At 33.6% G+C, this 72,089-nt stretch overlaps 4 protein-coding genes and 1 long non-coding RNA gene across 16 annotated transcripts; 4 read left to right on the top strand and 1 right to left on the bottom strand.

Moving 5' to 3' along the window:
- Positions 1 to 8,222: 8,222 nt before the first annotated feature.
- LOC126654544 (uncharacterized) lies at positions 8,223 to 9,820 on the top strand. The gene is made up of 2 exons (XM_050348439.2): positions 8,223 to 9,155; positions 9,525 to 9,820. Exon 1 carries the CDS (start codon positions 8,403 to 8,405, stop codon positions 9,132 to 9,134), a length of 732 nt encoding a protein of 243 aa, XP_050204396.1. The 5' UTR covers positions 8,223 to 8,402; the 3' UTR covers positions 9,135 to 9,155; positions 9,525 to 9,820.
- Positions 9,821 to 10,923: 1,103 nt separating this feature from the next.
- Positions 10,924 to 18,813, bottom strand: LOC126656042 (uncharacterized). Of its 12 annotated transcripts, XR_008789464.1 has the most exons (14): positions 18,359 to 18,647; positions 17,976 to 18,149; positions 16,811 to 16,852; positions 16,547 to 16,617; positions 16,398 to 16,453; positions 16,042 to 16,118; positions 15,905 to 15,946; positions 15,689 to 15,737; positions 14,913 to 15,190; positions 13,142 to 13,246; positions 12,955 to 13,029; positions 12,386 to 12,442; positions 12,133 to 12,186; positions 10,924 to 11,232 (listed from the first exon to the last, which is right to left on the bottom strand). It is a non-coding gene; the product is annotated as an uncharacterized LOC126656042 (long non-coding RNA). The 12 variants fall into 12 exon arrangements; XR_007633152.2 differs by adding an exon at positions 18,661 to 18,813 and having other exon boundaries at positions 14,913 to 15,073; positions 15,689 to 16,118; positions 18,359 to 18,390; XR_007633157.2 differs by having other exon boundaries at positions 15,905 to 16,118.
- A 2,473-nt stretch (positions 18,814 to 21,286) lies between these two features.
- On the top strand, positions 21,287 to 23,638 carry LOC126657158 (uncharacterized). The gene is made up of 3 exons (XM_050351801.1): positions 21,287 to 22,360; positions 22,502 to 23,269; positions 23,390 to 23,638. Exons 1-3 carry the CDS (start codon positions 21,287 to 21,289, stop codon positions 23,636 to 23,638), a joined length of 2,091 nt encoding a protein of 696 aa, XP_050207758.1.
- Positions 23,639 to 31,917: 8,279 nt separating this feature from the next.
- On the top strand, positions 31,918 to 33,126 carry LOC126657157 (uncharacterized). Its single transcript, XM_050351800.1, has 2 exons — positions 31,918 to 32,867; positions 32,952 to 33,126. Exons 1-2 carry the CDS (start codon positions 31,918 to 31,920, stop codon positions 33,124 to 33,126), a joined length of 1,125 nt encoding a protein of 374 aa, XP_050207757.1.
- A 20,811-nt stretch (positions 33,127 to 53,937) lies between these two features.
- On the top strand, positions 53,938 to 54,448 carry LOC126656594 (uncharacterized). Its single transcript, XM_050351190.2, has 2 exons — positions 53,938 to 54,295; positions 54,385 to 54,448. The coding sequence occupies exons 1-2, from the start codon at positions 53,968 to 53,970 to the stop codon at positions 54,399 to 54,401; spliced, it is 345 nt and encodes a 114-aa protein (XP_050207147.1). The 5' UTR covers positions 53,938 to 53,967; the 3' UTR covers positions 54,402 to 54,448.
- The last annotated feature ends 17,641 nt before the right edge of the window (positions 54,449 to 72,089 follow it).

Here is a 72,089-nt window from a genome sequence, read left to right as displayed (position 1 = left end):
AGGTGTCATCACTCTGAGCCACAATTGTACTAACGATTTTAAATGATTTATGAAAAGTGATTTAGAAAGAGTTGCGCAACCAAAAGAAGTTTTAAAAATCATTTTGTTCAGTGAGTAAACTTGGATATAAAGCCCTGCGACAAATAGTAAAAGATTCTTAATAAATAAGAATAAGATTTGTAAAACAAACCCCAATAACAGAATAAAACCATGTCAATAGTTATTGCAATAAAGCTAGTGGAGCTAAAGAAGAATGTGAATAAGGAATTATCGCCGGAGAGCATACGCAGTTAAGATGCGATGCGCTGGCAATAGTTAAGGATACGATATTTATTCTTATGATAAAACGAAGGATGAAATGACAGAGAGTCGGGTTAAAAGAAGAAAGTATAACGAATACATAAGAGTGATAAATATATGATTACTCTTATGTTGAGATAAACGAAGTAGCAATCGAAAGTCATAATTGAAGGAGAGAGATTAAAAGTATGAAGGACGAGAAGATGGTAATATGAATAATGAACATTAAGTGATATTTTAAGGATATATAACCTTATCAGTATCAGTTTTGAAGATACAGAAGTAGAGAGAAAAAGAGATATAAACAACAAAGAAGATGATTTTGTGAGCTATGAAAGTTTAAATTAGATAAATCAAGAGAGATGATGATGTTATATGATTGATATTAAGTAAAGTTATTAATATCAGCCTTAAGAATTATAAGTTGTGTTAACAGAAAGGAGAAAGGCACACGTATAGACATACATATCAGTAAATGTATGAATGGTGGATGATGGGAAGAAAAGTATAAGGGTAGAATTCAAACACCCTCAGAACTTAGTAAGGTAATTAGAGAAGTGAAAGTTTCAAAAATACGTCATAAGGATTGTCAGAATAGAACAGCAGCAATAGAACTACTATGAGCGAAGGAAAGACGTAACGAATATAACAAGTTATTTAAAGATAATTAAAATCAAGATATAAGTGTTAAGGAAGCATAAAGTGTATAGGATGACAGTGAATTGAAATTATTCCCTGACTTTGGGAATTGTAAATTAAATGAAATATAAATGTTAAGAACAATCGGAAAACCCTTCAAAAGAAGATGAGAGATAGAATAAGAAAGGAGTTAAATGAAGGTTAGTTAACGAGAAGGATTCTCGAAACAGTTAGACTTAAAAGAAACATGCGAGATTCTTATGGGGTTATCATAAATAAGGAATCATGAGGTAAAGAAGAGACCGTTTTGACTGATAAGTCAATAAGAGTAACTAGAGAGAAGGTGAAGGAGATAAGAGAATGGGGATACGAATAGTATCGGTCAAAGAAGACGACTGTTCAAGTAATGTGACTAAAAGTAAAGCGAAATGAAACGTTTAAGGTAACAGCGAGTGATGAAGATTCACGACTGTCAGAACAGCATAAAGTTCACAATGGCTTAATAAGGCAAAGGAAAGAAAAATGGTAGATAATAAAGAGTGTATCTATATGAAGAAATAAACAAGTGTGTTAGATAAAGTGCAGTTCGAGAAAGATTGGTTAGTGAGAAATGACGTGTCAGATAATGATAGCAAGGATTAAAAGTCATAGATTGTGCTTATAAGAGAAAATACTCATAGAAGTATGAATGAAGTAAGTACGTCATTAAAAAGGTAGCCGATACGTCGTGATTATTCACGTATAAAAGAGACAAGTAGCGACCCAATGATGATTAAGAATGAAACAGTAGACTTGAAGGATACCGAGTGAGGATTAATCGACGCTAATAAGGACAGAAGAAAGATCACAACCGGTTGTACAAGACGTCAGGATTACGATATCGGTGATACGCCTTGAGCCACACTATTTTAGAAAGATGACCAATAGGACAAAGGTAACAGTAAGAAGATTCTCAGCTATGCTACGACAAGAGACTACTATGAGCAAGATAGATAATCGATTAATGATAAGTACGAAGTCACAGCTATACGTGGAGAGCTAAGAGCTAAGTAAAAGAAAAAGACATGACTGACGCGTAGTAATGAATGTCAAGGAAGGTATAAGAATAATTGTAAGGTCCCAACAAGTTTTATGAAAATTCGAGGACGAATTTTTATAAGGGGGGAAGAATGTAATACCCCAAAATAGTTAATTAGCTAATTGGACCACGTGTCCAGTTTTGAGTCGCAGAAGTGACGATATCAGAAAGTTTTCCGATAAATAAGTTTTAGCAGGTCGGTTTTAGAAAGGATTATTACGGAGAAAATTTATATTATATTTCAATTCTAAAGTTAGAATTGGAATTATATGGAAAAAAATGGCGAGAAAAGTCCAAAATAAGGTATAGGGACCAAAGTGGTAATTTAGCCACTTTGTGTCGAAAATAGAAATATTGGATTTTAACGGAAAAGTGTTAATATCGAGTTTCGTATTATTTATCAGATAAAAATAATACGTATAAGTCGTAATAGAAGAGGTTATCGATTTAGCTGTGGACTAAATCGTATAAAAGAAAAGTCTAAAAGATAAATGATAATAAAGAAAAAGAATAAGGATCAAAGGGAGCTTTTAACCTTAACATATAAGGTTTTGGAATTGAATCAGAAAGAAGGAAGAAGTATCCAGAGAGAGCGAGAGAAATTCGTTCGATATCGTCGTTTCGCTGCCGTTTCTCCGTACGACGTCCGATTCGCGTGATTTTCGCGGCATTCTCTTCAGAATCGAGATCTCCATCGATTTCAAGCTTCGTTTTAAGGTAAATATCTCGAGAATTGGTGATAAATTCGATTATATAGGGCTGTTTTCATGAGATTATAATTTTGGGTTGAATTTGACGTTTTTGAAGTTATTATGGCGTTTTTGAAGAAACCAAGATATGGGTATTGAGTATGGGTGTGTGAAGCACGTCGGGGTTGTGGCGAAACCCCGGAAAATTTGATTTTTGGGGCTGTGCACGTGGTACACGACCGTGCACCATGGGTGCACGAACGTGGACTAGAAGTACACGAACGTGCACCTGGCAAGGTACACGAACGTGTACCTGAAGTGCACGAACGTGCACTCTTCATGGTACACGAGCGTGTACTAGAGGTACACGAACGTGTACCCCTGAGGTGCACGAACGTGCACTTGGTCGCACGATCGTGTACCTACCGAAGGGCACGCCCGTGCACCCTGACTTGCCTCCACGCATATGCAAGCTGTAATTGATCTAGATGTGTGACGTTTTGAGTAATTTGACTCTAAAGGTAGGGTTTCGGACTTTGAGAATCATTAATCTCGAGATTAGCTCGACGTTTTAGATAATTAATAACAATGGAAAACGTCAAGGACGTTAAGCGATTCTCAATTATGAGAAATAGTATTCGCTAAGTCGTTTATACGACTAAAGTTATTGAATACGTGAATAAGTATAAAACGAAACTAAATCCTAAAACTTAAAAGTATTATACGTATAAGAATACGAGAATCACGTCTAACTATTAACGATTTATCAGACGTGTCAGCGAGTAGTGGAGTCAGTAGAGGCGGACTAGCGAGAGCGTACTATCAGATCGATCATATCATTTCTTGGATTGCAGTCACTGTGAGTTGTACTTTTACTTTCATGTATTAAAACTATTTGATATAAATATATATATATATATATATATTGTTTTCACGCATCGCATTATATATAATTGATTGAAATGTTATATGTTTATTTAATTTCTATATATGAGAACTAGTATGCGATCCGAAAAAACTAGCTACCTATCGGGTGTCAATAGGCTGTGTGATCACCAGTATCGAGTCAGTCTAGTATGTTTGCATTTGAGAAATGACTTGACACAGCTGGGAGCTGTTGATGATTATGAAATTTACGATTGGGTTTTTGATACAAGTGAGTACTCGGCTACGGTGTAGTCTGGAGTCCCCATATCTAGTGGCTGGGCCACCCGCGAGTTAGACTCGCGATTGATATTTACGATTGGGTTGAATGATAATGATTATTCGAGAAATGTGTCGCATGCTAGGATATTAGTTTCGTACGGATCAAATACATGTTTATATGTTCCATATTATTGTTTTTCTTGAGATGCGATGCTATGTTTTTATATTAATACTGTTAGTAAATGTCAACTCACTCAGTATTTTCCCAAATACTGATCCCTCACCTTTGATGTCTTTCAGGTGCTTAGCTTGTGGACTTAGCTAGAGGCCAATTTTGAAGTCCAAAAGTCAGCTGTATATGTTAGTTCCTGACTTCTGTGCATGCTGCAGTAGTGGTCATGAGTCAACAGAATAGTAGCCTAGACAGTAGTTCATTTTGATTGTATATATTAACTGCTGTTATTGTTTTATATGCGTTTTGATAGGCCACGTGTTTAGTATACGATTCACGGCCCCAGATGCCGGTGAGATGTTTGAGACACTAACTGATGTATATAGTACCGCGAGACCAGTTCGTACAGGGTACCGTAACTAGAGCCCGCGAGGTTTTGAAACAGTTAGTGTCAGTGTGTGATTATATGTTATATATATATATATATGTATATTGCTTCCGTTGTTTGATATTGTTTATTTTATATTATATATTATATTTGCGAAAAATTAATTGTGATTTTAGGCTTGTTACGGGTTCCGGAACTACCACTCCCGTTCTTTAGCGCCGGTTGCGGCTCAATATTTTGGGTCGTGACAATCAACTTATGGAATAGTTCCATCTGCTAATGGTTGAATAACAAGAGATATAGCTGCTTCCATCTTATCTTATATATAATTGAACCAATAAGTAAAATACTGGTAGGAACTTCTTTAATTAGGGGTGTGTACCAATTGGTTCGATCATCAAACCGAACCGTACAGAAATAACCAAAACCGAATTACAATAATTTTTCATAAACGAACAAAAACCGAGGAAAGCAAACCATAATCAAACCGAAACTGAATTTTATTTAAACGAAACCATAACCGAATCAAAATATATTTCGGCTTCGGTCGATTAATTTGGTTAACCGAATAACAAATATTTTACTTCAGTTAAAAAAATTATAACAAATGACACAATATTTAATCAAAACAAATAATTTAATCTATTTGAATGCTATAAAAATTGCAATCTGGTTCATAACACTTAAAATTAACATAGTAGCTGTTTAATGAACCCACAAATCAAGATTAATACAACTTAATCAATTTCATGAACATAATTTTTTTTTAGGCTTTTATCATTTTTCAATTGCAAAGAAAAGTCGACAATTGCATTTAGGTATTCCATATAAAGCTTGAGTTCTTCAACAAAAGAAAAATTTAGCCTACAAGGCATTCCAAAATTATCCATCACACTGCAAATGAAAAAAAAATCAATTATAATATAAACAATTTTGATATCATTTATAAGATGAATGAAAAAAGATGAAAAAATAGTTCAGATGAGGGTGAAGAAGACACCTGAAATTAGAAGAAAAAAAAGAGATAATGAAGTGGAGATCAATTTGTACAATACAAAAGATAAGGAGCATTTTTTGTTCAAGCTATTGATAGAAAAAATACATGTGAGAATTCATTGAATAGGGATCATGTTGAAAGAATTAGTAAGTTAGGTTTTGAAATAGTGTGCAGCTGTAAAATGAAATGAGTAATAAAAGTGAGAGTGTATGTTAGGATTAGAGTACGGATACATGTATATGTAAATTACAAAATTAGATTATATTTTTTAGGGAAAAGGGTCATTTATACCCCTAAGGTTTGCTTACAGGATCAAGTGAGCCCCTAACGTCCGAAAAGGTTCAATTGTGCCCCTAATGTCTTAAAAGGTGAACAAGCAAGCCCCTATTTTAACTTATAAATGAGACGTTGGGGGCCTAATTGTCAAAACCGGAGGGCCTACTTGTTCAATTTTTAATACGTTAGGGGCATATTTGAACCTTTCCGGACATTAAGGGCTTACTTGATCCTCGAGTCAAACGTTAAGGGCATATATGACCCTTTTCCTTATTTTTTAAAACTTACAAAAATGGCAAAATATATCTGTGCATTAAAACTACATCGTTTTGAAGTTCGGTTATTTCAATCGGTCTAGTTATTTCGGAAATTGTATTCTAATAACCGAACCAAACCAGTATAACCAATTTTTTAAAAAATATATAACCATAACCGAACCAAATTAACCGAAAACCGAATTTAATAAAATTCGGTTTGGTTCGATCGGTTAAATTTGGTTATACCTGATAACTGCACACCCCTACTCAAACATATATAATTCAAGCACACTCACCATTTGCTCTACTATTTGAATTCAAAAAAAAATGAAATACGGATTTGTGAAAACATAGTTCATGTTTAATTAAGAAAAAAATCAAAATTTCATATCTGTTGAATTTTGTAAAATTTATTACCAATTACTAAGGATTCTAAAACATTTACAACTCCAAAAAAAAACGATCAACATTTGTGAACAAACTCTAGGATCGGGAACTTAATATGCATATACTTTTATAATAAAAACATAGTAAAATATCTTTTCAGTTTTAGTTTATGTAACAAATTTGGTGGTAGACATGATTTCAATTCATCATTTTCTAATTGAAGTTCTTGTTAATAAAAGTAAATTATTATATGATACCTATATGAGTATTTTTGTAATTGTATCTCATGTTAATCAATATATATACGGGTGTTTTCAGTTTTCGAAAAACAGAATGCTATTTTGTCCTACAACCTTTTTTTACAAACAAATCAATAGTGATAGGAGTAGAATTACTCCTATATTACCGTTGTTTTACGAGTTATTTACGTGTGTTTAGTGATCATTTTTATACATATTGGGTCTCATTTCTTATTTGAGCGTTTCAGGTACTACCACGTAGATTTCACGGAGTTTCGGACCTAATCGGAGCAATACGGTGAAGTTTAAGTAAGACCGGAGTTTGATAGGCGTTTCGAGTTAGTTTCGGAGCTGTTTCTGAGATTTTGCCTGAGGGAAGATGGAAGGCACGATGGAAGCAACGTGCCTCGCATCGTGCCCCTAGTTTTATTCATGTTTGGTGGAAGGCGAGATGGAAGGCACGATGGTGGCATTGTGCCTCGCATCGTGCCTCTGTTTGTTTTTTTACTTGAAGAGGAGGCGAGATGGAAGGCACGATGGTAGCATTGTGCCTCGCATCGTGCCTTAGGAAAAAAGGTGCTGAAATTGTAAGGCACGATGGAATCAACGCGCCTTCCATCGTGCCTGTCTGCTGAGTTGTTTAAAATTTAAAAGTTTATTCTAATTTAATAATTATGTTACAGTTGGACCTCTCTGGTATTTAATCATATGACCACAAGTAAATTTGAATTCCAACTAATTAAGTATTAAATCAGATGAAATTCACATAAATATAAAACTATTTAATGTATATTTATTTATTCATATTACTTAAACACAAAAATTTATTTAAAACTTTGAATTTTATTATTTTAACCAATAAATATTATTTTTAGATATTAAAATAAATAAATTATCCTTTATTTTATTTATCTATCCACCACATATGAGATTTAGTTTATTTATAATAAATGTCAAATGATGTACTATTAAACTACAAATTATTGACCAATGAAAAAGCTACAATTCATTCATAATTAAATCAATAGAGCTACAACTCTTTTATAATTATAGCTACAAATTACACTATTCATCAAAAAAATATATAAATTACACTATATTTTATAATTGATTCGCTACTGACTTCTTGATTAATTAGTAATTTTATAATATAATTTGTTGAGCAATAATTATCAAATTTCACTTACTTTCCAACTTATTAAAATTATTACTTTTGGGTCTGTGAATATTAATGTGATAATATAATTATGAAGAATTAAAAAGATATATGTAATTTTTTAAAATAATAAGAAAATCAGGTTAACAAAATTGCTTTTTAAAAAACGTAAAGCATGTACGTACAAAGAAAAATAAAATTCTTAATTAATCATTTTGTTATATTTTTTTGAATCTGAAAAATATATGTTCTTTTAAAAAATAGAACTTCATTAATATTATTATAATATGGATCAAATTTTATATTACATACTTGGAAATAAATAGTACTTTTTAAATGCATGTAACTATATAAAATTAATGACACTCAATATTTATTTCAGCTAAAATAATTTTTAGGGGCTTACATGAAAATTATTTCAAACACAAAGGGTATAAAGTTACCTTTTTCTTAAAACAACTCCAACCGACCTGTTATTAGACAATTTGTACCCGAACATCAATCGTACCCTAGATAGAGCCAAAAAAAATAAAAATACCTAGCATAGATCTATTTGTTGCGTAACCCGCCGCTGCAGGCAGCCCAAATCATCCGCCCTTCTTGCAAGCATTGCTATTTGATTTCACGGTAATCTTTTAGAATCTGCTTTGTTTGTTGTTGCCTTGTGAGTCATACGCTATGTCAGATCAATTTTCATATTTTAATGCTAAGCAAATTACATGGATAGTGAAAATTGTGTACAACAGTGAAGGTGAAGAAAAATCAGACTTTTTGGCGGGTGGATTTAGCATAGATGGTGCTGCAATTCATCCAGAGGGTGGTGGGCTCATTATGACATGTGCTCACAGTTTTAAAAGAGGACTCAACTATGAAATTTATGTTCGTAGGCTGGATCAAGATACCTTTTATCCTGCTGATGTGATAAAAGAAAAAAGTGAGTGGAACATTTTTCTTTTAAAGGTCAGAGGGTACTCCGAAAATATATTTAGAGATTTTATCAACAATGGTGATCTACATGTTGGGCAACCTATTTATATGATTGGCTCTTTTTTAAATTTTCATGCGTCATTTATAAATGGCATGGTGGTTTTTCCATGTGACAATGGTGCTAGAGTTCCACTTAATGGCCAAATTTGTGGAGAAATTTCTCAATTTGAATGGTATACCCAAGATACTTATAGAGTTATGGGGGACATGATGGACAGAGTGAATCGGAATGTTTACAGACTAGTGTTTTCTCGTCTTCCTGTTATTCAATTTGAAAGCAACTTTAGCAAAAGTGGTGCTCCCATATTTCATTCGACTGGAGAAATTGTGGGAATGGTGATAGGTCCATACTGTGGCAATCTTATGATAGGTGTACACGTTAGTGTATTAAGAAAATTTGTACAAGATCTGAAAGATCAGTGATCTAAATACCTCGTGCAACAGGTATATTGTGTTTTTTCCCACAACATTTGACTTTTGCAACAAAATGTCATTTTGAACTATTTGGTTATCGTTTCAATTCTAGCTTTGAAAAATGTCATTTTGAACTATTTGGTTATTTTTTCAATTCTAGCTTTGAAAAATGTCATTCTTTTTAATGTTGAAATCAGTTGGAAATTAAGTTGTAGACACCAGGATCACTTTTTGATATCTAAGTAATCATAGAAGAAGCATTTGTAGTTAAACATTGTTGTTTGATGATTCGTTCACGCTGTTGTGATAGAAATTTAATTGATAAATGTTGGTTAGATCATTTAACTTTTTAATCATGTGCCAAGACTTAGACTTGTTGATTTGATTATGTTCATGCAGGATACAAATGAAGTTTCTGTCCTTTTTTGTTGGCTTGGCTTGGAAAGCATTTACTTCACCAGCAAGATTCTAAAGATGTTTTTAATTGGTCTCTTTCCTTTTGGTTTCTTTATGAGTTAATGAATGTAAAAGTAAACCGGTTCAGTTTCGGTTTACTGTAGTTATTTTTCCTGTATTTCAACTGAAACTCTAGATTATTATTGCCAACTGTTTGTCATTTTTATTCTTGCTTTATCATGCAATGAAAATGTACAATTGATTGCTATCTCTAAATTTGGTTTAGTTTCAGTTTGTAATATCGTTCTCCACCTTTCTCTTTGGGGCAATACCAAATTGAAGTTTTATTTGTTTCTTGTTTCTTGTTTTTGATATTATAGTTTTAATTATAAGTATTGTGAATACAGTTGCATTATTAATATAGAATAATAAAGGGGAGTTTAATTGAAAGTGTGGTTAGAATTTGTAGTTCCAGTGTTTCTCGGTGTAATTTTAGTGTTTTTCGGTGTTTTCTCGGTGTAATTTTATTATGTATGCATCAAATGGAAAATGTATGATCAGCTGTTTTTATGATTTTGTTTCCTGTTCTTCAAGCTGAATTGAGTAGGGGAGACTAAAGCCTGGTAATGGAATGAACTACTTGATGGAGGATATATGTCTGAAAGCCACACTTAAGATTCTAGTCCAAGATTAATGCAGAAAATCAGGGTCTAAACTAGGAGCCAAATGAAAGAAATGGAGCTAACTGATGCTCTCAACTGGTGGATGCAATTTGGGAATGACTATGCGTTGGGATATTTGGCAGAGAAGTGCTCCAAGTTCAAATCTTTATTCCTTGAGAGTTTTGAAATTAATGTGTTATTGGTTCAACAACATATCGTATACTTAGAAATTGGGATTAGCGGCAACTGCCTATAAATGTGAGAATTAAAATCAAAAAAGAAGGTAAAGAAAAAGAGAATGTGAGGACTAATGTAAGAATGGCACTTGTCAACCAATGCAAGAACTAAAATCCAAAAAGAAGTAAAAGCAAAAGAGAATTGAATTTTTTTATTGAATTTGTAATTGTAATACTTCGTATTTTTAAAAGTATTAAGGATGGTGCCACAAGGCATAATTATAAAGATTAAAAATTAAGAACGACAAATATCCGTCACAAAGAGTGACGGATTTGTGACAAATAGCGCCTTCACAAACATAAGTTCGTCACAAATCCGTCACAAATTGTAACGGATTTGTGACAGAATTTGCTGATACAAATGTTCTTTCCGTCACAAATTTGTGACATACAGTTTCATCACAATTTGTGAAATTGAGATTTCCTTTGATATGCCAATGCATTTCCTGGGATAAATGCAAAAACATAATCTGTCAAAATATCTAAAAATTCAACACAACTTAATAATTCAAATTAAAAGTTAACTCTTATATTCAAATATGTCAATACATTACAGTTTAACACATGTAAGTGCGATAAAAACAACACGATAATAAAACTAAAAAGAAAACTCGATAGCCCACTCAAACCTCTGCCCTTCTGCTAGGAGGTATACCTTTTTGCATATTCTTCAACATCTCTTAAATCCGAACTAACATCGTATCTTGAATGCTTTGTTCTCTTTGGGCTAGCTCTAGCTGGTGGTTTCTGTCGTGGTGCTTGATGATGCTTCTTTTCCTAATAAAGTTGTCTTTATGAAATGACTCTTCATATCTGAAAAGAAAAATCATGTTAATAAGACTAAGGTAGCTGCAAACATTGTGAGCAACAGCTTCACGTACAACATAAAATACAAAAAATTTGAACCAACAACCAGCATCTTATCATAAGGATCTCAAGTCAAGTATTTATGAACCATGAGTAACTAATTTCACCATGTTGACAATCAGACTAACAAACACATTAACAAAGTTTAAACTAGATTCCATGTATAGAAAGCTCATAAAAATTTATATAGAACCATAAAATATCAAAGAAGGAAAAGTAATCAACCCTATTTTGATGAAACGATCAATGTCCAAAAATAGACATAGAAGAGTTTTAAAACCCATCTCAGATTAAGCCATATTGTTGAAACATAGACATTTTGAAAAGAACAATCATTACCTGAGCATGATTCTCTAAATGCAAGTAGAAGAACTTTTTTGCTTTGGTTTCGACTAAAAATTAAAAACTCAACTATTGAACTAGTTTTGCCTCAATGATAGTAATATTGCTTAGGTTGGAAAATGACGGTAATTAAAGAGATAAAATGAATTCAAATATTAAACTTTTATGATGTTAATCTAGAAATGCTAAGCTTGGCTTAATTAATTTTCGGTGCTAAGTTCAAGAATAAAGTGTACACTCGATGCTATACAAATACAGAAGAGGAACTTTCGTGTCTTATTTGAAAAGAAAAATCATAAGATAATTAAGTAACATGATTGGTTCCATACCAACTACCAAGTGACATTGAAATAAATCAAGTTGCCATTTATTGACATGTTTTGTTAGGAGAACATGTATCTAGATTACAAGTTTATAGCATGTATTCACAAACTTGGAAAGAAACAGAAGGTGTGTGACAGGAAAGCCTAAACTTATAAACTTGTAATTCACACAAAACCGCACCTGTAAGAAATGGTTAACAGCTCTTCTAACAACCGCTGGTTCATGTGGAGGTAACTGCATGTCCATGTAAAGAGAAAACTACTATTAGATAACCATTGAAATAAAACAGCACACTTTGAGAAAAAGTTAACACCACACAACTTAAATTTCATACTCCTGAAGTTAATATACTTTAAATGCTCACACTTATATACTAAAACTAAAAATCCAACATTAAAATTAAAAAAAAGAATAGTAAGAAAAAGAGACTTACAGTTCTATTGGACAATAAGATTGATACTGGTTGTCCAATAAATTTACAAAATGCCTCCTACATTTATCATTAACAGCAAAAATATAATTAACTGATTACAATATAAGAAATCAATAGCATACTCAAAATTAAATCTAATCTAACCCATCCACCTCATACGAATAACAAATTAGAGTAAAATTACTTGCAATAGTTTGTTTAATCCATTTCTCCAAATTCAGAAAATCAACTCTCAGAACATCATAAGTGAATTACATTTTTACTCATTAGAAAATAGATTTCAGTTCTTATAATCAATAAAAGATAATCACTGCATACTTCAAATTAAATCTAATCTAACTCATCCACCTCAAAGTAAATTTGGTGTAGTTTAGATAAAATTGGCTTCACATATTTGAAATTGAAACTACAAGTAAATCAAATGTGAAGCATACAGATAGAGTGCTCAAAATAAAAGGTTAAACATATAGCAATTAACAACACCTCCTAAAGCACACACTAGGTCCTAAGTAATAATCAGAATTGATTTCACCAACACATAACCAATTTTATTAATTAATTTCATATACCTTAAGCTTTGCTCTCTAGCGAATAAGAATAAGAGAAGCGTCGATGACACAATTTTAACCTTCTTCTATTGTAATCTGCAAATTAGAAAGACAAAAATAAGAAAAACAACCTGCGTCAGTCACATGTTGTTTGAAGAGACTCAAATACAACATAATTCTGTATTAATGACATATGATTTACATTTACCAGGAGACAAAATACATCGACAAAAAGTTGCTGAGGTTGAAAAGCCGACCCAAACTGTTCTTGTGCTCGAGGAAGCTGTCTTAGCTGGAGGGGCTGCTGCTAATGCTGTCCGTGATTACCAGAGAAAAGTGGAAGAGATGAATGTAGCAACTACTTGAAAATACATGTCAATTCTTTAGTGAAGCATCAGTGAAACTGGAATTAACTCTATAGCAAATTAAAAATCATATTGACTCCATTATGAGCATAGTTGTCAAATGGAGATTCAAATAGAGAATCGAGATTAACAAACAGAAAATTGATCAATTTAAAAGGTGAGACCAATCAGAGTAATCACAGCTCTATCCTAAGCTGATTTCCCCGTGATTTTACACAGCAAATTATATCATAATATACAACACTGTTGAAACTAGAAATACCAACTTGATGCTTAAAGAAGAGCTCTAACAATGGAAACGTGGAAGAAGAATTCAGATTATATGCAATATGAAAAGCACAGGAAGCAACATATGCACTGTCATGGTATCTGCAACCAATTTAATATCCACAAATCAATTCCCAAACAGAAAATGTAAGGGATATATAACTAAAAGGCAGCTGAGATAATCTAGGATGCACGGAAACCTTAAGTAGAGTGAGTTTCACCGTTTCGGAAACTCTACGGAAACGTTTCGGGCCCGTTTCCATAAATACTAAAAGTTGGAAACTCGTTTCCTAAAAAGAAACTCGTTTCCTACATATAAAAAAAATTCTTAAATAGTTAAAAAAACTCTAAAAAGGTTACCTATAAATAAAAGAACCTAATCAATTACTCATAGACTTTATAGATATGGAATTTATTGATATATTATATTTGTTATATATTCAAATAATTTATCTTATTAATTGATATAATAGTTTACTTATATGAAGATACATTTTTATAAATAAAATTTCATTATATATATATATATTACATAGTTTTATAACTTTTAATATTTATAAATATACCCCTATATTTTTACTATTTACACGTTTCCCCCACGTTTCCGTTTCCTATATTTTAAAAAAATCAGTTTCACCGTTTCCGTTTCAGTTTCTGTTTCCGTTTCCGTGCAACTTAGGAGATAATTATCGGTTCATCACCATATTCAAGACTAATCACTTATCAATCACTACAAGAAAAAGCGGCTATAGGAAAGGTTTATTTGTTAAGTAGGGGCGGTTTAAAACGCCCCTACACGTGTTCCCGGCGTTTCTCATGCCCGCCCTAAAACCGCCGTCTACGACGGCGCCACTACGTTTAGAGGAGATTTTAGCAGCACCCGGGGAATGTAATTTTTAGAGGCAGAGTTTTAGAGGCGGTTCGCCCCTACACCTGGAAATTTTCAAAAAAAAATGGGGCGGTTCTCCACAGTTGAAAATTTTCAAAAAAATTTAGGGCGGTCATACAGGATATATATATATATATATATATATATATATATATATATATATATATATATATAGAGAGAGAGAGAGAGAGCATCCAAACCTCCATCAAACTGAAATAATATGATGCAAATAAACTACATATACAATTCTATTCAATTTCATTTTGAAGATATGTAAAAAGTTCATAGAGAAATGCAAAGGCAGTAACTGAGATAAGAGCAGAACTACTATTCATCAGGTGAGAATCAAACTGTAACATATATTGGATGAATAGAATGGTAACAAATGCAAGAAATAACTAATGTATTGACAACTCAAGAATTAGAAGACTTTTTCATGTAATTCAACGACAACATACCAAAAACAGCAGCCTGTAGAAATAGCAACAGCTGAAGAAGCGGAATAGAAACAGGGATTGCAGCAAGCAGCAGTTGCCAGAAACTGCAGCAGACTAGAAAAATAGACTAGAAATAGCTCCGAAAGTAGCCCACCAAGACTCCTAGAACTAAAATTCAAGACCTGCACAAGAATTCAACTATAAATGTTATAGCTTAAACCAAAATGACTTAGTTCAGTTAATTTTATGTCCTGCTTTGTGATAAAGGCAACTTCATTCCATTCCATCCCAATGTGAAACTGTAATATAAAAAGCGAAGAAACATAAATAACTCGGAAAACGACAAGCACAATAGTCAATTTTTGTTCTTTTTCAAGATTAGCATTTGCAAACCTGAAACTAAATCAGTAAGAAAATAAACGCAACTAAATTTCATTGGCTATATTCAACCAAGACATAACTTTGTGTAACTTGCTTAAAGTAACAGGCCTTATGTGAAACACAAAAACCATTGTAGCTTTTCACATAAATTCCTTTTCAATGAAAGATTCTCCAACCATAGCACAAGGCATGCAATAAACAAGAAAGTCAATATGCATTTCGTAAACTATATGTATCAGTAAACATCAACAATCATGATCTAACTCTTACGCAGCTATGATGTTCATTGATCATTGCATGTAAATTCAGTTGGACAAATTTTTTCCTATAGAAGACACAAGTGATTAAGATATAGATAAAGCTTCGCATTCACTTCAAACAAAAGCTGATAATCTGTAATTTTCAGCAAGAGTTACCTGACTACAACTTGCTGCTCATAAGTATCACCAAGAGTCAAATCTCCACCTTGTGAACAGATACAAAGTTAAACAACAACAAGAAGCAAACAAAATTTAACAATCAAAACATGGAATGTTAACATTTAGTAGAGCATCAACTGATGAAAATGCAAACGGAACTATGCGCTCAATAATTCAATAAGAATTATCAACAGAAGAGTCGATCAAGCTAACCTCATGGGGAACATCTTTTGTTTTGTTGACAAGGTTCAAAACCTCAAAAGAACAGCAATAATTTAGCATGCTTTTGAGCACTTGGAGAAAATCTCTATTTCCAAAACAACAATAGTTTAATATGCTTAATGACTTACATGTAAGCAAACTCTCTAATTTCTTGAAGCTTGGAGGACTAGTTCCAGGTAAGCCATTACCATGTACATCGCTGAAACTACATACACAATATCAATTATACATCGAGTTCAAAACTTTGAGCATTTGGAGAGAAATAATTAAAATACAATTCAAGAAAAACATACAAGACAATCATCACTTAACTGATTAATACACAACTCAGATGTTCAATAATTTGATTATATTACAAATTTACTACATGGAACACTTACAATGTAGCTACTTGCAAAAAACCAATAAGCTGACTGTTCTTCAAATTCCAGCAATTACAAATTAAAAATTTACTGATTTTAATCTCTAATATTGCAGAATTTACCTGTTCGGTCCCCTTGTCTAGGATCAGGCCATGATATAGTAGTATGCTGCTGATGCCTGATTAAATCACATTGGCGAATTCTAATTAGTATTGTAAAATTCACGATTAAAGCAAAGTGATTATGTAATGGAAAAGTGATTGCAATGAACCTTTGATTCGAGGAACTTTAGTTCGGTAAACCAGAGATGCTTCTTTCCATTTTCATGATTCATGTCACATCCTGACATAAATGAATCTCCTTTTCAAAAAATAATCTTTCGAAAAATAGAAATTAACAGAGAGGAATTACAGAGAACCAAAAACAGAAAAGTACGATCTTCATGATGTGAAGTGACAGGTTCAATTCAAACTAAGTATGCTAATGTCTTTACGAGAAATGAACAAGTTATAAACCATAATAATGATGAGCTCACCTCTATATCAAGTGATCGATACCTGTTCATCAATGTCTTAACCTAAAAAATAGGAAACAATGAAATGTCAGGCAATCAAAAAGAAAATGTACTCGCTCACCGAAACGAGTATGCTGAAACAAAAAAAAAAAGAAGATTCATTTGTCCAGGTGAGAGAGGCAAAATGCAAGGATTAAAAAGCAACAAAGCAGCAAATGAAAAACAAAAGGGAAAAGGCTGCTGAGTAAAAGGAGAAAATCAGAGCAAAAATGCTGCTACAAACACAGAAAATTAGAGAAATGCTGCTGAACTAAACATAAGAGAGAATAGGCAAAATATAGGGAGATAAGAAAAACGAGTATGCTGAACTAAACATAAGAGAGAATAGGCAAAATAGCAGTAGCAAAAAGTAACAATACACCTGCAGAAAGAGGCAGTATAGAGCAGCTAAGAACCTCAACAATTCAGCAATACAACAGAAGCAATAAGCTACAAAACCAGCAGTAGATCAAAGCAATTCAAACAGCAAAGAAGCAACAGAAAGCAAAGTAAAAACAAAGCAGAATATAGTCTCTAAGGTGATCAGCTGCACACCAAAAACAGAAACACATTTAAACCATAGGTATAACATCTTTTAAGTCATTTTGTTTTTCTTATTCTTTTGTTGCAACATTCAATTTTTATTCACAGAGATTCAATTTTGATTTTGATTTTATTTTATATCCATGAACATGAAGATTCATTTCAGATATTTGATTGTAAATTAGTCACTAAGATGAGTGGATACCCATCTTAGTAAACTGGAAATATGGCAAGTAACTAAAATAAGTACAGAGATGGCTTCTGGTTTTATTTCTCTGTTTCCATGTTTCCTCACTTCTCTTTTTTACTGTTTCATTCTACATTCATCTTCTGTTTTCAAATATGCTGTGATACCATTCTCAGTTTGGTTAAACCGAAGTCTTTAAAATCATACCAAATATAAAGACCTTCACCATATTCAAAATCTCCTAAGGTTAGATAAACTCAATTTCATAAGGACCCATGAACCAGTAAGTAAATGAATCAAAAAATAGTTAAAGCAAAAAACTTAGAGCTGATGTACCATTAAGCTACGACTACCTGTTTCCTCCTTTCTGGAAAGCAAACACAGCCATTAACAAAAATACAGAACAGGAATTAGTACCTTTCAGCTTTTTCTTGTTCCAGCGGGCTGTCTTCGATTAGATTAAACCGGATGGCTCCGCTGCTCGCTTTCTTGGCCTCAACCCATACCCGTGCTAATCGACCGAAAGATTTTGATTCAATCAAATCGATATGTCATCAAGCGCCCATTTCATTATTTCTACTAAATCAAACACTGCAATTTCAAAAACAAAAAATAGCGTGAGTAGATTCCCTACTCTGATACTCATGCTGAAATAAAACCGATTACTTCTCTATTTTCACTGAATCGAATAAACCCATGACATTAAACACCAAAAACTACCTACTGTCCGCAAAGATAATTTTTTCACGAATTGATTGAACCAAATCATAAAATCAACAATTAATAACTCATAAATTCACCTTTGTAATTGCGGTCTTCGGTCCTAGTCTCTCTGAACCGACAGAATCAATGAGTTCAATTGTTAGATTAGAGAAATTATATATTTGCTGTCAGGTTAGTGAAGTAGGGCAACAAAAGGAAAGAAATGGCAAAGAGATGCAGATGGAGAAGGAGATGCAGATGGAAACGTGAATTAGGTTTTTTTTTTTAAATCAAACGTGAATTAGGTTAATTGATTTAGGATTGTGTAAATTAATTAGAGGAATTACATGATGTACTCTATTTTTTAAAATCTTTACTTTTAAAATCTTTACAACAATACCTTAAAAATACTAAAGTTATCACGGGTATGCCTTTTTCAATTTTCCTTTTCCACTTTACTCCTTTCTTGCACCCTCAAGCGTGTCCATCTCATCTCCATTTTTGTTCTTTGCTAACTCTAACTTCTTTTCAATAAAAAAAAAAAAAAACTCTAACTTCTTTTTCTTCTTTGATTATTTTAAAAATAGAAAACAATTCATACTATCAGTTAAAAAGGACTAAAAATTCCAAGAATGTTCTAATTTATAATTTTTTATATTTTATTATTCATCCTTCTTATATAAACACTTCTATTTTTATCCTTATGTATTTATCTTTTACGATGAAACCTTTGTTATTTTATTTTTTTATTCTTTTTATTTAACTTTTTAATATTATTTTTCTCTATAAGAATATCCATATTTGATTATTTATTTTACTTATAATAAAATATACAAAAAAATAAATGGATTTTTTAACTAATTGATTTGAAATAAAATTCAAAATTATTGAAAAACTTAATTCTTATTCTCGTTGATTCGATCGTCATATTTGATGATACTTTTTTCTCATTTATTCTCTCAATTAATAACTTTTTACTATACTAGTATTTTTTTTTATTTGATTGACTAGTGTATTTAGACATGTTCGTAGTCATTGTTTCATTAATATTTTTAAAAAATAAAAGATAAATAAAACTCTATTGATTATTTAACAAGTGCAAAATGTGACTCGAAATGAATAATTACATAATAATTTATCATATGTAATCCTGATTTAATTCTAATCTAAGAAATTAAAACATTCGTTTATTCATTCAAATGAATTTATAAATATCAATTGGTTATAGAAATCAACAAAGACAAAAAAAAATTCATATAAAAATTAACCAGCGAGTAACTAATGAACAGTTAAACTAAAATAAAATCAAATTTATTCCAAACACGACTCTTTTTTCATTTTTTTTAATTTATATCCTATAACTGTTGCTTTTGAAATAATTTATAAGTTTTATCTTTTAGTTTATCTATAAAAAAATACTTATACTAAAATTTTCTTTAAACTATATGCATTCGTATATTCATAATCTCTACAAATCTCAATTTCAAAATATTTTCATTCTAATAATAATACTACTAAAAACAATAAAAATAAAAAATATATGTTTTTAGTGATCAGGTTTTTTAATTACTCTTTTGTTTTAAATTTTTGAATTATTATTTTTTAAATTAAAAAAATTAATTTTTTTAATTTTGAGAAATAATAGATGATTTTTAAAAAATGACTAGAAAATAGAATTTAAAAAATAAAGGCTTAAAGAAGAAGAATATATAATTTAAAAGTAACAAAATTTGCAGTTGCAAAAAATTTAAAAATTATAAAAAAAATTAATATATCAAAATTAGTTGCAATTGTACAAGTATTTTGAGTTTAAATGTTAATAAAATAGGGTCATTCTACGGTACCACCAACTCTTATATACCATTTATAATAGTAGCCGTTCGATGATTTAATAACATATCACAGCCATTAATTTGTTTTACCAGTTACCTGATGTATAGGTTGCTCTTTAGGGAATTTGCTATTGGAAAAAAGATCACTTTGATCCTTCAACTTGACAATGAATATTAAAACGTCAATATCAGCTCTATTTGACACACATTCTACATATTATAGATGATAGATAGAATGTGTCTCGGTCGGTCTGATTATTAAATTAAATCAAACTGAAATGATTAAAATTAAAAAAATTCAATTTGTTTTACCAAATTCTAACTAAAATGAATATAATTCAATAATAACTTTATCAAAAATAAGAGAAAAAAGCAAAAATATTCCAAAATAGACCAAAAACTACTCAAATAGCCAAAACCTTAAATCTTTACATTCATAACCAAATCAGCTAAAAGTTTACATTTACTAGCCCTCCAATTACATAGAGCCATGTGGAAGCATACCACTGCCTATTTTTAAAACAGAAAACACGGTATTTTAAAATGAATAGCCAATGAGTGCACGCCACATCACCAAGCTGATTGTAACAGAAAAAGGAAAAACAATCTTTTAGCTAACAACGTGATTTCTTCTTCTCCAAACTCTCAATTTCTTCCATTTTTGCTCTGTAAAAAAACGATACAAATAGAAAATCAAAATACAGATTTGATACAAGATTTGAAAACTAGATAAAACAGAGGTGCGAATTGTTTGAAGAGATCTGGATCGAACATTACCAGCTTCACAAAAAGGTACAGTTCTCTATTTGTTCTTTTATTTATAAGTATCAAATCTGTATATTGTTATCAAATCTGTTACAATTCGCATCATCTCTGTTTTCAAATCAGTTTTCTAAATGTTATTTTGTTATTAAATCTGTTGTATTTTAGTTTTTTTGTATCAAATCTGTTCTAAGTCAATTTTATGTATCAAAACTGTTCTACATCAGTTACATATATCAAATATGTTTTTTGAATTAAATAGTTTATCAATCAGTATGATGTATAAAATCAAATCAAATCAGTTCTCTATATGAAAATATTTGTAAATAAACTGTTCCAAATCAGTTTTATGTATCAAATATGTTCTTTGAATTAGACAGTTTATAAATAAAATGTGTTTATGTCTCCTTGATGTATTTATGTTGAATCTAGATGGAGTCTCTGCTTGTTATGGTACAACATAGTGGAAGATGGGTAGAGACAAATAGATATGATGAGTTTGAAGTTATTGGACTCATGATACCACAAGATTCAACATATTTAAATCTACTGAAAGTAATATCAGAAGAACTGAAATTTGATTTAGAAAAACAGAAGGTTGAAGTCAAGTATCAAGTCAAAATTCAGTATCCACCATTAAAAATCATAGATGATTCTAGTTTCAAATTTTACTTGGAGATCAAGAAAAAAGAATTGAATTTTACCATGTATCCTCTGTGCATAATGGTGAGCAGTGATACAACTCAGTTACATAAGCAGAGTACAAGTATTTCCACTGGTATATCATATTCCAGCTACAACAACAATTTGCCAAAATATATAATGGACTGGGATACATCTAAGATACATCATGCAGATAGTGTTGATACAATTTCTGAAATAAGACAGTACAGTCAGATTTTGGTAAAAGACACCATGGAAAACATTAATCAGAAAGAAAAAGAAAAGGAAATAGAAGAGGCAAGTCAGCAAACAGTATATGCACCAGTAGAAGATATTGAGTTTACAGTTGGACAATCCTTCAAAGATAAATCTGTTCTTCAAAAATGTTTGCAAGTACATTCACTCAGTCATCATTATCATCAGAAGGTTATAAGATCATCTACTACAAGAATGTTAGTTAGATGTATCAATGTTACATGTGATTGGTATCTGCAAGCATCAAGTAATGGAAATACAAATCAGTTTATAGTTAGAAAACTCAACATGAAGCACACATGTCCAATAGAGAGAAGATTCAGTATTCAGAGACAAGCTACATCATCACACATTGCAGAATCCATCAAATTGAGGTATTTAAATGTAAAATCACAATACACTCCCGTTGACATAAAAAATGATTTGGAAATTTCAAGAGGAATCAAAGTCAACTATATGATGGCATGGAGGTCAAAGGATAAGGCACTCGAAATGATAAGAGGAAACCCTTCTGAGTCATACAAACTTATGCCCATTTTTTTGTATAAACTCTTGACTACAAATCCACAATCTGCAATAGACATTCAGGTGCGACAAATATGTTCTCTAACTCTTTTATGTATCATTTATGTATATCATATCAAATCTGTTCTCTAATTCTTTTATGTATCATTTATGTATATTTAATAAAATATGTTCTATAAATGTTTTTAAATCAACTGTGTGCAGGTGAGATCAGACCAAACTTTTTTGTATGTTTTTATTGCGTTAAAAGCTTCTAATAAAGGGTGGCAACATTGTAAACCGGTAATTGTTGTGGATGGCACATTTTTAAAAGCGGCATATGGCGGCATACTTCTTGTTGCAACAGCCCAAGATGCAGCTGGAAAACTATTTCCTCTTGCATTTTCTGTTGTAGATTCAGAAAATGACGAATCATGGGAATATTTTATCACTCAAATCAGAGCAACATTTGGCACAAGGGAAGGTATCTGCTTTGTATCAGATAGACATCTGAGCATTAAATCAGCTGTACAGAAGGTTTATCCCGAAGCTACACACGAATTATGCATGTTTCACCTTCTTAGCAACTTAAAGACACATTTCAAGAAAAATGCAAAGAAACTCAAAGAACCCTTCTTCGCAGCGGCAAAAGCATATACAAAGAATGAATTTGATTATCACATGAAAGAGTTGGACAAGTTAGATGGAAGAATAAAGCCGTATCTTGAAAGTCTCGGTTATGCAAGATGGTCAAAGTATCACTCCTACACCAACAGATACAAAACAATGACATCCAACCTAGCTGAGTCATTAAATGCAGCAATCTTACATGCAAGAGATCTCCCTATCACAACTCTTCTTATGCACCTACATGACTTTCAACAAGAATACTCATATACGCATAGGAACATTGCCATCAATACAACCACAATATTGACATCATATTATGAAAAAATACTTTCATATAATTATGTCAAATCACTCAAAATCCAGGTATGAATATCTAACTCAATTCTAAATGAAATGAACTGAACTTGGATGACTCTGCCATGTATATTGTTTGTATTACAGTTGTATCTCTTATGTATTTGCTATGTTTCTGCATATTTTCAGGTAAAGCCATCTACAAATCAGATCTACACAGTAATAGACAATGGAGAAAAATATACAGTCAAAATGCAAGAAAGAAAATGCACTTGTAAAAAGTTTGAGATTGATGAACTACCATGCCAACACGCTCTTGCAATACTAAATGAAATGAACTTGGATCCATATCAATACTGTTCAAAGTACTACACCAAAGAAAGCATGTTAGCAACATACGATGAGACTGTTTTTCCAATAGACAAAGATGAGGCATGAATTATACCACAAAGCGTAAAAGACGTAATTGTCCTACCACCACAACATAGAACAAGAACGGGAAGACCCAAGAAGCAAAGATACAAACATAGCTGGGAAAAACCTGGAAAATATGGCAAATGTGGAAAGGCTGGTCATAATCGGAAAACATGCAAAAACATGCCCAAGCCTGTTTGATACGTTTCAGATACATTTTGTGATATCTTTTTGATACGTGTCAGATACATTTATGATATATTTTTGATACATTGCTTTTTTCCTGTTTGATATATTTTGAATACATATCTTATAGCTGTTTGATATAATAGGTCTTTCTCTTTTTTTTAAGATAAATTTTCAAATATATTCAATTTATAATTACATATGCTTACTATGTAATGTAAGTAATATGTACTTATTATCTTTTTATGTATGTAAGATATACATAAAAAATACATTTTCAATATATGTAAAAATTATAAAAATTGAGATATATCTGTGATACATAAAATCTAAAAATGACAAGTAAATAAACACTGATTCTGAAAAGTAAACATTCACATAATACCAAGTATCATTACATCATAGCAATAAAAATCCTACATATTAAAGTTCATAACAATGAAATCCCATATAATAAACCTAAAAACAAAGTATAAAAGTTTGATTTAAACATGTAAAAACATTAATTCAGCTTTCTTGCAACTTTGTTCCTTCCTTTGTAAACATGTTTCTCCTTTCCTATCCTTGGGGGTGACTCTGAAGCACTTGTAATATTGAGGGAATTCTTCCACATTCCATACTTGTAAAATGAAAAGGAGAGACGCTTTCGATGACTTCCAATATCATATTCTTTTGTAAGATCATCCTCTTTACCAAGAGCGATATATTCAGCAAATGAGAAGACGAAGATACCACAGTCACTACATTAAAAGAAACACAGTCAGTTATAATGAATATGAATTACACAATATGAAGTTAAAAGAGAGATACATACTTGAACTTCTGCATTGGCAGATTTTCCTCAATAATCACTTCAAAAGGATCTGCAATCCCTTGACTTGTGTAGAAGGGTGAATGCAAATCACAATGACAATTATCTTTGAACACTCCCAACATGTTAAGGAACAATGGAAGAACAAATGCATAGTTATGCGCAATCACTCTTGCAGACGAGGCACTCAAAATTGACCGTAACGAATTATACATTGTCAACGTCCGAAGCTTAAAATTCAACACTAAAAGTACCCAATGATTGTTGGCTTTCACATGAGCAGGAAGAAAAACATACTCACAGTCTTTCCAAGCAGTATTCGCAAGCATGTGGCGACCCTTAATATACTGCGAGATAATATGATCGCTGTAAATCAAATCTGGATCAAAACTCGCTCCTTGAAACAATTCGGCAAAGGACTGAAGGCGTTGATCGAACAAGCTGTCGCTTGAAGTAAACTTCATTGCCACACTGTTATCGTATTTTGCTTTTTTCCTCAAATAGTAAAAAAGCATAGCCATATGCTTCAATAAGAAAAAAGCAACCAAAGTCAGAAAAATATAAAAATATATATCACAAATGTATAAATTATGTATATATTATGTATAAAGCATTCATCTAATACATAATATATATCTCAATGTACTAAATATTAAAATCTGTATAAACTACGTATAAAATATGCATCATATAACAACATACCTTATTACTTAAGGACGCCCCTCCAAAATCCAGAATGTAAAAAAAGTCTTTCTTGAAGACTTTATCAACTCCAAAATCAAATGGAGGATCAATTGTGTTACCTGGTTCCTTAAAACATCTGCCACTATACCAAATCAATAAGATTATCAATCGACAAATCAATAAAATTTCAAAAAAGTTAATAAAAAATGCTTCAGATTAAACTTACTCTTTAGGTCTCAAAACTTTCAGTTTTTCAGAACTAATCCATTGTTGATATTTCAAAATTTCTGGACACATCAGAATCTCACCAACTGCATTGTCTAATGGACACAGCCTGCTCACAACATAATCGCCTGGAATTTCACTAACATCGGCATTCCCATAGCTAAATTCAGCTAATAGAGGAGACTGAAGTATATCGCTAGCCTTAACCAAGCTATTTGAAGCAGACGGGGTAGCATCCTACAGAAAATATATACAGTTATGATACATATCTGTTATTTTAAAAAATAGACAAATAAAAACTATAAACAAAATACCTGAGCTTTATCCGCACCTACATCACCATCATGTTTATCGCCAGCCTCCTCATTCCCACCATTCGCACCGCTTTGTTTTTCAATAACCTGCCCCTCCCCGCCATTGTCGTCATCCTCATCCTCATCATTAGATTCTTCAGCATCTCCCATATCACCATCCTCATCCTCTGATTTTTCAGCATCTTCATCATCCGCTTCTTCACTATTCTTCTTCTCGCAATCCTTCTTTTCTACACCACTCTTCTCATCAAAAAATTCTTTAAAATCTTCTTGCTGCACCACATCCTTATCCAAAACTACAGTATCCACATCAACATCATCCGCATCAACCGCATCATCCACTTTTTTCTTACCATCCTTCAAATTAACAATGAACTAACAAATCAGTAGTAGATACCAAAATGATACATAAATGATACAATTCAATGATAAAGGACACAGTACTTACAGCTTTATTATTTTCATCATTATTCAAATGATCAGCCTCGTTGACATTATCAGAGCATGTAAACTACAGAATGAATAAACAAAATCAATTGTGAGAAAAATGCTACAAATAAAACAAATACAACTAACATAAACTAGTAAAACACATACCTTAAATTGTTTTTCAACTCCTAAATGTTTCCCAATAACATAAAGAGCATGAAAAAGTGACCCCAGCTCTTTTTTCGTATTATCCTCGAGAACATCTATACGATTCTTCAACAGAGAAAAGTTCTTACGATACCTAGATGATTCCCCTCTTCTAAGTTTCACATAACCAGCTAAAATCTGATCTTCATCACTGGAATCTTCAATATCCTCAATGATCTTCTTCTTACCAGTTTGGAAAAATCCACCAATATTCAGATTGGACTTTTCTTCAGCAGATGGAATCAAATTCTTCAGCTTCAACTGAAAAAAAGCATAGCAGATACACTAAATATACATATAAAAACTGAATAATAAATACAATGTCAAATGACAAAAAACACATAACAGATACATTTAATATACATTAAAGATAAATAGGAAATATAAACAAGAATTAAAATACGCACCTGGTCACGCGTAAGATGATAGAATGACTCATTCAAAAACTTGATAGTAATTTTCATTTTGTCATTACTCCATTTTAACATCCTAGGTACTGAAGGAGCAGTTTCATCAATCCAACAAATTTTGTGTGTCGCAGCGGGACACACTTCATAGAACCAAAGTTGAAGCGCAAGAGGAAAACCATTAAGTCGATAAAACTGCAAGGGCTTTTTTGACGCAAATCTATTCTTCATATCAGCAATCGTGTGGCGATACAACAGCGTACCCCAAGGGAACGAATTATAATCCCCGCTATCAACCATATCTAGCAAAAACTTACTCACATTCTGATACTTGCTCTCATTCGAACACAAAAAACACTCGTACATGTAGATAACTGCCAATTTTACTGCATCCTCATCAGACTTAAAGGCCTTATTCAAAAAAATAAGTCCCAAACCATCTCGCGTCACGGGGCAGTTAGCAAAATACCTTGCGACCAACGTATTTTGAGGTGTAGTATACAAAATGTTGCAATCGCCATGGCAGTTCAGCCCCGTAATTAGAGAAAACTCTTCTATGCTAAACCTCAACCTATAACCAGAAATCTTAAACCATAATTCACTGCCATTCGGATGCTTCAACTCACGCAATAATAGCGAATGTAATAACTGCGGCTGGTTACATAGAGGCTTCAAATTCAAAAACTGGCCAAGAAATGTCTCACCAAAAAGCTTCAACTGTGTATCAGACAATGTATTCTTAATATTGTCAATAATTTGGTGAGTCAAATAAACAGTGACTCTGCAACTATAGTGATCCTCATCAGGTAACAAATAGTCCAGTTCTACAAATATAAAAAGAACAAAAATGTCAATAAAGACAGACACAAACACATGATATATACATAACATAGAAAAATCAACACAACACGTACATTTATGATATTAAAAACAAAAATAGATACATCATATAGACATAACATAGAAAAATCAAACAAGTGATACATTTATAATATTTAAAAACAGAATCACATACATCATATATACATAACCTTAAAATCTAAATACATATTCATAAACCCTAAGACATAAAACTGATAACATAAACATTAATGAAAACTCAGAATACATCATATAGACATAACATAGAAAAATCAAACAAGAGATACATTTATAATATTTAAAAAACAGAATCACATACATCATTTATACATAACCTTAAAACCTAAAATCAAAATACATATTCATAAACCCTAAACCCTAAAACTGATAACATAAACATTAATGAAAACTCAGAAAACGATACATGAAAAGAACACAATAATTAACATCATAGAAGGTAAAAAAAACCTACAACCCTAAAAAACAGAGAAAAAATCAAAATAAACAGAAATTACCTTAACAACCACAGCAGGATCTCTAATAATGACATTTTTTTGTTCCTCCAAATCAACGCGCCTTTTCTTAGAAGCAGCACCATCAACAACCTTACTTTTCAATTTAACATCAACAGCAACACCATCGCTAGCCTGAGCTTCAACTTTCTTAGCCTTCTTCACTATTTTCCTCTTCATTGGAGTTTTTTTTTACAGGAACTTGATTAATATTGACAGAACTAGACCGAGTGATAGCCATTGTCAACTATTTATACAGTTTTCAGATAGCAAAGATAACGTCTAGATTTGAGGAAAATGGGAATAACTGATCAGTCGTGCAATTGATTTGAGAAGAAATCGGGAGTAATGAAGAAGAAATTTGAAATTAATCGGAAGAATAGGGCTTAAAAAACGGAGAAGAGAAGTAGTGGGGAATGGACACTACCGTTTAACATGCAATCTTGGAGCTGCACAAAATAAACCCAGCTGTACACGTGTACGGTAATAAACCTTGGTTAGAAAAAGTAATAAATACAAAAAATGAGTCAGCGAGAGTAATGAAAATTTGGTTAGCAAATGTAATAAATTGGAGAAGTGGCTAATTGAGTAAAAAAACAGCGTGAAGTTAATATAATTGTTATTTTCTCCAAAAATAATTATTTGATTTGTCTAGTTCAATTTATTAAATAATTGAATTTTATTAACATTTATTATTGAAAATAGCCGAAAATATTAAAAATGATGTTAAGTCATCATTAAATTTAAATTTAAGTGTAAATTGATATTTAAGTTATAAAAAATAAGAAATATTTCTTAAAATTTTAAAAATTATAGAAGTGACGTTATATATAAAATTCGATCGGATTGGCTAATTTAAAATTTTCATGCCAAAGATTAAACAAATGTAGTTAAACAAATTTTTTATATGTTTTAATCATAACCAAATAAAATTAACTAAAAACCAAACAAAATTATAATTTTAGCGTAATTGATTAGATAAACTCTAATTCTTAATTATGATTCATTTTAAACCCTTATTTGTTAGGGACCCATAAAAAATTAGGGGTGTGCATCGGTCGGTTCGGTTCCGTTTGAAATGTTCAAAAACCGAATAGAACCGAATTATTTTTTTGAAAAACCGAACCGAACCGAAATTTTTGGATAACCGAACCGAACCGAATATTTCGGTTCGGTTAAAAAATTCGGTTTTGACCTGCTGATATTCATAGATTAAGAGAACTGATAACATTCATAAAACCTGCTCTTTTTTCACAATTAAAACTGCATTTTTATAAACATACACCTTCAAACTACCAAATCCATATACAATAAAACAAATTCAGAAATACTTCAAAGTACAAATGCAGAAATACAAATTCAACAATTTCTAATAGAAATTTCAGAATCAAATCTTCAAAATAGCAATTCTACATCTTCAAAGCAACAGCTACAAATTTCACAGCCTCACACATCATCTGAAATTTCAAAAATAGAAATGCAAATTCAGAAACAGAAATATAATTCTAAAAACAAAAATATTTAACCAGCAGATGAGTAGCAGAAAATGAAAACCATAAAAAGCAGAAAAAATAGCAAAACAAAAACAGAATAAGGGAAAATTAGCAAAATGAAATACAAATAATATAGGTTAGATGAAAAAAAAAGTGTAAAAAATTAATACAAGTCTTAAATTATTTTCAATAAAAAAAAATGAGATGGAAGAGGGATTGACGATTATGAATCCAAATAAAAAAAATTAAATAAAAATCGTACCTTAAAATTGTCTTTCAGATTAGGGATTGACAAAAATTATTATCAATTAAGGGGCTTAATTGCGCCGCTGGCCATCATGGAATAGGAAGAAAAATTGAATGAGAAGCAGGTAGATTTGTGAGATAGGGAAGAAAAATGAATGGGAAGCATGCAGTTGTGGCCTGTGTGAGGAACTGAAAATGGAAATTAGATATTAAGACTATGGCGGCTGTGTTATGTGAGTGAGAGAGGAAAAATGACATTAGATTTTAGGGTTTGTGTTGGACTAAAGTCAACGAGTGAGAGTAAATTACTCAAACGACTACGTTTCACTTAAGGGATAAAATTAGTTATATTAAAATTTCGGAAATTCGGTTTTTTTGGACGGTTTTTCAGTCAAACCGAAATATCCATTTTTTTTATTTAAACCGAACCGAACCAAAAAAACCAAAAAACCGAACCGAATTTTCAAAATCGGTTCTGTTCGAAAATTCGGTTTCGGTCGGTTTTTGCACACCCCTATAAAAGATCATGAAAATTCAACGTCAACTATGACAGCAGGTGATCATCTCCTTAGATATATAATGATCATCAAAATTCAATATCCAAATTATTGCTCAAGAACTCATTATACTTCACCAACTCAGGCTTAACTCGGTTAACAACATCCTATCCCATCTCCTCTAATTCATCAACACAAGTCTCCTTATCAGTCATAGCAGCACTAATATGTCTGAATATTTAACGCTTTCTCCATAGCCAATGAAGAAACAGTTTACTTTACTCAAGGCGTCATCAAACAAACTGAGACAGTTATTAATGGAAGCTTACGATCCAATTTAAGAGTCTTGAAAAAGGAAGACATCTTTGAGATTTCTTGAACTAGGGGAGGAGGAGAATCTTGAAAATGGATTATGTGTCGTTTTTGATTGGGATTGTTGAGAGATGATATGGCGGTGAAACATGAGGTTGGATAGTTAGTTATATATGTTGCAGACGGCTTTGAGTGACTCAGTTGACTTGGGTGGGGAGTCAAACTCGGGTCAGTATTGGATTTGTGAATCGAAAATTAAGGTGGCGAGACATGCAGCAACAATTAGAGTTAAGGTGAGGATGAGTATTATTTGGAGGTCGTGTAATTCTGAAAATCTGATTTTTGGTTTTAAGATTGGAATCTACTACTTTGTCGTAACCTTTAATTAAGGATCTTAATGGATTCCATGGTTATGGTGTTTTGGGTTGATGATGTTAAATTGTTGCAGAGGATAATGGAGAAGAAATGGGTGTTGCCCAAATTTATTGATTCGTCCAATTCTTTGAGATTACGTACATTTAAAAATCCAAAGTAAATTAAGAAACTAGGTAAGATTGAAAGTAAATTAAGGACCAGAAGATATAAGACTTTGTAAACTAATTTGATTTTATACTTGTTATGATGTTAACATTTAAAAATATAATGAGTTAATTGATAATAATTAATACATGATCAAAATTAAGTGATAATTTAATTAAGTTAGTTTTGTATGATATTTGTTAGTATTCTGTTTTAAACAGAAACTGTTAGTTAGTTAGGCATATAACGGCTAGTATAGCTGTTATGTTATACAGCTGTAAATAGTTGACATATGTCACTATATAAATCATGTAACAGTTGCTTTTACATTTAATGAAAATTTCTCAGCTTTCTTCAATCTCTCTCTGTGCTTTCTGATATGGTATCAGAGCTCTAATCTTACTCAAGAACACGCAATCAAAATAATAATCAAATCCGCTGCTACTTACATTGATTCAAGATCAGTTCTTCTTCTTCTTTTCCTTTATTTCAATTGAAATACAATAAGTTCATCTTCTGTTATCTAAAGATCAGATTAATGTTCTTCATCTTCATCTAATTTCTTCATTTCTTGATTTCTAAATAACCCTAAAATTTCAAATGGCTCATTCAGAGTTTGAAAATCCTTCCAGTCATTTCTACTTACATCCAAATGAAAACCCTTCATTGGTGTTAGTTTCTCCAGTATTGAGTGATAAGAATTACCATTCTTGCGCAAGATCCATGAGAATGTGTTTGCTTTCAAAGAATAAGCTGAAATTTGTTGATGGTACTATACCGATTCTATCAAAAACAGATCCAATTTACCCTGTTTGGGAGAGATGTAATACAATGGTGCTTTCTTGGATTCTTCGTTCTTTATCATCTTCTATTGCTCAGAGTTTACTTTGGATTGATTCAGCATTAGAGGTATGGAAAGATTTGTTTGATAGATTTTCTCAAGGAAATGCTGTTAGAATGTCAGATTTACAAGAAGAAATGTATGCTTTTAAACAAAATTCCTTATCAGTTACAGATTATTTTACACACTTAAAGATTTTGTGGGATGAGTATTCAAATCTAAGAGTAGTTCTAGTTTGTTGTTGTAATCCTCAATGTAATTGTGATGAACTTAAGGTTGTTAAGGATCAGCAAGATGTTGATTACATAATTCGTTTTCTGAAGGGTTTAACTGAGTCATATGCTACAGTTAGAACTCAAGTGTTAATGAAAGAACCAATGCCTAAGATCAATAAGGTATTCCCAATGGTTTTACAGCATGAAAGACAGATGGGATTGGATGATTTAGGTAGTCAAATTGTTGAACCTGCATTTTTTGCAACTCATGCAAATTCTTTTTATCAAAAGAAATATCCTAATACTTCTTATGGTAATAAAAAATTTGGAAGACCATCTTTCAATAATTCAGGAGGTTTTAGAACTCAAGGAACACAAGGAGGACAAAGAAGGTTTTATAATTCATCTGGCAATGATAAGCCAATCTGTACTTTTTATGGAAATTCAGGTCATACTATAGAGATATGTTTCAAGAAACATGGATATCCACCTGGGTTTAAGCCAAAGCCTATACCACAGTCTTATGTCAATCAAGTTTGAGAGTTTTTGCATGATAATGATCAAGAATGTTACTATAGTGATCAAGATCAGATGTATCAAACTGGATATACTGATCAAGAACAGATGTATCAAATTTCAAACAATGAAAAAGGTAAAGGAGGGCAAATGGTTGAATCAAAAGAGGAAATACCAATGATGACTCAGGATCAATATAAACAACTCATGGCTATGTTACAGCAAAATGCTACATGAAATTCTCCAAAGATCAATACTATCTCTACAAACTTCACATCTGCTTCAGCAGACTCTGGTATGCATTTTTCTGCTTGTGCTTATAATCAGAAATCTAAACAAAATGTCTGGATTATTGATTCTGGAGCAACAGATCATATTGTTTGTTCTCTAGAATCATTTACAAGTTATAAACCTGTTTTGAATGTGCATGTGACTTTGCCAAATTCACAAAAGGTTGCTGTTACACATATAGGCACAGTTATGTTTAGTTCACAACTTGTGTTATATGATGTGCTTTTTGTCCCAAATTTCTGTTTTAATCTAATCTCAACTAGTAGATTGGATGCACATTATTCTTATTGTTTGATTCTCTATAGAAATATTTGTATAATACAGGATCATGTCAATTGGAAGATGATTGGATTAGCTAGAAAGACTCAAGGACTTTATCAACTTGATAAAACACAATTTGTAGATACTATTAGTTCTAGTTCTGGTTCTGTTGTTTGTTCTGTAAACAAAGATTTTTTGTGGCATAATAGACTAGGACATTTAGCAAATTCCAGATTAAAATGTTTACAATCTACAAATTCATTAATAAAGCTTCCAGTTGACTCACATTGTAAAGTTTGTCATTTAGCAAAGCAAAAGAGAATTACATTTCCATTAAGTACTTCTGTAGTAGATAAATGTTTTGATCTTGTTCATATAGATATTTGGGGACCATCTAGAGTAATTTCTATATATGGACACAGATATTTTTTGACTTTGGTAGATGATAAAAGTAGGTTTACATGGATTTATTTGTTAAAAGCAAAGTCTGAAGCAAGAATGTTAATTCAAAATTTTTGTTCATATGTAGAGACACAATTTTCAGTTAGAATTAAATGCATTAGGTCTGATAATGGGCAAGAATTTAACATGCCAAATTTTTATGAAACAAGAGGCATAATACATCAGACAACTTGTGTTTATACTCCAGAACAAAATTCTGTGGTAGAAAGGAAACATCAGCATGTGTTAAATGTTGCTAGGGCTTTAAAGTTTCAGTCATCTTTACCATTAGTTTTTTGGTCAGATTGTATATCTCATGCAACTTTTTTGATCAATAGGGTTCCATCTCCTGTTATAGATAACAAAACACCTTATGAAGTTTTATTTAAAGTTTTTCCAGATTTTGAAAATTTAAAGGTGTTTTGATGTTTGGCTTATGCATCTACATTAGCACATACTAGACATAAGTTTACTCCTAGAGCTACTGAATGTGTTTTTTTAGGATATCCAACTAATACTAAAGGTTACAGGTTATATAATATTCAAACTAAGCAAATTTTTATTTCAAGAGATGTTAGATTTTATGAAACTTTGTTTCCTTATCAGGATTTATCTAGCTTAACTCAGTCAAGAAGTTCTATAATGGTTTTGCCTAATCATATTGATAATTTTAATGTGGAATATGATATGCCTGTGAATGTTCCAAATGTTAATGTGGATTGTGATATGCCTGTGAATATTCCAAATGTTAATATAGATCATGATGTGCCTGTGAATGTTCCTAATGTTAATGAGTTGGTAGAAACTGTTCTTAATGTTCCTACTGATGTGGTAAGAAATGTAGTAAATCCTATTAGAAGGTCAACTAGACAAACAGTTCAGCCTAATCATTTGAAAGATTATGTGTGTAATGCAGTTAAGCTTAGAACAACTCCTCATATAATTTCCAAGGTTTTTTCCTTAAATAACTTAAACTCTGCACATAGGGTTTTTGCTGTGAATTCTGAAAAAACAGTAGAGCCAAAAACATATAATCAGGCTATTAAAGATTCTTGTTGGCAACAAGCAATGACAAAAGAATTAGATACCTTAGAACAGAATAATACATGGGTTATTACATACTTGCCTGTAGGAAAAACACCAATTGGTTGTAAATGGGTGTTTAAAGTCAAATATAACAGTGATGGTACTATAGAAAGATATAAGGCAAGGTTAGTAGCAAAGGGTTATACCCAGCAAAATGGAGTGGATTACACAGACACCTTCTCACCAGTTGCAAAGATGACAACAATCAGAGTTTTGTTAGCTGTAGCAGCTGCACAAAACTGGATTTTACAGCAGCTTGACATCAACAATGCTTTCCTACATGGAGATCTACATGAGGAAGTATACATGGAAATACCACAAGGTTTGTCCTGTTCCAAGTCTAATCAAGTTTGTAAACTGACAAAATCTTTATATGGATTGAAACAGGCTAGTAGACAATGGAACAAAAAGTTGACAGATGCATTATTATCTCAAGGATATACTCAAGCTACTTCAGACTGTTCTTTGTTCGTTAAGAAGCAGGATAAATCATTTACAGCACTATTAGTGTATGTAGATGATGTTATAATAGCAGGCAATGATGAAGCACAAATACAGTATATAAAGAGTTATCTTGATACAACTTTCAAGATAAAGGATTTGGGATCATTAAAAAATTTTCTGGGATTAGAAATAGCTAGATCACAGAAAGGGATAAATGTCTGTCAAAGAAAATACACAATGGATTTATTACAAGAAACAAGTTACATAGGCTCTAAGCCAACTACTACTCCTATGACAGCATTAACAAGATTGCTGAAAGAAGATGGTTCTGCTCTTTATCCAGATGTTACAGCATATAGGAGGTTAGTAGGGAAGCTAATCTATTTACGCAGCACTAGACCAGACATCTCTTTCCCTGTGCAGCAGCTTTCTCAGTTCTTAGACTGCCCAACTGAAGATCATTATGCTGCCATTTCCAGAATATTAAGATACCTCAAGAAAGCTCCAGGACAAGGTTTATTTTTTACTGCAAACAATAAACTCATATTGCAGGCATTTTCTGATTCTGACTGGGCAACATGCACAGACACAAGGAGATCAATATCAGGTTTCTGTGTATTTCTTGGAGAAGCATTAGTATCCTGGAAAACAAAAAAGCAGGTCACAGTCTCAAAATCAAGTGCTGAAGCAGAGTATAGAGCCTTGACTAACACTACATGTGAAATACAGTGGTTAGCATACCTTCTGGATGATTTACAGATTGAAAAATCAACTCCAGCCAAAGTCTATTGTGACAACCAATCTACTTGCCATATAGCACACAATCCTATCTTCCATGAAAGGACTAAACACATTGACATAGACTGTCACATAGTAAGGCAAAAGCTTCAGTCTGGACTTATTCATTTGTTTCCTGTTTCTGGTGATCAACAGAATGCAGACTTTTTCACAAAGCCATTACCACCTTCTTCTTTTCAGAATCTGCTTTCCAAGATGGGTATACATGACATATATGAGGGGGGTAATACAGGATCAAAATTAAGTGATAATTAATTAAGTTAGTTTTGTATGATATTTGTTAGTATTCTGTTTTAAACAGAAACTGTTAGTTAGTTAGGCATATAACGGCTAGTAGAGCTGTTATGTTATACAGCTGTAAATAGTTGACATATGTCATTATATAAATCATGTAACTGTTGCTTTTACATTTAATGAAAATTTCTCAGCTTTTTTCAATCTCTCTCTGTGCTTTCTGATAATAATGTCCAGTTTATAACTTGAAATCACCGGTCAAAATTTTGAAGTGGTATAGAAGTTTGAGTGGTAGAGTAGAACTAGCCAATAAAATAATACCATTGATCAAATTTGTTTATATGCTCAAAAAGTGGACACCACATGATTACTTTGACTTTAAAAGACGTATAATTGCAAATGTTAGATGTCTAATACTCCATATAAGTGCATCATGACTAATGCTGAAGTATAAAGGCTTAATTACTTAAAAACCACCCACCTTATACTTTTTTTTCGTTTATACCCTGACCTAGGAAAAAATTCATTTATACCCTGACGTATGTATTTATGTTTCACCTCTACCCGAAACACTAAATTAACCTCTTTTCATTAAGAAAAAAGTTTAAAATAGTTCTTCATTTTTAACCTATGCTAATTAGAGATTAATTAGAAATGAATTTTTCTCTAAGTGAAGGACTATTTTAAACTTTTTTTTAAATGAAAAGAGGTTAATTTAGTGCCTCGGGGTAGGGGTGAAACATAAACACATACGTCAGGGTATAAATGAACTTTTTCCTAAGTCAGGGTATAAACGAAAAAAAAGTTCAAGTTGGGTGGTTTTTAAGTAATTAAGCCAAGTATAAAAGATAGTAAGTGATGTTTAAAACGTATATATGTCAAAAGCCCTATTAATTGTAGGCCCACATGGGCTTTTGGTCCATTTCATTCCGAAGAATATAACTCACAAAAATAATATTGTTATAAATTTGATGATAATATAGATAATATTTATGGAATAAATTAGTTAGGTAATTAAAGAGCACTAATAATAATACAATAAAGAGCAAATATTTGAGAGAATTAAACTTTTATTATGACTATTTTTACTTGTGAAATTTACATGGAGTGGAACCTATTTATAGGCAATTTCACCCACCATGTAATTAATGTATTTACATGCATGTCAAATATGGAGGGTTGAATTTTTTATCCAAATTAGATAGGTAACTTTGAAATTTGTCATCCATAATTTTCACATGCTATTCATAACACTCCCCTTGGATGACAAAATGTGTATTTCTAAATTACGCTATATCTTACTGGCTCATTAAAAACCTCACTAAAGAAAAATCCAATGGATGTCAACACCCCCTCATTGCAACATAGATAAACCTTCACGTATTTCGCTGATGACGCATTCCAATATTATGAACATGTTTTCTAAATATTGCTGTAGGGAGTGTCTTGGTGAAGAGATCAGATGAATTGTCATTTGATTGAACATACTGGATGTCAATTTCTTAATTCTTTATGAGTTCTTGAGTGTATGAAAAGAATCTTGGAGGTATATGTTTGGTTCTATCACTCTTGATGTACCCTTCCTTGATTTGTGCTATACATGCAACATTATCTTCATATAAGACAGTTGGACTTTTATGGGTTGGAAGACCACAAGATTTTTGAATGTGTTGTGTTATTGACCTGAGCCACACACATTCCTTACTTGCTTCATGTAATGCAATAAGTTCAGCATGATTTGAGGAAGTGGCTACAATTGTTTGTTTTTGTGATCGCGAAGAAATTGAAGTACATCCACTTGTAAAACATATCCAGTTTGAGACATAACCTTATGAGGATCAGACAAATAACCTGCATTTGCATAACCAATCAATTCTAATTTTGAATCGTTAGAATAAAATAAACCAAGATCAGTGCTTCCACGAAAATAACGAAATATATGTTTGATTCTGTTCCAGTGTCTTTTCATAGGAGCTCTGCTAATAAATTTACCGAAAAGGATATGTCAGGAAGAGTGCAATTAGCAAGATACATAAGTGCTCCGATTGCACTGAGATATGGTATTTCAGGACCAAGAATATCATCACTTTATTCACAAGGAAAAAATGGATCAGTTTCAACATTTAGCGATCGAACAACCATAGGATTACTTAAAGGATTTGTTTTATCCATACCAAAACGTCTTAAGATCTTTTCTATATAATTTGACCGATGCACTAATACGTCATTGTGCATATGCTCAATTTGTAAACCAAAAGAATATTTGGTTTTTTCAAGATCATTCATTTCAAATTCTTCCTTTAAGTGCACACTTGCTTCATTGATCTCACTGTTTGTTCCAATAATATTTAAATCGTCAACATAGACAGCTATAATCACAAATCCGGATGTTAGTTTCTTAATAAAAACACATGGGCAAATAAGGTTATTCACATAGCCTTTATTTATCAAATAATCGCTTAAATGATTACACCACATGCACCCTGATTGTTTTAACCCATGCAAAGATCTTTGTAATTTGATTGAATACATTTCTTTGGATTTTCTATTTAATGCCTCAGGCATTTTAAATCCTTCAGGGACCTTAATGTAAATATCGCTATCTAGCGATCCATACAAGTATGCTGTTACAACATCCATGAGACGCATTTCTAATTTCTCAGAAACTATAAGACTGATTAAATATCAAAATGCAATTGCATCCATGACAGGAGAATACGTTTCATCATAATCAATTCCAGGTCTTTGAGAAAAGCCTTGAGCAACAAGTCTAGCTTTATATCTTGTGATTTCATTTTTCTCATTTCGTTTTCGTATGAAGACCCATTTGTAACCTACCGGGTTCACATATTTAGGTGTGAGGACAACAAGTCCAAACACACTTCTCTTGTTAAGAGAATCTTATTCATCTTGCACATCATCTTTCCATTTATCCCAATCATGTCTATTTTGACATTCAATGACCGATCTAGGTTCGGGATCCTCATTTTCATTTATGATATCACATGTAACAACGTAAGAGAAATTTCATCAATATTTTCCATTGTGTCTCATTTCCACACAATCTTTGTATTATTGTAATTAATTGAGATTTTTTTGTTATTCTCATTTGTGTCCTCTTCTAGGTAATGCCTTGGTTAATCTCATTCGTATCCTCTTCTGGAGCATTTTCTATGTCTTGTGTTTCTTCTGGAACACTTTTCTCTTCGTTGGCATGATCGAGATTTTTGCTCCCTTTCTTTTTTGAGGATTTTTGTTCTTTAAACCGATCGGTCTTCCACGCTTCAGGCGTGTCTTTGATTCATGAGCGATTTTATTTTCAGAATTCTCTTTTGGAATTTCAACTATAGCAGGAGCATTAGCTGCTGGTATATATGACTTAGTCACCCACCATGTAATTAATGCATTTACATGCATGTCAAATATGGAGGGTTGAATTTTTTTACCCAAATTAGAAAGGTAACTTTGGAATTTGTCATCCATAATTTTCACATACTATTCATAACACTCCCCTTGGATGAAAATTTGTGTATTTCTAAATTACGCTATATCGTACTGCCTCATTAAAAACCTTACTAAAGAAAAATCCAATGGGATAAAAACTTTAGTTAGGGAAAAAGAGTGCAGTGCGTAATTTCTCCCCCTCATTGCAACATAGATAATCCTTCATGTATTTCGCAGATGGCGCATTCCAATATTATGAACATGTTTTCTAAATATTGTTGTTGGGAGTGCCTTGGTGAAGAGATCAGATGAATTGTCATTTGATTGAACATACTGAATGTCAATTTCTTGATTCTTTATGAGTTCTTGAGTGTATGAAAAGAATCTTGGAGGTATATGTTTGGTTTTGTCACTCTTGACGTACCCTTCCTTGATTTGTGCTATACATGCAACATTATCTTCATATAAAATAGTTGGACTTTTATGGGTTGGAAGACCACAAATTATTTGAATGTGTTACGTTATTGATCTGAGCCACACACATTCCTTACTTGCTTCATGTAATGCAATAAATTCATCATGATTTGAGGAAGTGGCTACAATTGTTTATTTTTATGATCGCCAAGAAATTGCGATACCTGTACTTGTAAATACATATCCAGTTTGAGACCTAACCTTATGAGGATCAGACAAATAATCTGCATCTGCATAACCAATCAATTCTAATTTTGAATCGTTAGAATAAAATAAAGGCCTAATTACTTAAAAACATCACACCTTAATTTTTTTTCTTTTATACCCCGACCTAGAAAAAGTTTTAGTTGTACCCTATTTTGGATTTTTCATTTTCACCTCTACCCCGAAATACTAAATTGATATTTTTCCATCTGACAAAAGGTTAAAATAGCCCTTCATTATTAGTTTATATTCGAATTAAACGTTAATGTTATTAATTATACAAAAACACCATCTTCTTTAAAAAAATCAACTAATAATAATAATTTAATTTGTATTAATTATTAATAATTTTTTTAAAAGCAAAAACTGTAAAAAAATTAATAATTACGTAAACAAAATATATTATACTTACGTAAACAAACTCTAAACCAAAAAAATCACAACTATCGTCGCCCATATTTTTCTTGACACCGAGACTTCTCCAACCACCATCATCATCACACAACCCTCTCTTCTTAACCATCAAATCCAAAAAGAAGTTCTTCCCTGTGCATAAATGACATTCACATAAACAACATTCTTCCTCCTAGCGTTCTCAGTAAAGTCATAACATCTCTAATCAACTTCCGTCGCTACTACCATCATTTTCCGTCTTTCCCACCGCCCTCATCCGCAGCCAGCCACCAACGACAACCAAAAACCTTTATAATTTAAACATATTACATTTACTTTCAAACTTTAGATCGGCGGTTTTAACATTTGTTATAGATTTGAACAAGAAATTGGTGTATGTAGCAAAGGTGGCGGCAGGATGATAAGTTGCAGCGACAACCATGGTGTCATGGTATGGCTGAAACACCAACAGTTTCAGTTAAAACCATCATTTCCACCTTTAACCATTCTACATCTATACCTCGAGTTACTTCTGTTTTAATTCATGATCTGTTCTTTCCTTCCAAGGAAGAAGAAGAGATCCTCCTCCACAAAAATCAATTTTTTTTTAATTTTAATGACAGGTTCTTAAACCGAAGAAGTATGGTGGTAGATCGGAGTTTTTTTAAATAATTTTATTTTTTTAATAAATGTTTTAAAAATAATTAATCATTAGGACTTATTTAAATATTTTTAAAGTTGAAGGATTTATTTGTACTTTTCCAAAGAAAAAACATGGTATAACCCTTCTATTTGTTGTTATTAACATTTTTAACCTTAAATTATTTAAAATGTCAATTGTACCCTTAGTGGGGGTAGAGGTGAAAACGAAAAATCTGAAATAGGGTACAATTAAATTTTTTCCTAGGTCGGAGTATAAACGAAAAAAAAAGTTCAAGGTGGGGTGTTTTTAAGTAATTAGGCCTAAAATAAACCAAGATCAATGCTTCCACGAAGATAACAAAATATATGTTTACTTCCGTTCCAGTGTCTTTTCGTAGGAGCTGAACTGAATCCTGCTAATAAATTTACCGAAAAGGATATGTCAGGACGAGTGCAATTAGCAAGATACATAAGTGCTCCGATTGCACTGAGATATGGTACTTCAGGACCAAGAATATCTTCATTTTCTTCACGAGGACGAAATGGATCAGTTTCAACAATTAATGATCGAACAACCATAGGAATACTTAAAGGATTTGCTTTATCCATACCAAAACGTTTTAAGTATTTTCTATATAATTTGACTGATGCACTGATACACCATTGTGCATATGTTCAATTTATAAACCAAGACAATATTTGGTTTTTCCAAGATCTTTCATTTCAAATTCTTCCTTTAAGTACACTTGCTTCATTGATCTCACTGTCTGTTCCAATAATATTTAAATCGTCAACATAGACAGCTATAATCACAAATTCGGATGTTTTTTTCTTAATAAAAACACATGGGCAAATAAGGTTATTCACATAGCCTTTATTTATCAAATAATCGCTTAAACGATTCTCATGCACCCTGATTGTTTTAACCCATACAAAGATCTTTGTAATTTGATTGAATACATTTCTTTGGGTTTTCTATTTAATGCTTCAGACATTTTAAATCCTTCAGGGACCTTAATGTAAATATTGCTATCTAGCGATCCATACAAGTACGTTGTTACAACATCCATGAGACGCATTTCTAATTTCTCAGAAACTGCAAGACTGATTAAATATCAAAATGTAATTGCATCCATGACAGGAGAATACGTTTCATCATAATCAATTTCAGGTCTTTGAGAAAATCCTTGAGCAATAAGTCTAGCTTTATATCTTGTGATTTCATTTTTCTCATTTCGTTTTCGTATGAAGACCCATTTGTAACCTACCGGGTTCACATCTTTAGGTGTGAAGACAACAGGTCCAAACACACTTCTCTTGATAAGTGAATCTAATTCAGCTTGCACTGCGTCTTTCTATTTATCCCAATCATGTCTATTTTTACATTCAATGACCGATCTCGGTTCGGGATCCTCATTTTCATTTATTATATCACATGCAACAGCGTAAGAGAAAATTTCATCAATATTTTCCATTGTGTCTCATTTCCACACAATCTTTGTATTATTGTAATTAATTGAGATTTTTTTGTTATTCTCATTTGTGTCCTCTTCTGGGGTAATGCCTTGGTTAATCTCATTCGTATCCTCTTCTGTGGCATTTTCTTTGTCTTGTGTTTTTTCTGGAACACTTTTCTCTTTGTTGGCATGATCGAGATTTTCTGCTCCCTTTCTTTTTCGAGGATTTTTGTTCTTTGAACCGATCGGTCTTCCACGCTTCAGGCGTGTTTTTGATTCATGAGCGACTTTATTTTCAGAATTCTCTTTTGGAATTTCAACTCTAGCAGGAGCATTAGCTGCTGGTGTATATGACTTAGTCACTCTTTTCGTATCTGTAAATGCATCAGGCAATTGATTTGAAATAACTTGAAAATGCACAATCTTTTGAACTTCTGTTTCGTATTGTTTTGTGCAAGGATCAAGATGCAATAATGAAGGTTCACACCATGCAATGTTTTTATTTGACTGTTTATTTTCTCCCCCTAGTGGTGGGAATTCCTCTTCATTAAAATGACAATCAGCAAAACGTGCTGTAAAAACATCACATGTTGAAGGTTCAAGATACCTGATTATGGATGCGGACACATAACCAATGTATATTCCCAACCTTCTTTGAGGACCCATTTTTATGCGTTGTGGTGGTGCAATTGGCACGTATACAGCACAACCAAAAACCCTAAGATTAGCAATATTTGTTTCTTGACCAAATGCTAATTGTAATGGGGAGTATTTGTGATATGCAATAGGTTTAACTCGAATTAATTAGGGGTGTGCATGGATCTTGGAGATCTCCAAACCCGGACCGAAAACCGAACCAAAAATATCCAGAACCGAAAAATATTCGTCGACCATTGACTTTCCCCGAACCGAACCGAATCAAAAATTTAATTGGTACGGTTCTAGATCTTAGGTAAATCTCCGTACCGAGAACCGTACCGAATCGTTCCGAACCGAAGAACCGAATCTATAACCGAAGAACCGATAGTTTATATATAAATTTAATTTATTACATTCATATTATATTATTATTAATAAATTCTGAAAATTAATTTATAATTATAAAAGATATATGGTAAAATTATTCTATCTATATACATTATCATTATTCATTTATATGTAAATGAAATTATATGTTTTAATTGTATCATCTAATGTTAATTGTTTATTCCAATTAAAGTTATATAATTATTAAATTCTAATAAATTAATCAATAAAATATAAAATAAGTTATTTGTATATTTATATTTATAACTCTTTCTATTTTGGCCAAACTAGATAGTTTTGGCCTTAATAAAAAATATCAGTTTATTGAAATAAATTGCAATACACTCTCTAATAATTAATATACATACTGAATAGAAAATTTATTATTCATTAAAATTATTAATTTATTAAATTTATGAAGTAAAATTATAAAAAGTATAAAAGTATTACATTTCATAAAATTTATATTTATGGATATAACATCAATATTATATTATAATCATGAAATAGGGATTAAGTGGAACAACATTGACTGGGTGATAGAGCCGTGGCCTTGAGAAATGATTTGATTCATACGAACTTCCTGATTTAAATATTTTTGAATAGCTATAAATAAAGAAGAGCTACAGTCGAAAAATAATTAAATACACTAAACAATCACTAAAATGTATTCATTTATTTGTATTGTTCTCCCGCCAATTTTGTTGGGTTTTATGGGTTCATAACGCAGCGGAATTTCAAAAATTTATCTAAAAACCCAAACCAAGATCCATGTAATTCGAATTAACAGAATAATTACTTACTTGTATATCGAATTCAACAGCAATGTAGGAAGGAAGGAGGTGGTTCACTTTGGTGATACCTGGCCTCGGATCAGAAACGCCTCCAAAAGAATGCGTCCTCTACGAGTATCCACACGAACAGACCTTAGCCAAAACTAGTGCTTGTGTGCTAGCACTATTGCTTCACAAGCAATTTCGAATTTTAGTGATTTAGTGAATAATGAATTTCGTGATTCTCAAACCAACTGCTTAATGAGTATTTATAGTGATAAATAACACTAGGGTTTGAGGCAAATTCGAATTTCAATCTCATTGCAATTCTACAAGTTTATGTTTATCAAAAACTCTTTTTTGATAATTATCCATATATATATTAATTACTATATTTATTATTTTCCAAAAAATAATAAATTAAGGAAAACACTTATCCTTAAATTTCGAATTAATATATATATTTATTAATATATATATATATTACGAATTATATATATATATAAATAATTAATCACTTAATCACATTGGGCTTGTACAACCCATAACTGTTTTGGGCCTGTTCTTAGTGTGCGACCCTGTAGGTTCATATAACGTTGGCAGTAGGCTCGAAATCCCTATTTCAGCCCACAAGTCATAAGTGGCCTCTAGCAAGACATTATGACTACCCAAGTTATATGAATATCGATAATCCGATTTAACCATTTACAATAATATTTTAATCCCTTTGTCTCTCGATATCCAGATTGAATATAAGGCATAGTTATGTCATCCTTATAACATTCAATCATTAGTTTCTTGACTCTAAGTAGACTGAAAATGATAACTTCTTATCAATTAGCATGGCCATGCATTTTCTTCAGTCTATCTTCTTCAAGGGGCCCATAGATATCTTACTCAAATAAATGAGGGACAAATTCCTTCTCAGTCACTCACATTTCTCACATAGTTACTTTCATATCCAATGACAATCTATTCCATTATCTTGTTAAAGATAATGTAAGACTGTATCAAAATATGAAATAGCTATGTAGAAATCCATGATGATTTCTAGGTCAAAGGATTATACTAATAGAACTGTAATGAGAATTACTTATGACAGTGATCTATGTAGTATTCTCACAGTGGGTCATCCGGTGCCTTATTTCTCAAATAGCACCTATGATTTGACTTAATATCTCATATACATGATTAGTAAAACATAATCATCAGTCAACATCATACTAGTCTCAATGTTGTATTAAGACCAGGGATAGATGGTATATAATTCTTTTATTAAACCTAAGGGTTCTACTATCAAGTCACATACTTGATGACCTTAGAAAGAATTAACCATTCAAGTATTTTAATCATTAATATAAAATGATAAAAACTGCCAATCAATAAATAATAAAATGATAAAGTCAAAACATGGTCAAACATGATTGACCTAGTGCATATCACTAACAAATTTGACAAAAAAAATCTTTATTTTAACATCATAATAAAATAAATATAAATAAAATTTTAGCATATGTATATAATCAGTGAGTAATAAATTAATTTATTCACTATATATATATTCTATTAAAAAAATCTCTAATAACGACCAATACTTTTATAGAATATATTTTAAATTTTATTACTTACTAAATAATAAAATTATTAATTATCTAATATGTGACTTCTTTTTAAGGCTAATAATCACCCACAGCCCCTAACTTTAGGGGTACCTTACGACAAACCCCCTGATAAAAAAAAAAACGATCAGTAAACCCCCTAATCTTTTGTGACGGCGCTCGCTAAACCCCTTTTGGACGAAAATATCCCTGACGCTGTTTTTTTTCTCAACTGACTTTCTTTTAAAAAAAAATAAATAAATAGTGGCGCCACGTCAGCTGCCACATCACCAAACTATCCTAAAAAATTAAAACACCTAAAATACCTCTAAAACACCCAACCCAATCAAATCTAACCCAATGACATTCAACCAAACCACTTCACCCTAACCGCCACCACCACCCCACCGCTCTCCGGCCACCACCACCGACCGCCGCCATGGACGAAATTTTTTTCCGGCCGGTCTATTTTTCGTGGAAGAACAGATCCGGTCTGTTCTTCCACGAAGAACAGACCCAGATGGGTCTGTTCTTCGTGGAAGAACAGCCCCGATGTTCTTCCACGATGACCGGGAAATTTTCCGGTCCGGCGGTGGTTGCGGTGGTTGGGTGGTGTTGGCGGTTGGGTTGGTTAATTAAATGGTTTAAAATGGGTTGATTTGTTTAATTTTTGTCTTTTCTAAATTAAATTAGGTAATTTTAGATGTTTAGAGTTTTTAAGGTATTTTGCTGACGTGGCAGCTGACGTGGCGCCATCAGTTTTTTTTATAAAGAATAACAGTTGACTGAAAAAGACGGCGCCAGGGGTATTTTCGTCATATTTGGGGCTTAGGGGGTTTAGCGAGTGCCGTCACAAAGATCAGGGGGTTTACTGATCGTTTTTTTATCAGGGGGTTTGTCGTAAGGTACCCCTAAAGTCAGGGGCCGTGGGTGATTATTAGCCTCTTTTTAATAATTTAAAAAGTTTGAATTTTATTGGTTTGTACAAATGTGTTTCTATTTTGAAAATACTCTTTTATTCAAAGACGAAGTATTTGCTCGTTAGGATTGTATTTTAACAAAACCATTGTACGTCTTTTTCACTCAGTGTAAGCATTTGAACTAAGAAAAGATATAGAAGTATATAAGTTCGTATCTTGGTTATATTTTTTAAAGTTTTTATTTTTTTTAAATATTTTTTTTTGATATTTTATAAAATCAATAACAGTAGAATAAATTTGTAGGTACAAAACTAAAAAAAAGGTATGAAGAGCTAAAATTATATGATAAAAATGTTTGATCTCATGTTATAAATAAAAAAAACCGTGGTTCTAGAGATATCCGTACCGAACCGTTAGAACCGAATTCCCGTACCGAACCGTACCAAAAAATAAAATCTCTGAACCGAACCGAACCGATTTATGGTACGGTTCCGGAGATGTCATTTTAGAGATCCCCGGCTTTTGGTACGGTTCTAGAGATTTAGCAATCCCAGGATTCCCCCGAACCGTGCACACCCCTAGAATTAATGATGCATCATGTAATATAGCATGTACCCATATAGATATAGGTAGTTTAGTTCTCATCATTAATGGTCTAGAAATAAGATGAAGACGCTTAATTAGAGACTCAGCTAAATCATTTTAGGTATGTACGTGTGCAACGGGATGCTCAACTGTGATTCCAACAGACATGCAATAATCATTAAATGTTTGAGATGTGAATTCACCAGCATTATCAAGTCTTACCCTTTTAATTGTATAGTCAGGGAATTGAACATGCAATTTAATGATTTGGGAAAGAAATCTTGCAAATGCAACATTACGAGTTGATAATAAAAAAACATGTGACCATCTGCTAGATGCGTCAATCAATACCATAAAGTATCTGAATGGTCCGCATGGTGGGTGAATTGGCCTACATATATCACATTGAATTCATCCGAGAAATAAAGGCGATTCATTTTCAATTTTAGCCAGTGAAGGTCTCACAATTAATTTTCCAATAGAACAAGCTGTACATGGCATATTACTTGGGGAATTTTTTCACCTTTTAGTGGATGTCCTTGTGCACTGTCAATTATTCTTCGCATCATTATTGATCCTGGATGAGCCAATCTTTCATGCCATAGTATTGAAGCATCGCAATACTTTTTCTTTTAAGCCATATGTGACTCGACCACATTTATATATGTATAATATAGACCAGAAGAAAATGTGGGTAATTTTCAATTACATGTTTCTTACCTGAAACATCTGTTGCAATATGAAGATATTCCATATTATCATAATTTTCTGTTTCAATATAAAATTTATTCAGACGAATATCTTTAAAACTTAACAAGTTTCTTTGAGACTTGGGAGAAAATAATGCTTCATTAGTGGTAAGTATAGTTCCCCCTTGTATAGAATAGTAGCTCTCCCGGAGCCTTTAATTAATTTTACCTTACCAGATACTGTACTGACATTTGCCTGATATCTTTTAAGATTTGAAAAATATTTTTGGTGTTTGTGTATAGTGTGGGTTGTCGCACTATCCACAAGACATATGTCTTCATTACTGAACTTGGACGAAACAACATGCTGAGAATCCATATGCTTCTTAATTCAAATAAAGAAAAATTCATTATAATAAATTATAGAATAACACAACAATACATAAGTAAATAATAAAAACATTACAATACATGCTGTATTAGTTTTTATTATTATTGTTCTCAAGAAAATCAGAAACATCTAAATGTATCATGTCTACAGAGTCATTATGCATTAGAATGTGGTCAAAATCATCATCAGAAACAAAATTTGTTTATATATTCTTTCTACTTTTATTAACGGAAGCTTGGTAAAGCTCAACAAGATGTTTGGGCCTACGAGAGGTACGCGACCAATGCCCAGTCATGCCACATCGATAACATTTACTATCGACATTTTCACTTGATGTTTGTATTGTCCAATGTTCATGTTCTCTTGTTTCTCCTCCTTCTTATCACAATTCTGGTGGCGATTCTTATGCTAAAGGAGTTATTATAACCGACATGGTTATAATTATTTACACCTCGACCATAACCATGACTACAACCACGACCATGATGATCTATATGCGCTCGCATTTACTTCAGGAAATAAAACAGAACCAGTGGGTCGTGCCGCATGATTTTTCTTTAACAACTCGTTATTCTGCTCAGCCACTAGAAGGCAAGAAATTAGCTTTGAATATTTCTTAAAGCCTTTCTCACGATACTGCTGCTGGAGTACCACATTAGATGCATGAAAAGTGGAGACTGTTTTTTTTCTAATAAATCTTCATCAATAATTGTTTCTCCATACAGTTTTAGCTTTGAGCTGATTCAGAATATTGCAGAATTGTATTCACTAACACTTTTAAAATCCTGCAATCTTAAATACATCCATTCATAACGAGCTTTTGGAAGAATTATAGTCTTCTGGTGGTCGAAGCGTTCTTTTAAACTTTTCCAGAGAACAAGTGGATTATCTATTTTTGTCATAAAAAACCCTAAAATAGTTACTGCCCCGAAATTACTCTTTGCCTAGATGAGCTTGAAACACTTTGATTGTGTGTTTTTTGGATTCCTTGTTCAATTTTATGCGGTTTTGACTACTTTTGCATGAAAATTCGGAGTTAAAACGAGCGAGAACGAAGAAAAACAAAAATCCTAAAACTGCTGCTGATGAACCGCCGCCACAACAAACCGGTGGCGCCGCCATGCCATCCTGCCAGCACTGGCACTTCAAGTTGGTGTTGTGCTCCTCCTTCGCCAGCTCTCCATATTCGCTCCCAGATCCTTCCAAACGCGATCCAAACTTCAAAACGTGTTTTCGGGCTCATTAGGACTCCAAATTAGGTCTAGTTTGTGTTAGTGATATGCACTAGGTCAATCATGTTTGACCATGTTTTGACTTTATCATTTTTATTATTTATTGATTGGCAGTTTTTATTATTTTATATTAATGATTAAAATACTTGAATGGTTAATTCTTTCTAAGGTCATCAAGTATGTGATTGATAGTAGAACCCTTAGGTTTAATAAAAGAATTATATACCATCTATCCCTAGTCTTAATACAACATTGAGACTAGTATGATGTTGACTGATGATTATGTTTTACTAATCATGTATATGAGATATTAAGTCAAATCATAGGTGCTATTTGAGAAATAAGGCACTGGATGACCCACTGTGAGAATACTATATAGATCACTGTCATAAGTAATTCTCATTACAGTTCTATTATTATAATCCTTTGACCTTGAAATCATCATGGATTTCTACATAGCTATTTCATATTTTAATACAGTCTTACATTATCTTTAACAGGATAATGGAATAGATTGTCATTGGATATGAAAGTAACTATGTGAGAAATGTGAGTGACTGAGAAGAAATTTGTCCCTCATTTATTTGAGTAAGATATCTATGGGCCCCTTGAAGAAGATAGACTGAAGAAAATGCATGGCCATGCTAATTGATAAGAAGTTATCATTTTCAGTCTACTTAGAGTCAAGAAACTAATGATTGAATATTATAAGGATGACATAACTATGCCTTATATTCATTCTAGATATCCAGAGACAAAGGGATTAAAATATTATTGTAAATGGTTAAATCGGATTATCGATATTCATATAACTTGGGTAGTCATAATGTCTTGCTAGAGACCACTTATGACTTGTGGGCTGAAATAGGGATTTCGAGCCTACTGCCAACGTTATATGAACCTACAGGGTCGCACACTAAGGACAGGCCCAAAACAGTTATGGGTTGTACAAGCCCAATGTGATTAAGTGATTAATTATATATATATATATATATATATATATTTATAATTCGTAATATATATATTAATAAATATATATTAATTCGAAATTTAAGGATAAGTGTTTTCCTTAATTTATTATTTTTGGAAGATAATAAATATAGTAATTAATATATATGGATAATTATCATAAAGGAGTTTTTGATAAACATAAACTTGTAGAATTGCAATGAGATTGAAATTCGAATTTGTCTCAAACCCTAGTGTTGTTTATCACTATAAATACACATTAAGCAATTGGTTTGAGAATCACGAAATTCATTATTCACTAAATCACTAAAATTCGAAATTGCTTGTGAAGCAATAGTGCTAGCACACAAGCACTAGTTTTGGCTAAGGTCTGTTCGTGTGGATACTCGTAGAGGACGCGTTCTTTTGGAGGCGTTTCTGATCCGAGGCCAGGTATCACCAAAGTGAACCACCTCCTTCCTTCCTACATTGCTGTTGAATTCGACATACAAGTAAGTAATTATTCTGTTAATTCGAATTACATGGATCTTGGTTTGGGTTTTTAGATAAATTTTTGAAATTCCGCTGCGTTATGAACCTATAAAACCCAACAGTGGTATCGGAGCTGCTTGTAATTTGATTAATTAGATTCTGAGTATATATGTGATATATGCTTATTGTATGTTCTGTTTTGAAAAAGGGGTTTATTTTCGAAATTGTTTTGAAGGAATTATAATTCGTTGTAATTATACATAAAACGTTTATGTGATTAATTGTATAAAAAACAGTATGAAGAATTAATTTGATTAATCGTTTAATGTGATTAAAACTTCGAATATACTGTTCTAAATTAATATTACGTTTTAATTTGATTAAAGGTTTCGTAGTATTAATGGTCATAGGAATTGATAAGAAAAGGGGAAACTGAATATAAAACTGTTTTTGAATAAGGATTAGTAAACTGTTTATGAAACTGTTTTAATTCTATTAGGAAAACTGTTTTTGAATAGGATTAGTAAACTGTTTGTGAAACTGGTTTTAATTCTATTAGTAATTCTGTTTTGAATAGGATTAGTAAACTGTTTGTGAAACTGTTTTGATTCTATTAGTAATTCTGTTTTAAATAGGATTAGTAAACTGTTTGTGAAACTGTTTTAATTCTATTGATAAAACTGTGTTTAATTATGTTATGAACATAATTTATAAAACTGTATTTAATTCTGCTATGAGCCGAATTAATGAAACTGTTGTTATTTAAGTGTTAAATAAATTATTTCTGAACAGTTTTTAAGATGCAGTAATTAGGGTTTTGGAGTTATTTTAATCTTTTTTGAACATATTAAAATAAACCGTAATCAGTTAAGATTATTGATTTCGGATAAAGAAATTTTAATTCTGTTAAGAGTAATATGTGAGAAATTTTATTTCTGCCCCTTGGACCCCGCTTGGGGCGCTGCCCCCAGACCCCGCCAAGGGGCCGCGCCCCTTGGACCCCGCTGATACACCCCATTAAGGACCGTTATCCTTTTAAGCCGGCGTGTTTTTGTCATGTATTTTATTTTAATACTTTAATGATAAATTTTAAATCTGATTTAAATTATCATGAATAACATATTTATATGATTGTTGTTAAATATGATTTAAAATAGTAAAATAATATGTTTTTAATGTTTATCTTATTGGTTATATGCTTTGCATGATTATTTTACATGTGATAAGATAGGATAACTAAATAGGATAAATAACAAACCCTTATTTAATATTAAGTCTTCAATATACCTCCCATTGTAATAACACTTATCAAGACTTAGATTGCTATGTATAGGCTATGCCAAAGCATGATGTATAAAGTCATCTAAGTAAGATAAGTTGGATAAAAGTGATATCCATATGTTTGATTTGGTTAGACTTAACTAGGTTATCAAAATAGTTTTGAACCTAGGGTATAAGATAGAATATCAAGATTACATGTGATGTTAATATTCTATGTTCAAGAATTGCATGAGATGTAATTGGTAAAGTGTTACCTACCTAAATAAACCACACTTAAAGTGATAAGCCAAAGCTTACTTGAAGTAGGGTGAAATATGGATCTTGTCCCACTATTATTTTTCAATTGTTGAAATTAACATTAAGGGTTTTTATATGAATTATGGATATATGTTGTGGGAATTTTATTGTGCCTTTTATTAAATGCTACTTGTATATTTATTGTTGTAGAGATGGCTACAAACACTACACATACTTCATCAGTGCGATCAATCCTTGAGAAGGATAAGCTCAATGGCACTAACTTTCTGGACTGGTACAGAAAACTAAGAATTGTTCTTAGGCAAGAAAGAAAGGAATATATCCTTGATCAACCCCTCCCTGAGGAACCAGCTCCTGCTGCTACTAGAGCTCAAAGGGATGCTTATACGAAGCATCTCAATGACTCTACTGATGTCACTTGCATTATGCTTGGATGCATGGAGAATGAACTTCAAAAGCAAATGATGGAATTGGATGCGAACACCATGATTACTGATCTCATGGAAATGTTCCAAGAGAGAGCAAGAATTGAAAGGTTCAATACTATCAAGGATTTTCTTTCTTGCAAGTTGACTACTAGCGGCTCAGTTAGTCCTCATGTTTTGAAGATGAAGGGTCATCTTGAACATTTGGACAGGCTCGGTCTCCCAATTGCCCAAGAGTTGGCTACAGACACTATTCTCCAATCTTTGCCTGAGGCTTATGATGGTTTCATCATGAACTTCAATATGCATAATATGGAGAAGACCACCACAGAGTTGCATGGGATGCTTCAAACTGCTGAAAAGAACATCAAGAATGAGATTAAGGATGTTCTTATGGTCAACAAGGGAAAGGGTATGAAAAGGTCTGGTAAGGGCAAGGGAAAGGCTTTCAAGAAGTCTAAACCCAAGTCCAAGCCCAAGACCAAGGATGAACCCAAAGCAAAACCGCCAAAGGAAGGAACTTGCTTTTTCTGCAAGGATCCTGGACATTGGAAAAGGAATTGCAAGAAATATCTGGATGATCTGAAGAAGAACAAGGGTAGTGAGACTACCACTTCAGGTATTCATGTTATAGAAATTAATCTTTCTACTTCTGATTCATGGGTATTAGATACTGGATCTGGATCTCACATTTGTACTAATGTGCAGGGTCTCAAAAGGAGTAGAAGTTTGACAAAAGGCGAAGTGGACCTACGAGTTGGCAATGGAGCAAGAGTTGCTGCTTTAGCTGTAGGGACTTATGAGTTATCTTTGCCTAGTGGACTTATTTTATCTTTGAACAATTGTTATTATGTACCTACCATGTGTAGGAATATTATTTCTGTTTCTTGTTTGGACAAGGATGGTTTTGAATTTATTATTAGGAATAATAAATGCAGTATTTCGCATAATAACATTCTTTATGGATATGCTCCACGCAATAGTGGTCTTTATATTTTAAATGTTGAAGACACTAATGAAAAATCAATCTATAACATCAATGCTAAGAAGTTTAAGTCAAATGATTTAAACTCTACTTATCTCTGCCATTGTCGTTTAGGCCATATAAATGAGAAACGCATATCAAAACTTGAAAGAGATGGACTTTTGAATTCATTTGATTATGAATCATTTGAAACATGTGAATCTTGTCTAATGGGCAAAATGACAAAAACACCTTTTATTGGACAAGGTGAAAGAGCTAAAAACTTATTGGGCCTTATACATACAGATGTATGTGGTCCATTAAGTACAAATGCTAGAGGTGGATTTCAGTACTTCATTACTTTTACTGATGATCTCAGTAGATATGGTTATGTTTATCTGATGAAACATAAATCTGAATCTTTTGAAAAGTTCAAAATATTTAAGAATGAAGTACAAAATCAACTTGGTAAAAATATTAAAACACTAAGATCTGATCGAGGTGGTGAATATTTAAGCCAAGAATTTGTAGATCATCGAAGAGATTGTGGGATCGTTTCTCAATTGACTCCACCTGGAACACCACAATGGAATGGTGTGTCTGAACGGAGAAATCGAACTCTATTGGATATGGTTCGATCAATGATAAGTCAAACTGATCTTCCAATCTCATTTTGGGGTTATGCTTTAGAAACCGCTGCATTCATTTTGAATAGAGTTCCATCAAAGGCAGTTGAAAAGACACCATATGAGATATGGACTGGAAAAACTCCTAGTTTGTCTTTTCTTAAGATTTGGGGATGTCAAGCTTATGTGAAGCGACTAATTTCAGATAAATTAGCACCCAAATCTGACAAATGCCTTTTTGTAGGATATCCTAAAGAAACTAAAGGATATTACTTCTACAATGCTTATGAGAACAAAGTGTTTGTTGCTTGAAATGGTATCTTTTTGGAAAAAGAATTTATTTCCAAAGGAACCAGTGGGAGTACAGTACAACTTGAAGAAATTCAAGAACCACAAAATAGCATTGTACCAAGTTTGGAACCTCAAAAGAATCAACAAGCAATTGCTGAACCAGTACAAGTACCACAAGGCCAAAGGAGGTCTGATAGGACACGTCATAATCCTATGAGATATGGATTTCTCATTACTGAGAACAATGATATGATGATTGTGGATCAAGAAGAACCCACATCCTATCAAGAGGCCATAAATAGTCCTGACTCTGAAAAATGGCTCGAAGCCATGAGATCTGAAATGCAATCCATGTATGATAATCAAGTTTGGACCTTGATTGACCCAACGGATGGTGTAAAACCCATTGGGTGCAAATGGGTCTTCAAAATGAAGACTGACATGGATGGCAATGTGCATACCTATAAAGCAAGACTAGTTGCAAAAGGTTTCGGACAAATACATGGTATAGACTATGATGAAACCTTTTCACCAGTTGCTATGCTCAAATCCATTCGAATTCTCCTTGCCATAGCTGCATATTATGACTATGAGATATGGCAAATGGATGTCAAAACAGCATTTCTTAATGGAAACTTACTTAAGGATGTGTACATGACACAACCTGAGGGTTTTGCCAGTCCAGAGAATTCTGGAAAGGTTTGCAAGCTTCAAAATCCATTTATGGATTAAAGCAAGCTTCTCGGAGTTGGAATATTCGTTTTGATGAAGCAATCAAAGAGTTTGGATTCATCAAGAATGAAGATGAACCTTGTGTGTACAAGAAGGTTAGTGGGAGCGCGATTGTTTTCTTAGTGCTTTATGTTGATGACATACTACTCATTGGAAACGACATTCCCATACTACAAAATGTTAAATCATGGTTAGGGAAGTGTTTTTCAATGAAAGACTTGGGCGATGCTGCTTATATATTAGGCATCAAGATCTATAGAGATAGATCTAGAAGACTCATTGGCCTAAGTCAAAGCACTTATGTTGATAAGGTATTAAACAGGTTTAGTATGCAAGACTCCAAGAGAGGATTCTTGCCAATGTCACATGGCATCAGTCTCAGCAAGACTCAGTGTCCTAAGACACAGGATGAGCGAGACCGCATGAGTAAGATTCCATATGCTTCTGCTATTGGATCTATCATGTATGCAATGTTGTGCACTCGACCTGATGTCTCGTATGCTTTGAGTACAACGAGCAGATACCAGTCAAATCCAGGTGAAAGTCACTGGGCAGCAGTTAAGAACATCCTTAAGTACTTGAGAAGAACCAAGGATGCATTCTTGCTATATGGTGGTCAGGAAGATGAGCTGATTGTAAAGGGTTACACAGACGCTAGCTTCCAAACTGACATTGATGATTATAAATCACAGTCAGGATATGTGTTTTGTTTGAATGGAGGTGCTTTCAGCTGGAAGAGCTCGAAGCAGGACACCGTTGCTGATTCTACAACAGAAGCTGAGTATATAGCTGCTTCAGACGCAGCTAAGGAGGCTGTTTGGATCAAAAAGTTCATAACTGGATTAGGAGTTGTTCCTAGTATATCCGATCCAGTGAACTTGTTATGTGATAACAATGGGGCCATAGCACAAGCAAAGGAGCCCAGATCACATCAGCGATCCAAACACATACTTAGACGTTATCATCTCATTCGAGAAATCATTGAGAGAGGAGACGTGAAGATATGCAGAGTTTCGATAAATGATAATGTTGCTGATCCGCTAACTATGGCTCTTCCACAGCCTAAGCATGAGAGTCATACTAGGTCCATGGGAATTAGATTTAATGTAGATTGGGCCTAGTGCAAGTGGGAGATTGTTAGTGATATGCACTAGGTCAATCATGTTTGACCATGTTTTGACTTTATCATTTTTATTATTTATTGATTGGCAGTTTTTATTATTTTATATTAATGATTAAAATACTTGAATGGTTAATTCTTTCTAAGATCATCAAGTATGTGACTTGATAGTAGAACCCTTAGGTTTAATAAAAGAATTATATACCATCTATCCCTAGTCTTAATACAACATTGAGACTAGTATGATGTTGACTGATGATTATGTTTTACTAATCATGTATATGAGATATTAAGTCAAATCATAGGTGCTATTTGAGAAATAAGGCACTGGATGACCCACTGTGAGAATACTACATAGATCACTGTCATAAGTAATTCTCATTACAGTTCTATTAGTATAATCCTTTGACCTTGAAATCATCATGGATTTCTACATAGCTATTTCATATTTTGATACAGTCTTACATTATCTTTAACAGGATAATGGAATAGATTGTCATTGGATATGAAAGTAACTATGTGAGAAATGTGAGTGACTGAGAAGGAATTTGTCCCTCATTTATTTGAGTAAGATATCTATGGGCCCCTTGAAGAAGATAGACTGAAGAAAATGCATGGCCATGCTAATTGATAAGAAGTTATCATTTTCAGTCTACTTAGAGTCAAGAAACTAATGATTGAATATTATAAGGATGACATAACTATGCCTTGTATTCATTCTAGATATCCAGAGACAAAGGGATTAAAATATTATTGTAAATGGTTAAATCGGATTATCGGTATTCATATAACTTGGGTAGTCATAATGTCTTGCTAGAGACCACTTATGACTTGTGGGCTGAAATAGGAATTTCGAGCCTACTGCCAACGTTATATGAACCTACAGGGTCGCACACTAAGGACAGGCCCAAAACAGTTATGGGTTGTACAAGCCCAATGTGATTAAGTGATTAATTATATATATATATATATATATATATGTATATATATATAATTCGTAATATATATAGTAATAAATATATATTAATTCGAAATTTAAGGATAAGTGTTTTCCTTAATTTATTATTTTTGGAAGATAATAAATATAGTAATTAATATATATGGATAATTATCATAAAGGAGTTTTTGATAAACATAAACTTGTAGAATTGCAATGAGATTGAAATTCGAATTTGTCTCAAACCCTAGTGTTGTTTATCACTATAAATACACATTAAGCAATTGGTTTGAGAATCACGAAATTCATTATTCACTAAATCACTAAAATTCAAAATTGCTTGTGAAGCAATAGTGCTAGCACACAAGCACTAGTTTTGGCTAAGGTCTGTTCGTGTGGATACTCGTAGAGGACACGCTCTTTTGGAGGCGTTTCTGATCCGAGGCCAGGTATCACCAAAGTGAACCACCTTCTTCCTTCCTACATTGCTGTTGAATTCGACATACAAGTAAGTAATTATTCTTTTAATTCGAATTACATGGATCTTGGTTTGGGTTTTTAGATAAATTTTTGAAATTCCGCTGCGTTATGAACCTATAAAACCCAACAGTTTGAACCCAAACGTAGATAATTTAGTGTAATTTAATATTCTATAATATAACAGGTCAAAACAGATATAAAACGGACTCACAAATCCAGATATGTAACATAGTGTATAAACCGGACCCACGAGCCCGAGGCCCAACAAACCAGCAACTTCCAGAGCCAATTCTGGGCTAACCCAAACTCGGAATCAAATTCGGATCAAACCAGTAGAACTGGATTGACGAGACGCACAACTCCCGTGATCTGACCGAAAGCCCATTTTGACCAGACCGATGGTCAAAACCCGCGCGAGTGCTTGGCACTCAAAGTCAACGAGGTTTAAAAGTATCTCTAACATTGTATGTATATCCAATTGCCTCTAAGCATACTAGCAATGTTTAATGCTTTCCAAAAGCAATCCGAATCAATAATAATCGGTTAATGGACTAATCACCTAAAATTGGCCCATTAATGCAATTCAAGCCCATCACTTAGACATCGTAGGACTAATACAAAATAGTAGTAATGGTTGTATAGGTTTTTCAAGATCACCTAATAAAGTCAATCAAATCACGCTTATACATTCAGTTTTAGGCTTTGTGCATGTTATAAATCCAGACCAGTCAGACTCATGTTATTTGTTAGAAACCTCTAAGGTTAGATGTATGCTTAGGAGTACCTGCTACTTGCCTCAAATGCCACTCCAGATCGAGTCATATGCGCATCAAACGTGTTTGCAGGTTGTTTATTTGTAGCTTTCATATCATGTGAACTGCATATACTGTTGAGATGAGATATAATACAAATATGTCCAGTAAATAAAGCCGGTAACAGATAAGCCAAGCACAAAAGTCTCGAGAAGGTCCACGAACCCTAGTCTTTGGTCCGATGCACGATAGTCTTACCAGAGGCGAGTAAGGCTATCTAGTCAGTTAAAGGCGATTTCTAGTTGAACTAGGTGGCGACTCCATTTTTCAAACCATTTCCGGATCGAGAAGTCAGCCATAAGCCTTAGGCAAGCGGTCCCCAACCCCGCTCCGATCACAGCTACGCACGTGGCTCGTCAAATTATCATAATTATATTTATTATGAATTGAAGAAATTATATTTATATATAATTAGTATTTTTTATAATTATAAATTATATTTTTTTAGATAAATAATTATAAAATATATTTAAGTAAAAATATTTAATAATATTTCAAATAATAATTAATTAGAAATAGTTGATCTTATTTAATATTTTAGATGCTTATTTTAATAGTTTTTTTTATTGATAATCACAATTTATAATAGAGAATTTAAAATAGTAATTTATTAGAATTAGTCTACTTTGTGTCCTAGTCCAACTCTTGATGCATCGCAGTAGACTGTGAATCCTTCCGTTCCTTCTGGTAGTGCTAAAACTGGTGTCGTTGTCAGACACTCTTTCAGTTTCAGAAAACTGAATTCACACTGATCTGTCCAGTTGAATCTAGCGTTATTTTGAGTTAACTTTGTCAAAGGTGCATCAATCTTTGAAAATTCTTGCACAAATCGTCAATAATATCCTTCCAAACCGAGGAAACTGCGAATTTCGATAACCGATTCTGGTCGTTTCCATTCTGAATTTTCTTTGGGTTAACCTTGATGCTGCTTTGAGATACTATGTGACCCAAGAAAGCTACTTCCATTACCCAAAACTCGCATTTGGAAAACTTGGCATAAAGCTATGCTCCCTCAGCGTTTGAAGTACTATCCGCAAATGATGCGCGTGTTCTTCTTCTGTACGTGAGTAAATCAAAATGCCGTCGATGAACACGATCACGAACTGATCCAAGAATGACTTGAATATTCTATTCATCAAGTCCATGAAAGATAGTGGTGCGTTGGTCAGTCCGAACGATATAACTGGAAACTCATAATGACCATATCGAGTTCAAAAAGCAGTCTTCGATATATTATCATCTCGAATTTTCAATTAATGATAGCCTGATCTTAAGTCAATCTTGGAGAAGTACTTCGCTCCTTGTAATTGATCGAACAGATCGTCAATTCTAGGTAACGGATACTTGTTTAATCGTCACCTTGTTCAGTTGTCGATAATCAATGCAAAGTCGAAACAATCCATCTTTATTTCTAACGAACAACACTGGTGCACCCCACGGTGATACATTTGGTCTGATAAAGCCACGATCGAGCAATTCTTCTAGTTGATCTTTCAATTCTGCCGGTGCCATACGATAAGAAGGTATCGATATCGGCTTCGTGCCAGGAGCCAATTCGATATAGAACTCAATCTCTCGATTTGGAGGTAATCCAGGTAATTCCTCTGGGAAGACATCTGGATATTCCGATACTACTGGTACATTGCTTAATTCCATAGATTTCTTCTCCACATCTCGTACTATGGCTAGAAATCCTTGACATCCTTTTCTTAACATACGAGAAGCTTTAAGAGCGGAAATGATTCTTGTAGGAGATTCTGTCCGATCACCCTTAATTGAAATCGGTTCAATTCCAGGCGTGTTGAACGTTGCCGTCTTCTTTCAACAATCAACATTGGCGTTGTGTGAGCTAGCCAATCCATGCTCAGAATAACGTCAAAAACAAACACTTCGAGTAAAATTAAATCGGCCGATAAATTTCGTCCTTGAACTTTCACAGGACAAGAGGGGTAAACTATACTTACTTCCACACTCTCGCCAACTGGAGTGGCTACCTATAGAGGATTCTTAAGATACGCTGGTTACATTCCTAACTTAGTTACGAAACTAAGAAAAACAAAAAAATGCGTAGCACCCGGATCAAACAATATCAAAGCGTTTTGTGAAGCGATAGGGAATGTACCTTGTACAACAACATTGGAAGCCTGAGCCTCCTGAGGATATGACGCAAACACTCTCGCTTGACTTCCACCGGCTTGTGAAGTCTGACCAGCTCCACATCCTCCATCAGTTCGACCTCCTCTATTACCATAACCTCTGCCACGTTTCCTAGTAAACGTACTTCTTTGCCCAGATGCCGCTGGGTAGACAGACCTCTACTGCTGATAAGTTGGCTCCGCCACACTAGTCGATCCTGAAGGTCCTGATCTTGGATAATCTCTAGCAAAGTGACCCTATTGGCCACATTTGAAACATGCCCCAGTAGCAATGTGTCACACTCCATAGTGCCTCCTGTTACATGTCGAGCAAATAGGAGCTCCGCCTCCCAAACCACTCATAGACCTGGCACCAAACCCTGTGCCGGACGCACTAGCTCGAGATCCATGTCGAGCTCTCTTGCGCTCTTGCCGACGTTGTGTCATCCTTGAGTAACTTCCAACTTATGACTGTGTTGGAGCACTCTGCACGCTGCGAAATATATCACTCCTTGTGAGTACAGCGTTAGAAGGATCAGGAATCCTCCCAAACCGAATCAGAGAACCCTCCATTTTCCTGGCGCTATCAATCAGTTGCACTAAGGGCTTTCCTATATCAGATGTCGAACTAACGAATTCGGGTCCTAAACCCTCTACAAATCTTAAATTCACCCTTACCGGATCTGCAGTCAGATTTGGCGCAAATCTCCTCGATCTCGTAAATTCCGTCACATATTCTTGCACAGATCGATTATCTCTACTTAAAGTCAGCCACTTGCTGCGATAACTCTGTATTACTGCGAAGGGTAGGAAATACTCCCTAAAGCGATTCACAAATTCAGCCCAAGTCACGGTACCCATTGTTGGTTGGATATGGTTTTGAAACCAATCCTTTGCAGGTCCTCGCATAGACATTTCCACAAGAATGATGGACTGCCTCTCGTTAGCTTGCAAACGTCGAGCGTTACGTTATACTTCCTGCAGGAAGTCTAGAGCATCTTCAGAATAATCAAACTTTATTGGCTTAAGGCGCATGTAGGCCAAAATGATATCTCGATCAGTATAAGCAACATTATGTTGTTTTTGCTAGTGCAATTGTACTCGATGCATAGCCTGCACCTCAGCCTGATTGGCTTGCATAGCCGTAACTCCCATAAGAAACTGATTTAGGTCAAATCCTAAAACGTTAAGTTATTGAGCCTGCGCTTGCACCCTTGGTGCCTGATCATGGGCCTCTTGGCCTCTGTCTCCACATGCCGCTTCAGGTGGTAAGTTGAGTCCACCATGAATAGAAGACTCATCTTGAGCTTCTGGGTGTACGTTCTGTGCTTCGTCAAAAATGTTTCGTGCTGCAACGGCAGCTCGCTCTTCTTCTTGTCGTTGGTCAGACATCCTGACCAAGACAAACAGCGTTACAAAATCGTATAAATGCATTTCTTCACAAACACAAAATGCATACACTCGCACATCTCGTCATATACGAAACAAACAAACATTTAACAAACTCACATCCTAGATGGAAGGCTGAAAGTTTGGAAATCAAACGAATACATATCAAAGACATGACTCGATCCCTATGTGCTGCAATAGAATCCTAGGTTTTTAATAACCGAACACCTAGGGTCAAACAATCCTTAATCGCTTAACGTATAACCGATATGAGCAATAGTAACTAGACCATGCTCTAATACCAACTTTGGCACGACCCAATCTCATGGGCCGAGACCGGCGCTAGGGAACGGGAGTAGTAGCTCCAGGACCCGTAGCAAGCCTAATGATCTATCGATAATTAAAAAAAGATCAAACGATATGGATGGCAGTTATATACACGTGTTATGCCAACAACGATCAAACGATAATGCGCATATATAACTTAACAATAACTATTTAATACATCAGAGTACGAAAATATGAATACTTTAATTACAACACATAACACTAGGATATCTGTCTACTGTAGCTCTATGATCAGAACACTTTTCCTGTACATACTTCAAAATAGGTAGACTTCTGGAGTAAGGATAGAAGTCTGACTCTTTTAAAAATACTTCTTTCCTGAAATGTAAACATGTGAGGGGTCAGTATATGGGAATATACTGAGTGAGTTTGCGTAGTTACTAGTAAGCATTTAAATAAAACATAAAATCGATAATGTAAACAATTCGACCAAATGCAGCCAAGTAATGGATCTGGATGAAACCCTATTCTTTATATATGATCATAACCTACCTTTCATATCGATCGATCAAATCAATCCAAGTGGTAGGGTCCCGAGATAGTTCAAGCGAGTTAAACCTCTACCGTCACTTAATCCCAAGTTGTGGGTCCCGAGATAGTTCGACCGAGTTAAACCCACTGGATACGGGTCCCGAGATAGTTCGACCGAGTTAAACCTCGTATCCAATTCGATACATATTCCAACTTCGATATTCGATATTCGATGTTATGGGCCCCTTTTCATAACTTCTCAAATCAAAACTGGTGATCACACGGTACTATTACCGCCCAATAGGAAGGCACGTTCCGTCGGATCTGTACTGGTTTCAAAACCAAGTATGAATGCAATTTCATATAAACATTCACAATATAAACATGCAAGATGAAAATAAACAGAATAAAGCATTTTCGATATGAAAACGATATTCTTTTAAATATATCAAAGTAAATAAACAAACTCACTGATCGTGCTATTAACAGCAAAAGCAAAGCAAACTCTTCGATCAGGTTCCTGGAGCTCCGGGTCTAGTAGCTGGATGATTCATCGGATATAAAACGATATAAGATAAACTCAAATAAGGAACCTATTCTAGAATTGACTCTAGACTCACGACATACTAAAATTATAGACCGTCGTGCTCCCCACGTATCAACTCCGATAAAAAATTTATAACTCATTCGATTCATATCGATCTTTCGATTCAATTCTCGATTCGATCTCCAATCTTAGTCTTTTAGATCTACTTACGTAAGTCAGTCGATCAATCAATTAATTTCGCTTTCGATACATGAATACGAAACGGGGTTTTAAAATTCTAAAACGACCGGCCGGGTCACAGTGTGTTTGCATGTCTGACTGTGCATTCGCACACAGGCTGTGCAATCGCACAGTCCTCAACAGACTGTGGGTTAGCACAGTCTCTCCAGATTGTGCGTTCGCACAGTCCTGCTGCCGTTCGCACAGCACTGTGCGATCGCACAGTGTGATGTGCTGCGCACAGCCGCGAGCTCGCATTTCGAGTCCAATTTCTGACTTTTCTGATATGCTTCCGACCTTAAAACAACAAACCGTCGATAACCCATCTCAAATACGATGCCAATTTACCAAAAACGTAATCAAAACGCCAAAATCAAATCAAAACGACAACTAATTCAAAATATATATAAAAATGCCTAAACGATCAAATCGAAGCACGAAACGTTGAGCTCACCTTAATCTCTGCAGCGATACGAAGAAATAGAAGCGAAAAACTTGCGAAACAGATCAAGAACGACGAACGGACGGCGAAACGACGATGAGAGGCGAAGGAAATTTTCTTTCTTTCTTTCTTAAGTCTCCAGATTCTACTTCTTATGGAAATGATTCCTTAGATTGGTGGAATTGGCCTATTTATGGGTGGTAAATGTGCCATTCAATCCTTAACTCTTTAAAATTTGCAATTTGACCCAAAAACACGTCCGCGTCCGAATTTTAAATGTTCTATGATCGATACGAAACTTTTACCAAAAATATAATAAATTATTCTAAGAACTTTGGCGGAATAATTATTGTCACATGATTTATATTTTATTTTATGTTAATTTTCTCGCTTTTCCCTTAATCCCGACAATCCTGCTTAACGAAAATTATTACAAATTTCCAATATTAATAAATTAAATCCACCTTAATTTAATTTATTGGAATTTACGACACGTGGCACGATTTGATTTATTTTAAAATATTCAGGGTATTACACTCTATTTGAAGAAATAAATTCAAGACTTAAAGTCTTCTTTAGAATCTATCCCTAAGCAAGATGTCAATGTCCTGCTTAAGGAAAATGAAACACTAAAGAGTGAAATTCTTTCTCTAAATAGCTCTATCTAATAATTTCACAAAGGGAAGGAATATTTGGACAATCTTCTTGATTCCCAAAGAAAACAAACCATAAAATTTGGGCTTGACTATAGTCACAACCCCTCTTCCTCAAAAGTGACTACTTTTGTGAAGGCTTCTTCACCTCAAACTTCTTCTATAGAGATTCCTTCTTCTTTGGTCAAACCAAAAGGGGTGAAGAAGAGGTATGCTCAAACTCCTAAGGCTAAGCCATTTTTGGCTCCTAATGCCTAAGAACAAAGTGGGTACAAGACCCCCTAAACATACTCATTCCTCTCAATATAGTCACAAATGGGAGAAGAGAAGTATGAAAAAAAATCATGTTCATTCATATCCTTATGCTCATTCTCATAACAATACTCATGCATGCACTTATTATCACTCTTGTGCACATTTCTATGCTTACAATTGTGAGGCTCCTAGAACCAAGACTTATTCATCTTATGCTCACATGTCCCCTAGACTTCAATGTGTTTATTGTATGAGATTTGGTCATAAAAATGTTGATTACTATGTTAAAAAGGTCCAATTGAGGTTAATTCCCTTGGACTATTCTAGTGCTAACTTCCAACAACCTAATGTGATTTGGGTACCTAAAGTTTGAGCTTGTTTCTTCTAGGTGTCAAAAGAAACAGTGGTGAATAAAATCAAATGGTACGTCGATAGCGGTTCCTCTAGGCACATGACCGGCCACGTCTCCAACTTCACCCATTTGGAACATAAAAAGTTTGGAAATGTCACCTTTGGTGATGATGCTAAGGGTCAAGTTGTGGGGATAGGCAAGATAGGTAACTCGTCTTCTCCTTCTATAGAAAATGTGTGCCTTGTTAATGGTCTAAAACATAATCTTTTGAGTGTAAGTCAATTGTGTGATAAGGGCTATAATGTCAACTTCGATTCCAAGGATGGCTATGTTATCCAACCAATGGATAACACATTTATCTTTAAAGGAAATCAAAGGCAAAACACTTGCATAATTGACTTAAATACGCTTGAAAACCGAGATGGCAAGTGTTTACTATCACTTAACGATGAATCTTGGTTGTGGCACCGTAAACTTGGTCATCTAGTTTAGACCTTTTAAATGAGGTTAGCAAGGAAGAGCTTGTCAGAGGTTTGCCCAAGCTTAATTTTCAAAAGACAAAGTGTGTGGACCTTGTCAAATGGAAAAACAACACAAGTATTCTTTTAAAACTAAAAATGTTGTTTCTACCTCTAGACCATTGCAATTTCTTCACATGGACTTGCGTGGACCTATGAGATTTGCTAGTTTACGTGGCATGAACTATGCATTTGTGTTTGTTGATGACTACTCTAGATTCACTTGGGTTATATTCTCGGCTCATAAGAATGAAGTTTTTAACGGTTTCAAAAGTCTTCTAAAACGTGTTCAAAAAGAAAAAGATTTAACTATTTCAAGTATTTGAAGTGATTATGGAACCGAATTTCAAAATGAATCTTTTAAATCTTTTTGTAAGAAAATGGCATTTTTCATAACTTTCCTTCTCCTAGAACGCCTCAACAAAATGGGGTTGTTGAAAGGAAAAACCGCACTTTGGTTGAAATGTGCTCAACGAGTATGACTTACCTCATTACTTGTGGGCCGAAGCTATTAACACCGCTTGCTATGTTTCAAACCGTATTTTCAAAAAACCTATTTTGAAAAAACATCTTATGAGCTTTGGATAGGAATAAAACCCAAGATATCTTACTTTAGAGTATTTGGATGCAAGTGCTTTATATTGAATACCAAGGATGATCTTGGAAAATTTGACTCCAAATCGGATGAAGGTGTGTTTTTGGGTTATGCCTCTAATAGCAAGTCTTTTAGAGTCTTTAACAAGCGTACCTTAGTTATTGAAGAGTCTATGCATGTGGTATTTGATGAGTCCTCCAAGGAATTTCCAGAAAAGGACTCGTTTGTTCATGATTTTATAGGTGCTTTTGAGGATCTCACGATTGTTGAAAATCAAGAAAATCCAACTGCTAGTGTGGAGACTCCTCAACCAACCCAAGAAGTTGATAAAATAGAAACAGCATCTCCTCTTCCGTCTCAAGCTCAAGGTAGTACCTATGATCTACCAAAGGATTGGGCTTTCAAGAAAAGTCACCCTCAAGAATTGATTATTGGTGACACATCAAGGGGAGAAAGTACTCGTTCTCATTTTCGTACTTTGGGTAATCTCACTTTCCTATCTCAATTTGAGCCCACTAAATTTTGTGAAGCTCTAGTTGATGAAAATTGGGTGATTTCTATGCAAGATGAACTCAATGAATTCACAAATAATAAAGTTTGGGAGTTAGTCCTTCATCCAAATGGTCAAACCATTATTGGAACAAAATGGGTTTACCGTAACAAGTTGGATGAAAGCGGAGCGATAACTCGGAACAAGGCTCGATTGGTTTCCCAAGGCTATAACCAAGAGGAAGACATTGATTATGACGAGACTTTTGCTCCGGTTGCTCGCTTAAAAGCCATTCGCATGCCTTTAGCATATGCATCTTGCATGAATTTTAAACTCTTTCAAATGGATGTTAAAAGTGCTTTTTTAAATGGTCTCATAGAGGAGGAAGTTTATGTAAAACAACCTCCCGGTTTTGAAGATTTTAAACATCCAAACTATGTTTACAAACTCCACAAGGCTTTATATGGTTTAAAACAAGCTCGTAGAGCTTGGTATGAATGATTGAGTGGTTTTTTTTGCTTAAAAACGTTTTTCCAAAGGCAAAGTTGACACGACACTTTTCACAAAACATCATAAGCATGATATCCTTTTTGTTCAAATCTATGTTGATGATATTATTTTTGGTGCTACTAATGAACAACTTTGTGAGTATTTTGCTAAGTGTATGACTAAGGAGCTTGAAATTAGTCTTATGGGGGAGCTCGAATTCTTTCTCGGACTACAAATCAAACAAGAAAAGGATGACATTTTCATAAATCAATCCAAATACACCAAGGAAATGCTTAAGAAGTTCGGAATGGATACTTCATCTAGTAGCAAAACACCAATGAGTACCACAACAAAATTAGACAAAGACGAATCAGGTAAATGCATTGACATCACAATGTATCGAGGTATGATCAGATCCCTTCTTTATCTTACCGCTAGTAGGCCCGATATCATGTTTAGTGTGTGCTTGTGTGCTCGTTTTCAATCATGTCCTAAGGAATCTCATTTGCATACTGTTAAGCGTATCCTTAAATATTTGCATGGCACTTTGAACCTAGGGATTTGGTACCCTATGTGGACCCTAGGTTGCTTGCTTACTCCGATGCCGACTATGTGGATTGTCTTATTGATCGTAAAAGTACCTATGGGACTTGCCAATTCTTAGGTCATAGATTGATCTCTTGGAGTAGTAAAAAGCAAGTATTAGTGGCCATGTCAAACACGGAGGCCGAATATGTAGCAGCCGGGTGTTGCTGTGTTCAAGTCCTTTGGATTATGCAACAACTTGATGATTATGGTATTGCACTTGCCAAAATTCCCATCAAATGTGACAATTCAAGTGCAATTAACCTTTCCAAGAACCCTATTCAACATTCTAGGAGTAAACACATAGATATTCGCCATTGTTTCATTCGTGATCATATGCAAAATGGTGATGTTGTTCTTGAATTCATAGACACAACTAATCAACTTGCAGACATCTGTACCTAACCTCTAAATAAAGATCGTATGAATTACATTATTAGAGAAATTGGCATGCTTGATGGTAGTTCTTTGAACTAATTTTTATGTTATATGTTCAATATTTTTAAGTGTTTATATTGAGTATTTTAACTTGTTGTTCATAGTTTACTCAAACGATTATCAATCATAGTCCATAGTATTGCTAAAATAAGTTTTTCCATGTTCCTTTATCATTTTTTTAAATTTTTTAACTGTTTTCCAAACTTTTTCTGATCAGACGATCGTCCATTTTATCCAGACGGCCGTCACAATTTTTTCTCTCCTTCGTTTCAGAAACAGTAAGCTAGACGATCGCCTAGACGATCCACCAAACGATCGTATGCTCATAGACGATCGTCTTTATCGCATATACGATCGTCTGTCAGGAAAATCCCAGTTTTTAACTACAGCTTTCTTCTTCCTTTTTCATAATCCTTCATCCTTTCAAAATCGCAAACCCTTTCCCCTTTCTTAATTTTCACCAAAAATCCTACATTTAATGCTTTAAACTCAAGATTGACCCTACCAAACCATTTTAAATCATCTCAAACCTATCCTAAACTGTTTATTTTGATTTTTTTCATCTTGTTTTACCCAAACTCGAAAACCCTAAGTTTTTCCCCATTTTCAATCTTTGCAATTTTTGGTTGTTTCTTCTTCTCTTGTTTGGCTATGTCTACCTCACGTGCTACTAGGAAACGAAAAGCAACTTCATGGGCTGCTCGTGGTGGTTGTCGATCCTCCGGAGAAACGGAACTCACAAATGATGAAAAGGGGTAAGGCTCGCTCAACTTGAGAAACGTTAATTCATTAGCTCTAGTGTGTATTCTCCTAGCTCTTGTGCCACATTAGGTATTGAAGATGAGATTGATGGTTGGATTATTAAGTTAGGTTGGGAAAGGTTTTTTAATATAGACAATGTCAATGATATGACACTATCTCTAGAGTTTTTATCTACACTCAAGCTTCAAAAACATAACAATGATCCCGCTTTTACATATCATGCCATGTCTTTTAAAATACGGGGTCGTTATTTTCAGATTACAACAAAGGAGCTTGATGAAATTTTTGGTTTTAAAAACGAGGGTCATATCTTTGTTCCCGTAAATTTCAAACCGTCCTTGTTTTTCTCACACCTTACTTATAATGGTCGAGGTTGGACTCCTCAACATCGTAGTGCGTCAAGTTTTAAGTCATTGTCAATTTGGTATTTTCATCGACTTATTACCTATACCATCAATTCTCGAGGTCTCTCTCATGAAATTTTTTTCCAAAAATGATCCCTTTTTTTATGTGGTGTGCCTTAGAGGATGAACAAGTTAAGTATAACTATTTCTTGGCTAATCTCCTCATCACTCAAGCTAAGGACACACGCGATGCAATCACCGTTAGCCGATATATCACTCGGATAGCGGTTCATGTGGGGGGAACATCATATAATGATGTATTTCCCTCACTTGCTCCTACTACCTTATCTCTTATGGATATCGACTATCTTCTTAGGTCCCAAGGCATTAGGCTTGATCCCATTACTTGTACCTATGTCTATATTCGGAATGGAGCTCCCATTAATGAGCAACCACCTCTGGAATTGGATGAGGACGATCCTTTAGACGATGAACTCGGAGAGGACCATTTGCCTCCTCGGTCTCCTCGCACTCATGGTGCCTCTTCTTCCTTTCAAAATGTCTATTTTCAAACCTTTGCCTCAAATTTTGAGTCCTTTCAAAACTCTATTTCACTCGTTTTAACTCTTTTGATTCACGGTTTGATAGTATTGAGCGGGCCTTCGGTGATCGATTTACTAGCCTTGAGCAAGATATGATGCGTTTTCATGTGCATTATGGGCTTACTCCGGGTTCCGGTGCTACTCCTGCTCCGACCAACGAGGCTGCATCATCAACCCACTCAGTAGGAAAATCAACAAAAGCATCATCATGACTGACAACAAAAAAAGACCGCTGCCAACGTTTAGTGATTTTAGGGAGACCTTCAACTACCCTCTTACCCCTATGAGCAACTAAACGAACATAAAATTCATTGTTGCGACGAGACACGAAGAACAGTTGGCTAAGGAGACCTAGAGAAGAAACTAAGCCCCGTTCGTAAGACAACTCAACGAAGCAACAAAGAGTTCTAATGGCATTAGGGTGAATTTGAACAAGAGGCACTTATAAACGATAGGATCTAAAGGAAAACGCAAGCCACAACACAAATGCTCCTTATAAACGATAACTTTTCCGTCACCGACGAAGGTGTTAGCAGCAACTCGAGAACCGCATACAGAAAGAGAATATCTAAGAGGAATACCATACTCTTCACGAAACTCAGCCAAGGCCTCTCTATCAACGTTGGAGGTAAGCGTATCGAGTGAATTCCTATAATCTACAGCCGTACCAGATGAGGGAAGAGAGACAGAAGACCTAGTCTGAGGCATTGAATCAATTACACTACCAATAAAGCAAGAAAGAGGAATTTACCTGATAAAATGAGGAAGAAAACACCCAAAGATAGGAGGAAATGAAGTCGAAGCAAGAGCAGGGTCA

Source organism: Mercurialis annua, linkage group LG7 (assembly GCF_937616625.2).
Source record: "Mercurialis annua linkage group LG7, ddMerAnnu1.2, whole genome shotgun sequence".
NCBI lineage: Eukaryota > Viridiplantae > Streptophyta > Magnoliopsida > Malpighiales > Euphorbiaceae > Mercurialis > Mercurialis annua.
The sequence above is the reverse complement of the archived record's forward strand: the minus strand, read 5'-3'. Positions and strand labels throughout refer to the sequence as shown.

Bases quoted from the DNA above. Each gene is read 5' to 3' on its own strand.
- LOC126654544 (XM_050348439.2), top strand. From the start codon at position 8,403: ATGTCAGATCAATTTTCATATTTTAATGCTAAGCAAATTACATGGATA.
- LOC126657158 (XM_050351801.1), top strand. From the start codon at position 21,287: ATGGAGTCTCTGCTTGTTATGGTACAACATAGTGGAAGATGGGTAGAG. The intron at 22,361-22,501 runs GTGCGACAAATA...AACTGTGTGCAG, and splicing joins AATCTGCAATAGACATTCAG to GTGAGATCAGACCAAACTTT. The intron at 23,270-23,389 runs GTATGAATATCT...GCATATTTTCAG, and splicing joins TCAAATCACTCAAAATCCAG to GTAAAGCCATCTACAAATCA.
- LOC126657157 (XM_050351800.1), top strand. From the start codon at position 31,918: ATGGCTCATTCAGAGTTTGAAAATCCTTCCAGTCATTTCTACTTACAT. The intron at 32,868-32,951 runs GTTTAAGCCAAA...ATGTTACTATAG, and splicing joins AAACATGGATATCCACCTGG to TGATCAAGATCAGATGTATC.
- LOC126656594 (XM_050351190.2), top strand. From the start codon at position 53,968: ATGAACTTCAATATGCATAATATGGAGAAGACCACCACAGAGTTGCAT.